This window comes from Asparagus officinalis, chromosome 7 (assembly GCF_001876935.1).
Source record: "Asparagus officinalis chromosome 7, Aspof.V1, whole genome shotgun sequence".
Classification (NCBI taxonomy): Eukaryota; Viridiplantae; Streptophyta; class Magnoliopsida; order Asparagales; family Asparagaceae; genus Asparagus; species Asparagus officinalis.
Window position 1 is genome coordinate 12,709,361 of NC_033800.1, and position 57,785 is coordinate 12,767,145.

Here is a 57,785-nt window from a genome sequence, read left to right on the forward strand (position 1 = left end):
TGGGGATTCAGTGAGCTTTTGGACAAACTCGCGGAAGTCGCTCTTGTCGATGTTGTAGACGGGTGCTAGACTGCTAGGGGTTATTGTTAGGATTTGAGGGAGGAAGAGGAGGAAGGGGATTGGAGGGGTTAGGGTTTCGAGCAAAGGGAGTGAGTGGGTTTGGAGATTTTGTGGGAGGATTCGTTGAGGGATTTGAGGGGGTTTTGATATTGATGATGATGATGATGATGAGTAGCATTTGCTTGCGGTTTTTGCTATTATTGGTAGGATTTGTGATGGAGGAGTCGGCGCCGGCAGTGGATGAAGTGGAATTATTCATTTAATGATCTTTAGTTTGTTGTTTGTTCTTGTTGTTAAATCCTTGCCTTTGGGATTTTTTATGCCTTTTGCAGATAATTTTACAGAAAAATCTGATTCGATCCTTTGTGAAAAATCTTATTCGATCCATTGTGAATTTGTAATTTCAGTCAATTTCATTTAATTATTAAAAATTAACACTAAACTCTAATGATGAGTTGCTTAATTTTCGTCTTTTTAACTTGATTTTCATAGTAAATATATTAATTATACTAATCCCAATCCATATGAATAGACTTTTGGTCATATTTCTATATGAATGAACTATATAACTCTTTTTAATTTTGAATAATTAATGAATATTATCGAATATTAAACGAATAATGCTGGGGATAATCACGTTGTGTTGTTAAACGAATATTCGCGAATAATTATTGAACGCGAATAAATTTGTTGGATCGAATTCGAATGATCTTTAGTATTCGGCTCGAATATGATCTCGAATTCGAACAAGCTAAAATGGATCGAATTAAAATTCAAATAGTAAAGTGTTCGCTTCGATTCGGTCATTTACCAGCCCTAAATTTTAGATTCATAATCAACCATGTATAAATACTAAATAGCTAAAATAGTAATAAAATACTAAGAAACATCACCATGTCCAACATTATCAGTTAATCACAGTGAAAAAAATAAAACAGTGAAAAAAAGATGAAATTTTTACCTTAAAAAGAGGAGGGCTAGCGATGAAGCGGAAGAGGCGACGAAGAGAACCCGAGGTGGCTCGAGGAGGAAGTGCACTGATCAGCTCGAGGAGAAGGCGGTGGTGGGAGAGGAGCAGCGATAGAAGAGGAGGCTTAGGGAGATTGAGAAGAGGAGGCAACTGAAATACGAGAGAGAGAGAGAGAGGGAGTCAGAGAGATAGGGTTAGGTTAAGAGTTAGTAATGGGTTTGCTGGTTTGGACTGGGTTTTAGTTTAAAATTAGGTTTTTTTTCAAAAAGCTAGGCGGACTTAGGCGGCGCCTAGACGGACCTAGTGCCGCCTAGGAGGAGGAGCCGCCTAGACTGGCCGCTCAGGCCAAATCTAGGAGGCCAAGGCTCCGCCTAGACCGCTTTTTACAACACTGGGTTTACACGTGTAGACTTTCATTATAGTTCACCTGTATTTTGTTGCCAGAAGAAATATGAACATTTTCTTCATTTTGAATATTTCAATTATATCCTCTTATCATAAACATAAGCATCTTGCTTATATGACTGGATTTTGTAGCGTGATGTGATAGGAGGAGGTTCCTTCTTTTTTAATTTTTCTTGAAGCCACTTGGATTTTAACCGAAGTTCCTTACATGTAGTAGTATGAGAACTTCTATACCAGCATAGTTTGCCTTGGGACTTGATTCTGTTGGAACTTTATTTATTCCAAATTTAATCATACATTGTACTCAATTAGGTAGGATTTGTTGGGTTTGGAATAGGTGTATTTGTTGGAAAATTACGTAAATTTCCCTATTATCAGATTTATAAGAAAGCGAAATAAATATATAATAAAATGTTACATAAATTTAACGTGGTTCGGCATAAAATTACCTACGTCCACGGACTGTTGCAGATCTTTCACTAAAGGGAGAAAATTTGTAAGTGCTTTTCACACAACTCCTAACCCAACTCACTCTGAAAATTATTTATAATTTTCTCTCACTGAGTGCTCCCTTTCCTCTTTGTTTTCTCTCTTGCTTGGATTGTGTCATGAGCATCTGTTTGGGCTGCTCTATTTATAGGTGCAGAAGCCCCCTCACTTCCGAAATTTTTTACCCTAGCTCAATCATCCATTGCTTTCGGTGTTTTTTATCAAAAAAGAAGCAACGATGGTTGTCTTTGTTGACAAAAGCAGCCTCCCTTTTTTCTTTCGGTGGTTTATTTTGTTGACAAAAGAAAGCAGCCACTAACTCCTTTCGACTAACAATATGTAACAAAAGAGTTATACGATTGACGCTATCCCGCAACGTTGCTTTCAACATAGCAAAAGAAAAGATCACGGTGGGTCTTATGGCGACTCTCTGCAACATGTATGAGCAGCATGTATGAGAAGCCCTCTGCCGCAAACAAAGTTCACTTGATGAGACGGCTGTTCAATTTACGGATGACAGAAGGCGCATCGGTAGCTCAACATCTCAATGAACTTAATACAGTCACAACCTAGTTGAGTTCAGTTGGAATTGAGTTTGATGAAGAAGTACAAGCATTGATACTTTTATCTTCTCTACCAGAAAGTTAGAATGCTACTGTCATAGCTGTGAGTAGCTCTTCGGGAAGCAATAAGTTAAAATTTGATGATGTTCATGATCTGGTTCTTAATGAAGAAATTCGACGGAGAGAATCGGTATCTCTTCAGCTTTACACACGGAGTCTAGGGGGAGAACTTCAAAAAAAAGTTCAAATCGAGGTGGATCAAAATCTAGAAGGAGCAAATCTAGATCGGGAAAGAAAGATTTTAACTGCTATAATTATGGTAACAAGTGTCATTTCAAGAGGGAGTGTCGGGCACTGAAAAAAATACCGGCACACAGGAGTCTGCCAACGTGACCGAGGAAGGAGGTGATGCTATGATTTTAAGCGTCAACAGTCCAATTGAATTATGGATTCTTGATTCAGGGACATCCTTTCATGCCATCCACGTCGAGAAATCATAGAGAATTACGTTAGCGGTAATTTCGAAAAGATACATCTAGCAGATGATGAAACCTTGAAGATCGTTGATAAGGGAGACATCTGATTAAATTTGTCAAATTAGACCACATGGAAGCTGCAAAGAGTAAGACATATTCCTGCCCTTCAAAGGAATTTGATCTCTGTGAGATAGCTTGATGGAGAGGGTTATTGTACAACCTTCTCATGTCATGAATGAAAGATTACCAAAGAAGCACTCGTTATTGCTCGAGGTAAGAAAAATGGTACTCTCTATGTAACCTCTAACTTAGAGAATATTATTGCAGTAACAGATGCAGATAAAAAAAATCAAACATATGGCATCAAAGGCTTGGCCATATGAAAGAGAAAGGGATGAAGATACTTTTGTCGAAAGGGAAGCTGTCAGATTTGAAGAATGTAGATGTCGGCCTATACGAGGATTGTATCTTTGGCAAACAGAAAAAGTCAGTTTTGCAAATATTAGTAAGACATCTAAGGCAGAAAAGTTAGAGTTGGTTCATACTGATGTATGGGGACCATGTTGGTTCATACTGACGTATGAGGGTCATCTCCAGTTTCATCTCTTGCAGGCTCACTGTACTATGTCACATTCATTGATGATTCTATAAGGAATGTGTGGGTCTATTTTCTGAAGAAAAAATCAGAAGTCGTTGATACTTTCAGAAAATGGAAGGTCATGGTGGAAAATGAAACTAGTTTGAAGATAAAACGGTTAAAGTCAGACAATAGAGGAGAGTACAAAGACAGTAGATTCAAAGAATTTTGCGTAAACAACGGGATCAAGATGGAGAAAACAGTTCCCATGACAGTGCAACAAAATAGCGTAGCGGAGCGCATGAACAGAACTTTGAATGAACGTGTCAGAAGCATAAGGATGCATGCCAGCTTACCCAAGTTCCTATGGGCTGAAGCTATCAATACCGCAGCCTACCTAATCAATCGTGGGCCCTCAGTTTCCTTGGACGGTAAAATACCGAAAGAAATTTGGAGCAGAAAAGAGAAAAACCTTTCGTATTTAAGAGTTTTTGGTTGTATCTCTTATGTACACATAGATTCTACTAAAAGAAATAAACTTGATGCCAAATCTAACAAATGTGTTTTTGTTGGTTATTGTGGTGATGAGTTTGGTTACCGGTTTTGGGATTATGAAAATTAGAAGATCGTCAAAAGCAGAGATGTCATATTCAATAAGAATGTGATGTACAAAGACAAATCAACTGCAGAATCAAGTAGCTCTAGTACAAAAGTTGAAACAAAGGTATTTGCTGAATTTGAGGATATTTCTGAAAATAATGTTCAGACTAGTCCTGAAGTAGTTTAAGAAGAACCAAGCACACCAGAAGTGAGACGCTCATCCAGAATTCCTAAGTCAATCCAATGTTATTCGTCTTCTTTGCACTACTTGCTGACTGACAATGGTGAACCGGAGTGATGATGAAACAATGCAGGTGGAGGATTCAGTCAAGTGAGAGTCTGGTATGCAAGATAATATGGACTCGCTAATGTCAAATCAGACGTGAGACTTAGCTGAATTACCACCAGGTAAGAAAGGTCTTCATAACAAGTGGATTTACAGGATCAAAGAAGAGCATGATGGGAATAAGCGTTACAATGCAAGATTGGTTGCCAAAGGCTTTCAGCAAAAAGAAGGTATTGACTACAATAAAATTTTCTCTCCAGTCATGAAACTGACTACAATCAGACTGGTGTTAAAAATTATAGTTACTGAGAATTTACATCTTGAGCAGTTAGATGTAAAAAAAATTTCCTTTATGGTGATTTAGAGGAGAAGATCTATATGAAGCAACCAGAAGGCTTCATAAAGGCAGACAAGAAAAATCAAGTATGTCGTTTGAAGAAGAGCTTGTATGGATTAAATAAGCTCTCAGAGTGGTACAAGAAGTTTGACAACTTTATGGATAACAACGGTTTCACTAGATGCCAAGTAGATCATTGTTGCTATCTCAAGAGGTTTGATAATAGCTTTGTTATTGTATTGTTATACGTTGATGACATGCTCGTTGCAGGTTTAGATCTGCAAGATATTATAAATTTAAAGCAAAAATTATCAAAGCAGTTCGCAATGAAAGATCTTGGCACTGCAAAGCAGATTCTGGGAATGAGAATCAAGGGAGACGAAGTTTGGGACTTTGATGTTATAACAGGCTGAGTACATCAACAAAGTACTCTAGGTTTAATATGCAAGATGTTAAACCAGTGAGTACATCTTTAGGTGTTCATTTCAAACTTTTCAAAGAGCAGTCACCAAAGACAGAGGAAGAGCGTGCACACATGACGAAGGTCCAGTACGCCTCAGCAGTTGAAAGTCTGATGTATGTCATAGTTTGTACAAGATCAAATATTGCTCAAGCAGTGGGAGCTGTTAGCAGGTACATGAATAATCCGGACAAGGTACACTGGGAAGTAGTCAAATGGATCTTCAGATATCTACGGGGCACCACAGGTAAAGCACTTTGTTTCAAAGGTGGAGATACAATACTAACAGGTTATGTGAATGCTGATTTAGCAGGAAATGTTGATATCAGAAAGAGCACTACATGGTATGTCTATACTATAAAAGGCACTGCAGTGAGTTGGGTTTCTCAACTGCAGAAGATAGTTACTCTCTCCACAAGTGAAGCAGAATATGTCGTCGTTACAGAAGCCAGCAATGAAATGGTTTGGCTTCAAAGCATCTTGGATGAATTAGGCAAGAAACACGAAGACAATGCCTTATATTGTGATAGTCAAAGTGCTATTCATCTAGCGAAGAATCCATCTTTTTATTCCAGAACGAAACACATATAGGTGCAGTATTATTTTATCCGATCACTTCTGGAAGATGAAATTTTGAAACTTGAAAAGATTAGTGGAGCTCAAAATTCGGCAGATATGCTGACAAAGACGGTGACTACTGACAAACTGAAGCTGTGTTCAGCTTCAGTTGGCTTGTAACAGTATCAAGACCAGCAAGAGCTGTTGTATAAATCGAGATGTGAAGACAGATTAAGATCAGTCTTCAAGTGGGAGATTGTTAGTCAAAAAGAGTTGGTGGCTGTTTTCTTTTGTCAACAAAAGAAGCCACCGAAAGAAAAAGGGGAGGCTGCTTTTGTCAACAAAGGCAGCCACCGCTACTTCCTTTTTTGACAAAAAACACCGAAAGTAAGGGATGATTGAGCTAGAGTAAAAATTTTCGGAAGTGCGGGGGGACTTATAAATAGAGCACCCCACACAGATGCTCAGGACACAATCCAAGCAAGAGAGAAAACAGAGAGGAAAAGTGAGAGCACTCAGTGAGAGAAAATTGTGAGCAATTTTCAGAGTGACGGTTGGGTTGGGAGTTGTGTGAAAAACACTTGTAAATTTTCTCCCCTTAGTGAAATATCTGCAGCAGTCCGGGATGTAAGCAATTTTGTGTCGAACCACGTTAAATTTGTGTGTTCTTTTATTGCGCATTTATTTCGCTTTCTTATAAATCTGATAACAGGGGAATTTGCGTAATTTCCCAACATATTCTTGGCTGGTTGAAAAAGGATTTGCTATGATTGGAAGACAAGATTAGACTCATCTTGATAGAATGAAAAGTTATGTTCTGTTAAAGAATTAATTTTGAGGTGGAAGATTTCTCCTTGGAATCTGATCTTCCTCTATATTTGTCATAATTTTTCTTTAAATGTTATCACAGTCCTTCAGTAGGAAAATATAGCAGACTTGAAAGGTGACTACCAATTCTTTCTGCTATTTTAAGGTTATGTTGGTTCTGTGTGAGTCGCAGATATACTCTTGTCTATGTTGTTGACTTCATCTTTTAGAAGGTTAGGGAAGCTAAACGTATAAAATTGTATCGGTTTTATAATTCATTTTATGACTTAAAAAATGTCATCTGTCTTATAATTCATATTAGCAAAAGTACGATATGTTCTTCGATATTTTGCCTTTGTTCATACTGAAGGTATCAATGTACAATATAGTTTGGCAGTTTATGTTCTGTTTATGATTCATAATTTTAATTCTTAAACATTATGCTTATCATAACTGCTTTAACTGCTGAAGCTGCCTCTTCATTTTGCTAATATTCTTATTAATGAGTATGAGTATAGAACTTAGTAACCAGAAACCCCAGTACTTTCATTGTGTTGACTATTTATTGGTAGTGGTAATTGTCCTTGTATTCATAGTTAGGTTATTATGACTATTCTGGCATTGCAATTGTATCTAAACTACGTTGCAGCATCAGAAACATGGATATGGCTTGTCAAAAACATGGTGACATGATGAATATCAGAGACGTAGGAGCAGGTACATGAGAATATGCATACAATATTATTCAGGCGATGATGTCATTCCATGTTTAGATTTAGCTAAAAATGAAGTCTATTGATATTTAAATGTTAATCTTGTATTCTTATTCTTTATTCATAAAAATCAGAAAAGGTAATTTGTGATAACACTAAATAGATGAATCTCTAATGCCTTCAGGGTAAAAGTTATAGTAAGCTAGAAACAAAATCCAAAAGGTTCTTGGCTCATAACAATTCAGTTTTCTGCTCTGGCAAAGTGGGTAGTGTGATTGAGAGCAGTAAGTACCCGTTAATTTGACCATCTCATGTCTATATGGCATGCCATACATATTCTGGACTTCAACAAAGATATCTTTTACATGTTGAGGTGTGTTATGTTTTAACACGCTGTTGAGGATGGGTGCTCATCTGAAATACCAGTACAATTTAACTTATAACTTATAAGCACAGGCAGTTTCTTATTAGGCATGTGGGATAGATTTTTTTGCCTACATGAAATAGATTCATCGAGAAATTATCAGTAATATATTATGTAAACCTGCTAACAAATTATCATTGTGCATACAGTTCACATTGTGCAACATGGGGAAGGATATCATTGTTTTGCAGCATTCATCTTTTCAAATGCATCCATTCGAACCCTTAAATTTGTACACGGTGAAGAGAAGGTTGCTGTTGGATTTGAAACTGGTCAGGTAGTTATTGTCTCTTCATTTTGTGTATGCTGTTAATCCTTTTCGTTGCAAGTAATGCTGAAGCTGTCTAAATATGCTATTGACTGTATGTTCATCTTCGTACCCATTTTCAGGTGGCAATGCTTGATATGAGATCCTTATCAATTTTGTTCCGTACAGATTGCTTATCTGGTGCTCATTCACCCATCATCTCTATAGCGTTTCATGTCAATCCTCAGATCAGTGCTGTAATAACAAGTGCAACTGGAAATCCTGAAGACTCTGCAAGAGTGATGCTTATCTTGACCAAGGATGCAAATGTTTTCATCATTGATAGCATAAGTGGTAAAACAATCAGCTCACAGAGGATGCACCCAAAAAAAGAGTCTTCTGCAATTTCCATGTATGTTATAGGCAAGTAGTTTCTATGTAACAATCAACACAAGTACTGAAATATGTAGTTTTCCAAATGAATTTTTGTAATTCTGTGTATATCCCATTCAGATGGAGCTAGCTCTGTTCTAGAAAAGAACAGTGAGACGTCCTCTCAACATCCATCAGAGGAAAAATCTTCCCATAGTGATTCCATACAAGGAGATGACCTCAATGGAAGTGAACCACAAGAAATTGATCAACACTGCTCTAGTGATGTGTCACACTCAAATGAACTATCAGATCCTCATGTTTTGGTTTGTTGTGAGGACTCTCTGTGGTTTTGGCCATTGAAGGCTGTCAAACAGGTGCTCTTTTATTTCAAATTTAACTAAATTTTGATTTGGACCTTTCTTTTAAGCTAATTGTGTTTATCTTTTTTATTTTAGGGAAATAACAACTCCGTCCATAGATCAAATATTGTAAAACGTTGTTGCTGGTCAGCAATCTTCAGAAAAAGAGATGAAAAAGGATGTGGACTGATTTTACTATATGAAACGGGGGACCTAGAGATGAGGTGAAGACTTCTTGCATTAAATTACTCTCTTCTTTTACTTTGCAGGTTTAAGGTAGTACTTTATAATGAAAATCTATACTTTTTAGGTTTGATTTGTAAAGGATAGCAGTCTTTATTATACAAAGAAATCCTTCAACCAGCCTATCTTGTTCTTCTTACCTTATGATAACACCCCTCTTTGCTTTATATATCAAGGCTCTACATATTTCAGCTTTCTTGTTGCCTGGTACATATGCTAAACAGATGCTGTTTATTACCTTTATTTTCTTTGCATTCAGTCATTGACAATTTGGTGAAGCATTTCTTGGGTCATAAGGTTTTTTTCCTTGTCCATGAGCAGATCCCTTCCTGAGCTGGAGGTTTCAGCAGAAAGTTCCATAATGTCAATTTTAAGATGGAGCTTCAAGACAAACATGGAAAAAGCTATGAGTTCTTACGACAATGGGCAGATCACAATGGTATTTTTTTTTCTTCAAGAGGCGTACACTTTGATTTTTTTCCCCTCTCATTCCACAAGTCAGCATCGCAGAACCTCTTACTAAATAATCTGATATGACCAGTAGTGTAAATAGCAGCAACAACAACAATGACGACAACGACAACAACAAAGCCTTTATCTCAAACTTTTGGGATCGGTTAATGATCAATAGTGTAAATAAAGTATGAAATTATTCAAAGTAGCCACTTTGAAATGTTCACCAAAGTAGCCATAATTCTGAAATTATATTGTGGAGCATAAATTTGCTACCAAGTCAAATATTCTTTTCTCCAAACTCATAGGTCCTAATACAAAAAAATTTAAGAATGAACCAAAAGCTATATAATAGACTGTGCACCTCAAGCCAAATAAATTAATTAAAAAGCGTTAAGTAGCTTGCCGAAGAAGTTCTTCCTTAGCACCCATGAAATCTGAATTACTGTGAAACGCTAAAAGAATTGTGAACTGAGCAACATAACTCATCTTGTGGTTTCATAAAATTATATACAGATGTTAGAGAACGAAGCACACTCTCTCTAATGATCTTCAATTAGAAAGAATTAATGAGTAGATGTTCGATATAATAATAATAATAATACTTATTGAATATCAAAATCCAACTATGATTAACAACAATTCCCAAAGCTGAAATTTACGAAATGTCAGTATGGGAAATGTCAAAACTCTAATTAATGCGTAATATATTATATATACTATATAGCTATATGTTCATAATGGCAAATTTTGCAGAGGGTCAAAATCCAAAAGGTAAATGCTAGAAATATTAGCATCTGAGTGATTTGTTCACAGGTCAGAACCTTGATAGATGGTTTCCTTAAATGTCAGAAGCCCAGAGGATATGACCGAAGGCCAGAATCGCTACTGGCTAAAAAAGTAGTTCAATACTATAAATTATAATTGGACAAATTTTTAAAAACAACCCTTTTTAAACTTTATTGTGCAAAAACGACCATTTGAAAAATTAATGAGCAAAACCGACCCTTTTCGGTTTTACTCAGGACTAAAATGAAGTGTACGGGACTACCAGTCTCGTACACTTCATTTTAGTGCGCTGTGAGTAAAATGTCCCCGTAAGAGTTTGCTCGTTGCTGTTGCCGACCATCAGGCCAAGTGAAGACCCATTGCCCTTAGGCACCCCTTTCTCCCAGAACCCATCGTATCAATTTCTGTTGGCCCAGATCAAAGCCCCCTCCACAAATAACCCCACCCCCTCCACTCCCCAATGTACTGATTTCCATTCCTCCAGATGTAGCGACCGTGGCCGTCCGGCAAGTTCCTCTTCCATGTGCCCTGTGCGCGGCCGGAGCGGAACGGCCCTCCGAAGGTGGCCCGATGCCCATGCGAAACTTTCCCGCCCTGAGGATTTCCCCTTGGAAGCGAAGCGAATCCGAGGACACTTGGAAGCGAAGCGGATCGAGCGATAACGTGCATTCACAGAAGCCATTTATGCTTGTCGGAGATGGGACGGCGGTGTAGGCGGTGGAAGCTTGTTGAGATGGCGCGGGCGCGGTGTAGGCGGTGGTGAGCTTGTCGGAGATGGCGGCGTGGCGTGCGGTGTAGGCGGCATGAAACTTGTCGAGATTGGAGTGCGGTGTAGGCCGGCGGCTCGAAGTTCAGGGGGTGGTCGGCGATGGGTTTGAGGCGAAGCTTGGGAGGTGGGTGATTGAGAGATGAAGAGAGTGAGGGAGTTGGGCAGTCCCGACTATATGGCCACTAAAATGAAGTGTACGGGACTAGTAGTCCCGTACACTTTATTTTAGTGTCTCCCCAGCAAAACCAACCCTTTTCAACAGAAAAGGATCGGTTTTGCTCATTAATTTTTCAAAGGGTCGTTTTTGCACAATAAAGTTTAAAAAATGTTGTTTTTAAAAATTTATCCATTATAATTCTATTAGTAGCTAAATATTTATGCCCATAATGTAATATATGCCACAATCGTATCACCTCTTGCATACTTATTAGCCTTAATGAACATCCTAAACCATCTCCCAATTGTTTTACCTCCTGGTTAACTTTAAGAATTGTAATTGCTTACTTTTTACTGCTTTGTATATGGTTACTATAAACATGGCTACTGTTATGGACATGTATGGTCTTCAAGTCTCTCTAACCATTGCATAAAAACTCCGAAGTTGTGATGAGAGTTGGGAGTTATATTTCTATATTCTAGCATGCCCCCGCAGGTTGAACACCCTTTTTATAGGCTTAAACTTGAATTCACCTAGTTGTGTTAATTTTTTAGAAAATTCGTTTTTATGGTTGGTGGGATTTGAATCTTGGTTGCATCTTAAAGTCCCTCTAACTATTACACCAAAACTCTAAAGTTGTGATGAGAGTTGATGATTATTTTTTTAATATTCTAACATATGGCTTTGCCAAACGATCCATCACACTTTCTCTTGCTTAATGTATTGGTTGTTGGTTCTTGTTCATTGCATTATCATTCTTAAGCAAGCGCACATTGTTCTTTTCCTTGCACTGAGGCAGGTGGAAGGGGTGTGCTTATATCCTTCCTATTGGGTGGTTTCTTATTTTATGTGATTTCTCTCATTAATTTGCAGGTGAATGGTTCTGAACTTGCTTTCATCTCACTTTTGGCTTGCGAAAATGACTTCAGGTATTAATTGCTACATTTTGTGCAAGCATTTATTCGCTTGTGCCTGTTCAAATTGTAGAATATGGAGTAAGTTATGTATGATTGAACAGGATACCAGAATCTTTGCCCTGCCTTCATGACAAAGTTGTTGCAGCTGCTGCAGATGCTGCTATTAGTCTCTCTATGAATCAAAAGAAAAGACAGGTTAACATTTATTGTATTTTATAATAATCAGCTGTTACTTTCTTTCTTGGGTCAATTTACCATAAGGTTATCATTTATGCTCCAGAGTACAGCATCTGGGATTCTGGGTGGTATCTTCAAGGGACTTAAAGGAGGTAGAGCGGAGAATGACAGTGATGTTTCTCGCAGTTTTGATAAATCTAGCTCAGAGAAATTGGAGGACTCCTTTTCAAGAGATCCATTCGCAGAATCGCTAGCTACACCTACTAATGACAAAGAAGTTGAACTAAGCATAGGTCTCTCTCCCTCTCTCGCACACACAAACACCACTCACACATCTGCGCATATGCACACATGTACACTGAAGCTATGCCTTTCTCATATATGCACTGAAGCTAAACTCTTGTGCAGATGACATCATGATTGATGAGGAATTGCCCATATCATCATCATCCACTGTAAGTAAACAAAAGAAAACAGGTGTGGCTCATTTTCTTTGTCAATCATCAAGTACTTCATTTTCCTATTGGTCCAGTGGACTCAATTATCTAATGTAACACTACAGATGAGAATACAGAAAGAGAAAAATTATTCCAAGGAGCAACTCATGATACAAAGCCAAGAGTAAGAACAACACAAGAAATCATGACACAGTATAAATTTGGCGGGGTAATTCCTTTTATTGAGCCAACTCTTATGCACTTTTCAACCTGTCATATTTCTTTCATTTCTTGAAAGCTAATAGTTTTGTTTCCAGGATGCTGCAAAAGCAGCAGCTCATGCAAAGGACAAGCTGATGGAGCGACAGGAGAAACTTGAGGTATAAAGATACATTTGAATTTTCAGTTTTACTCTCAACCACCTCCTCCACCCCCCATCCCCACCCACAAAAAGGATAGGGGTTGATGTAGAATAAACTATCTTTTTACCCTTTTCTGCTAGCGCATCATATTTTCTAAGATGTTTGATACTGCCCCATAAATGAGCATACATTCCACCTTTTATATAAATTACTTTATACCTAAATTTGAAATTTTGAAAATTTATCTCCAAATGCTTGTTGATTTTCCTTCGTCTTTTCTAACACATTCTACATTTGGAAGAAATGTAGCTTAGCTAATATTAATTGAAGTAATGCAGCACTAATAGTATCTTAGATTCTTAGCTCTAGATAATAATTTTCTTTTGGCAAAGAATACCTTTTGGTAAAAGAAAAACAGGCGATTTACCCTAGCAACCAACTTCTAACATATGCTTGTTTTTCTGTCAGAGATTGAGTATGCGCACTGCAGAGCTGCAAGATGGGGCACAGAATTTTGCTGAAATGGCTAATGAACTCGTAAGGACAATGGAGAAAAAGAAATGGTGGAATATATAAGTGCTCCACCATATGGACGTGATGTTTGAATTATACCTGGGAATTCAGAAGGCCTTCTGTTTGAGGTTTCTTTGGTCAGCTCTCAGATCACCAACAGAATTCTGCTAATTGGAGATTATTTCACATATCTTTTTTTTGAAGTAATTGTTTCACTTATCTGAACTGCTGATGTATTTAATTCCACACCAATAAATTACGTATGTATTATTTGTGTATTAAGGTACCGTTTGGCAAAGGGTTAAGAGAGAGGTTAAAGAGACTTAACCCCTTCTTAACCTGCCAAACACAACAAATCTATTTAAGGGTTAAAGTGAGTTAACTCTCCATAATTTGCCAAACATAAAAAATATAGAATGGTTAAGTTAACCCCTCTAGAGGGGTTAAAATGAGTTAACCCCTCAAAATGAGGGGTTTACTAATACTCCTATTTAGATGGAATAAGAGTTAACCCTTCTAATTATAAAGAAAATAGTCAAAATCATTGTTATTCCCAAACACTAAAACTGATCATAAGGGCTAAAATAAAACTTATTTAACGGGTTAATAATTTAATCCTTTGGATTATCAAATGGGCTAAGTACATTAATCCTTCTCTTTAACCCCTCTTCATTAACCCTTTGCCAAACGGGGCAGCAGCAGTTGCATGACCTGTGCAGTAAAAGATGAAAGATGAGATTGTATTAAAATGCTAAGTCAGGGACAGTGATAAATTCAGGTACCATTATCAGCTATATATGTTACATACTACTGTATTGCGGTTTCTAGGCTAATAGATTCCGACTTCGTTATAAATTTCCTGGTACGCAAACTGTAAATAGGGGGATGGAGTATTTATTTATGCACCACTCATTTTTATTGTTTTCTCATGTATCAACTGACCAAAATAGCCATATAAATCCTTTAAAGAAAAAGCTCTAATCTAATTGATATGTGATATCTCACTGACCTTTTCGTGAGAAGGGAAAGGGTTCTATCAGAATGTTTTATAGAAAGAAGTAATTTATATCATCTATGGGTAGTTAGAAGATTAGTTTGTGAACTATAACTTTTCTATTTATGAGTAGATCATCCTACTACTCTTGGAGATGGTTCTGATAGAATTCCTATTGTTTGTAATAAGCTTTTTAAATGAATAACAGCCTTGATGATGTATTGTTTGGATGGTCAGGTCGAAATCCTTAGGTATTGGACCTCATTTCTCAGTTGGTGACCCTCATTAGGATTTAGTACTTTAAAATTAATCAAATCTAAAATTTTGGAAATCTTACAATTTTTATTTCATCCTATTAATTTTTCCGTAATAAATTATTATGCAGAGAACCGAAAACATGAAAGACATGGATAAAAGCATAAGTGTGAGCGGTTGAAGTTCAGTGAACTTCAAAGTTTTAGCCCTGCAAAATGCTAACTCATGAGACTATGATTCACGTTATCAATAAGGGACCAACATTTTATGATAGGGTTAATTGAATCATTGGTCACTATATTTATTTTCTAATAATTAAATCTTCATATTTATATTTCAATTGCTTGGATGACCGATCACACGATTAAATGCTAATTGGATTACTCGTTATACCTAACATTTTTTTGTTAATTTAAATTGTATATTTTCATTCTTTTCTAAGCAATACGACTCACTCAATGCGTCGCAAGTTAATATGTTTAAAAATAAATATCAAATGCAATATAACTATCCAATACAAGTTGCTCGATGCGTCGCAAATTTTCATTTCTCTAAGTGATCAAAATATTAAACATAAGAGCAACCTTGTTACGTCAAATGATCAAGACTTTTTTTATATCACGTAGTTGAAATTCATTATATCAATTGACGCACAGCGTTAAAAGTGACTAATGATCTAATTGGTATTTAATTATATCATCGAAGTAATTAAAACGTAGATATGATCATCCAGTTATATGATAGATGCGATGGTTAATGGTCCAATTTTAGTCCTTTTATGAGATATTAGAAACGAATTTGCTGCTTCGGAGAGATTTCTATTAGACAGGTACTCGTACGACCTTATCGTCCATGAAGTCATGCAAGCGCGATCCTCGTACTTCTCTGATTGACTTACCGAAAGATTTTTAAAGTGCGTACAAATATAAGACTACTTGGACCAGCAGTAGCCCTTTCTCCTTACGTTTGTGTATTTCTTCTTTGACCGTCCAAACAATTTAATTAGCCTGGAAAGAGAGAACCGCCAAACTCTTGGCTGACATAGTTTCCACTGAAAAGTAATATAATGTTTTCGAAATTAACGATATTATATTTTCTCCTAAAGACTTACCATATAAAGCTTAAAAAGAAGGACTTTTTGTTTTTAGGTCCATTTGTTTACCTAACTTTATCTTTAAACCCAAGTAAACCCAACATTCTTTTTGTAGTTATCTTTAAACCCAATTTCCTTATATAGGGGGACCCACATATGAGAGTATTATATTTTAGAATTGGGTTTAAAGATAAATACAAAAAGACTTATATAGGGGGACCCACATATGAGAGTATTATATTTTAGAATTGGGTTTAAAGATAAATACAAAAAGAAAGTTGGGTTTTGAGAGTATTATATTTTAGAATTGGGTTTAAAGATAAATACAAAAAGAAAGTTGGGTTTAAAGATACACATAATAATTCTTGGGTTTAAATATAAAGCTAGGTAAACAAATGGACCTAAAAACAAAAAGCCCTAAAAAGAATATGTAGGTATCATAAAGGCCCCTATTAACTTTGGACGATTACCTGATACCCTCCATCTCCCACAGGTTTCAAAATATTACCAAAAAAAACCTTCAACTTCAGGATTTTATCTGAAACCCCTCCGAACATCGTTAACTGTAACTTTCGCAGATGTGGGTGAAATTACGCAGAGGAATATTTTTTTTCCAGTGAAAATTACAATTCACGTGTTTTTAGGGTTTTCTTTAAAAAAAATGTTGAAGTTAAGGGTTTTTTTTTTTTTTTTTGTAACCCTTAAACTTGAAGGTTTTAAGATATTTTAAAAGTGATGGGAGGCCATCTAATAATCGTCCAAAGTTGTGAGGGCTTTGTGATACTTACCCGCTGCATTACCTGCGTGTCTGTCTAGAACCATGAATCGCTTTCATAGAGTTCTGAATTAATTGATCACTTTTGACGTCATTCAAAAGAAAATGAAGATGAAGAAGGGAAGTAATTAACTTTCCATGTTCCAAATAGAACAGTTTATGACGGAACCGGTCATCCGTAGCTTTAGCTGATAGCGGATTTTTTTTTATAACATTCACAAGTTGCATAGACAACAAAATATCTGCAAAAAAAACGTCCTAGTTTTATGGAGTACTACAAATGGAGGGCGGCGTATATTAATTAGAGAGCTAGATACTTTCCAATTAGGTAATAACTGGGTAATGATTTAAATCCCTTAACTAGAATGTTATCTTTAAAAAAACATATCCATGAATGGTATAGATCAACTCATTCTATCAAGAAGTTCTGATAGAATATGCACTTTTTATTTTCAATTTCAAGGAGTGAGAAAGTATCACCAAGGGTTTCCATTATCGTCATATGTGTGGATTATTATTAACTTATAGGATCAACCTATGACATGAGTCATTTATGGATAGGATCTAGATGGGGAGTCCCATTGGCTCCTAACCAATGCTCTTAAAACAAAAACTATGGGATTTGGGTCCATAGACGTGATTGAGAGCCGACCTTTGAAAGTTAAGTCTCCCATCTCAGACTCCAATATAGTACTCGATGTTTAACGTGAAGAGGAAAAAACACATGGAAGAATATTTTATTATTCAAGCTTGACTTTAGAAAATCTACATGCATCCATATTTTGAATCCACCTTAAACCACTTTATCATCACGGCTCTTACTAGGAAGCGAAGCATTTGGTTTCAAACCTTAAATTGACCAGACAGATTATATTATTCGAAACGGAAAAAAAAGTTACATCTCAAAATTCAATTTTGGTGCAATTAACCATTTATATTTTGACAGTCCACTACACTTGACTCATGATCATCATTTTTTCTTTTCAATTTGACTTTTTAAACCCCAATAGGTCGTTCAGGTGGAGTAAATGATGACAGTCCAGGAGATGTTGATATAGGAGATTTCGGAGTGGGATTATCTGATTGTGACGAGTCGAAGTTCATACTTTGGGGTTGTCTTCGACCAACTTGTCTTGTTGTGGGGACATCATCTTTAAATTTTTTGAAAATTTTAACTATATTCCAGACATGATCAAATTTGAAACCTTTTTTGTACTTTGGTTCTTGTATAAATAACATCTTTGCTCGAGCTAACTGCAAATTATAGTGAACATCAAGTTATGTATTTTAACAATAATAATAAATTTTAAAAGATAATTAATAGAATACTTACAATATCTTCATCTGAAGCACCACTTGGATTCAGATTCTCTAATTGTCTCAAGCACGCATTCAATTTCCTTACTTCATTACTTATGATTTCCATTCGAGAACGAATTGATCGGCTCGTACGCACCTCAATATGCTGATCTCGAAGTTCATTGTATTTGTCCTCCACACGAGACCAAAATGCATCTCAAGACTGGTTTCTACTGATAATAGGGTCTTAAGAAATATCCAAGAATACTTGACAAAGGAGCACATCTTCAGTAACCATGTATCCAGATGATCGAACATACATTTTTTTTTTAAAAAGCGGTTGCTTTGGAGATTAGAAATACTTTGAAGAAATACTTCGAATTGGGTGGTTTGACTCGTGAATGTTATTTATAACCAATCCAAATTTGTTTGAATTTGAATTTGAATTTATCGGTGGTCAACATTTGAAATTGAATCGTTGTGTACAAACTGATCAGCTTTACACATTGTCTAACGTTGTCAGTGGGAATCATTTTTTGAAAACTGGTCATCTTTACACATTGTCCAACGTTGTCGGTGGGAATCATTTTTTAAAAACTGATCAGCTTTACACATTGTCCAATGTTATAGGTGAGAATCATTTTTTAAAAACCAATCAGCTTTACACATTGTCCAACGTTGTCGGTGGGAATCATTTTTTAAAAACTGATCAGCTTTGCACATTGTCTAACGTTGTCAGTGGGAATTATTTTTTAAAAACTGGTCAGCTTTACACATTGTCCAACGTTATCGGTGAGAATCATTTTTTAAAAACTGATCATCTTTACACATTATCCAACGTTGTCGGTGGGAATCATTTTTTGAAAACTGATCAGCTTTACACATTGTCCAACGTATACACAGCTAAGCAAATTTGAATTTTATGACAAATGGATAACATCTAAGCAAAGTTTATACATTGTTCAACGTATACAGTTAAGCAAAGTTTTATAAATAGCATACTAGATTAGGTACATCCACACAATTATTCGTTGTTGTGTTAAAATTATTATCTTTCATTTCTGCATACTTCAGTCATTCTTTTCTTACTTTAAAAATGAATTTCGATGCTGGAGGTCCATCATATTTATCATCATCTTCATATTCGGATGATGATAATTTTCTGTCCAATATCATTACAGAGATTGATGAAACCGAAGAAGTAATTTGTGAGTACATCAACAACAACATGATCCCCGCTAACAATTTACATCAACAAAACTACCAACCAATCCATGGTGGCTCGATTCCCGATCATACAGTGATCAACCGCGATCGAGAAACTGCGCATCAGAATTTGGTCATAGATTACTTAGCCGATAATCCACGTTTTGAAGAAGATATGTTTCGTCGTCGATATCGGATGTCAAGAAGTTTATTCCTTCGTATTGTTGATGCAGTGAAAGATCATGACTATTACTTCCAACAACGAAGTGATGGACTTGGTAGAATAGAATTATCACTGTTACAGAAAGTAACAGCTGTTTTCTGCATGTTGGCATACAGTCTACCAGCTGATACTATGGACGAATACGTTAAAATAGGTGAGTCAACAGCAATTGAAAGTATGACAAAATTTTATCGTGCTATGGTGGAGATATTCGCAGAGCGGTATCTACGAACACCTAATGCTAAATATATTTCTAGGCTACTCTATATTGGTAAAAAACATGGATTTTCAGGAATGTTAGGAAGTCTTGATTGTATGCATTGTAAATGAAAAAATTGTCCAACAACATGATCTGGACAATACGTACGCAGGACGTAGTGGGTCACCAACTATTATCCTTGAAGCTGTGGCAGATTATGATCTTTGGATATGGCACGCATATTTTGGTATGCCAGGCACCAATAATGATATCAATGTGCTGGAGTCATCTAATATTTTCTCTAATCTAGCTCAAGGTATTGCTCCCCCGCTCACTATGTTATTCAAGGAAAAGAGTATAATATGGGTTATTATTTAGCTGATGGTATATATCCAAAATGGGCTACTATTGTACAAACAATCCAACAGCCACAATGTAGGAAGACAAAATATTTTGCCATGAAACAGAAAGCATGTAGAAAAGATGTAGAACGTGCGTTCGGAGTTCTTCAATCACAATTTGCAATTGTGGCAGGATCAGCACGTTTTTGGAAAAAACATGTATTACATGACATAATGATTGCATGCATTATTATGCATAATATGATAATCGAGGATGAACATGACCTTTATGCACCAATTCAAGAAGTGAGGGAAATACCAACACCAGAAGTTGATATTGTAGCAGATGAAACTACAAGTTTTACTCAATTTATTACACGTTACAGACAAATCAAGGATAAAGATGCCCATATTGTGCTTTGTAATGCATTGATAGATCATTTATGGGAGGAATACACTATTTCAGATAGTTAAGTGCATATTAAATTTGTAATTTTTACATTGTTGTAAATGTTTAATTATTTTCTTGTATTTTATTTTCTGTTGTGTTCTTAAATGTAATATTTTGGCAATATCAATAATAAAAATATAATATTTTAGCAATCAAATTATTTTAATTAATAAAATAATATTTAATTATTTTATTAGTTTAATTTTTTAAATATAAATCATTTTGTTTGAAAAATATGTGAAAAACTAAAATTTGATATGTGAGGTTAATTGTTGAAATAGTTAAAAATATAGGGAATAAAAAATAATAATATAATAATAGATAAAAAGAATATACTAAGAATATTCTTTTTTGGTGTAAAAATGGTGCAATGGGTTGGAGATGAATTACTGTTAGATGTGACATTTGCACCATTTTGGTGCAAAATTTGTATCATTTTTGTGCGATGGGTTGGAGATGCCCTTAGGGAACAAAGAACAGGAGGAGGAGGAGGAGAGAACGGGTTGGGGTGAGATTTTTAGGTGGGAATTTGGGCGAGATTTGATGGGGTGAGATGCGACCAGCGACATGAGGAGGGTTTTGATATATAATAATGGGGAAATTTTTGAACCCGCAAGATTTTCAAATCTGAAGCCGCGAAAACGAAATTTAATTTTTTTCCCCATCTAGGTACCCTAGACGAAAATTTCCGTCTAGAATAGTAGAGACCACAAATATTGAAAAAATAGTTAATAAAATCCGTCTAGGATACTATCCTAGACGGAAATTCTGTCTAAGATGCATAGATTTCTACTAGTGAATTAGTGTATATATAAGAATATTAATTTACTCTTATGCATCGCAAGAGTAACAACTAGTTAAAATAAATAAAGTTCAAAGAAAAGAATACTCAAATGATGCATGTTTTGCTTTCTAAGTAAAAAATTGCAAGTCAAGGTCCACTAATTTTTATTAGATTACCATTGTTGTCTGCGAAAATATAGAGAAGCGAAAAAGAAAGAGGGTGTTGTGGTTTGGCCTCACTTAGGCATCAATTAGTTTTTTTCTGAAATGATTAACACATGCATGTTCATATTATGGTTTTTCATTTTAAATGCGGTTTCAGCGTTCAAAGACAAAGAAAGTCTGCAACTGAAAAAAAAAAAAAAGCTTCTTGATGCAAACTTCTCACTTGAAGAATAGCACACCACTTTAATTCACAAAACTTGTTTGCAACTCTATTTTATAGACGTAAAATGTAGTCTTTTCCGGTGGCCGAGCTACATAGTGTCCAATAGTATCATTAGACACCACCAAATATTATATTTTGTAGATACTTTTATTTTTTTTTTCCCTTGTATTACTACTTAGGACATCACTAAAATTGGGTTAAAAGGTCGCTAATGCACATAAAGTTACATAGTTATAAATATTCAAAGGGAAAAATGCTTCCAGCCCCCAAAAGCTAAGTAAACGTGCTTCCCACCCCTAAGACTTTGTCAACGGTGTTTTACCCCCCAAAAATAAAGATTCTGTTCTCTGAGCCCCCAAAACACAAAATCCAAGACATTAAAACATGTGAAGACCATAATACCCTTCTCTCTCTCTCTCTCTCTCTCTCTCTCTTTTTTATTAAAATATGATGAAGATTGTTTTATTATTTTCATTTTCTCTCTCTCTCTTTATCATGATGTACTAAGATGATAGTTGAAATGATTGATGAGGATTATTTTATTATTTTCATTTTTTATTATTTTGGTTGTTTGTATTGGGAGATTGTTAAAGTTACGGGTTAATTGTTAAGGTTACGAGTTAATTGTTAATGTTACGGGTTAATTGTTAATGTTACGGGTTAATTGTTAAGGTTATGAACCCCCTCTCTCTCTCTCTCTTTCTTTTTTATTATTATATGATGATGATTATTTTATTATTTTCATTTTCTCTCTCTCTCTCTCTTTATCATGATGTACTAAGATGATAGTTGAAATGATTGATGAGGATTATTTTATTATTTTCATTTTTTATTATTTTGGTTGTTTATATTGGAGATTGTTAAAGTTACGGGTTAATTGTTAAGGTTACGAATTAATTGTTAATGTTATGGGTCAATTGTTCTCTCTCTCTCTCTCTCTCTCTCTCTCTCTCTCTCTCTATCTATCTATCTATCATGATGTTTCTTTGATGATATTGAAATGATTAAAGAGGATTATTATTTTATTATTTTCGTTTTTTATTCTTTTTGTATTATTAGAATATTCGTTGTTAAGGATAATGGTTGGTTGTAAATATTATGCATTAATTGTTAAGGTTACGGGTTAGTTGTTAAGCTTAAGGGTTTGTTGTTAAGGTTATGGGTTTGTTGTGTAGGTTACGGATTTGTTGTTAAGGTTACGGGTTTAATTGTTAAGGTTACGGGTTTAATTGTTAAGGTTACGGGTTTAATTGTTAAGGTTACGTATTTAATTGTTAAGGTTACGTGTTTAATTGTTACGGTTACGGTTTATTAATTTTTAATGTTACGGGTTTAATTATTAGGGTTATGGGTTTAATTATTAATGTTACGTATTTAATAATTAAGGTTACGGGTTTAATTGTTACGGTTACGGTTTATTAATTGTTAAGGTTACGATTTAATTGTTAAGGTTACGGGTTTAATTGTTAAGGTTACGGGTTTAATTGTTAAGGTTACGGTTTTAATTGTTAAGGTTACGTGTTTAATTATTACGGTTACAGTTTTAATTGTTAAGGTTACGGGTTTAATTGTTAATGTTACGGTTTAATTGTTTAGGTTACGGTTTAATTGTTAAGGTTACGGTTTAATTGTTAAGGTTATGGGTTTAATTGTTAAGGTTACCGGTTTAATTATTAATGTTACGGTTTAATTGTTAAGATTATGGGTTTAATTATTAAGGTTACGAGGGAGAGAGAAGGGATCCATAACCTTAACAATTGACCCGTAACCTTAACAATTAAACCCGTAATCTTAACAATTAAACCCATAACCTTAACAATTAAACCGTAACTTTAACAATTAATAAACCGTAACCGTAATAATTAAACCCGTAACCGTAACAATTAAACCCGTAACCTTAACAATTAAACACGTAACCTTAACAATTAAACACGTAACCTTAACAATTAAACCAGTAATGTTAATAACAAATTCGTAACCTACACAACAAACTCATAACCTTAACAACAAACCCTTAACCTTAACAACTAACCCGTAACCTTAACAATCAATGCATAACCTTTACAACCAACCGTTATCCTTAACAACGAATATTCTAAAAATACAAAAAGAATAAAAAACGAAAATAATAAAATAATAATCCTCTTTAATCATCTCAATATCATCAAAGAAACATCATGATATATATATATATATATATATATTAGTGAGAGAGAAGAACGAGCTTGAAGGAGATGAGATTGAGAGAGGATTGAGATGTAAGAGTTTTCAGCATGATGATTTTACGAGAGAGAGAATTCATAACCTTAACAATTGACCCGTAACATTAACAATTAATTCGTAACCTTAACAATTAACCCGTAACTTTAACAATCTCCCAATACAAACAACCAAAATAATAAAAATAAAAATAATAAAATAATCCTTATCAATCATTTCAACTATCATCTCAGTACATCTTGATAAAGAAAGAGAGAAAACGAAAATAATAAAATAATCCTCATCATATTTTAATAAAAAAAGAAAGAGAGAGAGAGAGAGAGAGAGAGGATTCATAACCTTAACAACTGACCCGTAACATTAATAATTAACTCGTAACCTTAACAATTAACCCGTAACTTTAACAATCTCCCAATACAAACAACCAAAATAATAAAAAACAAAAATAATAAAATAATCCTCATCAATTATTTTAACTATCATCTTAGTACATCATGATAAAGAGAGAGAGAAAACAAAAATAATAAAATAATCATCATCATATTTTAATAAAAAAAAGAAAGAGAGAGAGAAGGGTATTATGGTCTTCACATGTTTTAATGTCTTGGGGGCTCAGAGAACAGAATATTTATTTTTAGGGGTAAAACACTCGTTGACAAAGTCTTAGGAGTGGAAAGCACGTTTCATTAGCTTTTAGGGGCTGGAGCATTTTTCCCATATTCAAAATATAACTATGGCAAGTTATATAGGAACATCACCGGAACAAATTAAATGCTGGCTTAGCAACTAATCCTTTTGATCATGTTACCTGTATCATCTATTGCATTACATCTATAACATCTTACTCACGTTGGTTTCGGATCGATTGTCCTATTTATCCTAATTCAAATACATGCATTGTAAAATGGAATCCATTAAGAGAGCATAGACTTATATTTGACATACTAAGCTAGATCTTGATTTAGATTCTAACTTTTGCGCCAAGGGAAAAAAAATACATGTGCAATGGCATTTTTTTTATCTTTACACACTAAAATAAATTTTGTGTTAGGGGCTGAATTGCAAATTTTACATTTTGATACATCTCATATTTTTTGTACATTTTTACCGGGAAGAGTTGTGTGAAAAAAGCAAATGGTTATACGTACAACATGATGTTGACTATTGCCTTGACTAGAAGTGGTTGTCAGCATCATGAATGAAGTCACATTACATTCTAGGAAAGGAAGGGCCGAACCAAGAATAAAAAGAAGACGGGGGAGCTGTGATAATAACTTTGGTAGGGGTGGGCAAAAACCGAAACAAACCGGTTCAACCGAAAAAACCGCCCGAAAAAACGGATCGGTTAACCGAACCGAATTAAATGGATGAGAAGAAGTCTCTAAACCGCCCGAACCGAATTAAACCGGTCTGGATCCGGTTTGAACCCCTGAACCGCCCAAAAAAAACCGAACCGAATTCTTAAACAAAAAGTAGCTGTGAGCCTTTGGTGTGAAGAAAATTTATGGCTGAATGTTTAGCATTTAAGAATTGTGGAGTGGAGTTTATACTAACATATATTTGAGTACGCTGATATAGTTAAGTGAGATTTCCGTAAATCAATACAAGATGTTGAGGTTGAAGGATAAATTTAGTGTTTTGATCAAATTTTAGTGATAACATGAATATAGCTTGCTGGTGCTGGATATCAAATTAACCTATAGTATAAGCTATCAAGGATATAAGATAATTCTTGATGAGAAAAAAACAGCTAAAAATTAACGAAAATCATCAAAAGGTGTGTGTGCCTGCCAAACATTGTTCTTTCTCTAAAAAAAAGCTACATAATTACATGGTCCTCCTAGTGTATTAAGCTAGTTATATTCAGATCATACAATTTGATTAAGTGGCTTAGTACAGTTTTGATTGTTTCTTTTCAGTTTTGATTGCTTCTTTTCAGTTTTGAATATAACTAAAACTTACCCATATTTTTGTGAAATGGAGTTAATTCGGTTCAAAACCGAAACCGAACCGAACCGAACCGAATTTCGGTTGGGCCGAATATTTGGATGAAGGGGAAAAAATCTGGATCTGGATGAGAGTTTTGAGAATCCGAAAAATTCGGATTGGATGCGGATTGGGCTTAAAACCGAACCGAACCGAATACGCCCAGCCCTAAACTTTGGTACGGCATTTTACACTGCATTAAAGTTGTCCTTTTCTTGAAGGGTAAATTTTTTTATAACCCGATATTCCTCCGTCTGTTCGGAGATAACCTCATGAATGAACTTCAAAATGTCACTTTGCCCCCTTGACTTTTGGTCATTGTCACAAAACCACTCGAACTTTTTTTCCTTCAATTTTTCAGCATACCTCCTGAGGACGTAACGTGGGTTCCTGAACTCTTATTAGAAGTTCATGGTATTATTCATAGTTTATAAAAATCATCCTGCTAATAACTTATCTTTTTCAGAAAATGTGCTTTTTCAGCAAAACATTTACAGTTTATGCTTTGGAACGTGACAATTACATTCAATTATTTTTTATGCGTAAATTTTAATAGAAAAGCAAAATAATGATCATCTAATTTAATGGTGAATAAAATTCCTAGAATCTAGGTGGTCCGTAGGAAAACACACAGAATATGCACAACTAAACGTAGCTACAAACAAGAAAGGAATAAATTAAGAGTTTTTCTATAGAGTGCCCATGAGCAGTCTATAGAAAAACCGATAAATTAAAGCATAAGTTATCAAGCTATTGGACAATCTATGTAAATCTCAGTGCTTAACGTGGCAAGAGATCTGTTGTAGGTTTGGTAAACCTCACCAATGAGGAATATTCCAAGAAAGCATGTGCTTAATTAATGTACTAATGACGAAGGCAAACGTTGTTTTTTTAAAGGCCAGTGGTGGGTTTAAAGGAAATTACATTAGCTGTTAGGGGCTACAATTAATATGTATAGATCCCATCATTTAGCACGTGTTTATTTTACTACTCTCAGAGTTTCAATGGATAGCTTTTGATTAATTGAATCTTCTTAGAAATGGGGAAGCAAAGGAAACATAAATTGTTTATATTTTCAATTTATAAATCTTCTTTGGATAATAAAAACTTCAGATATGAAAAATGAAGCGGCATCTCGTATGATTTCTGCTCTTTTTCATATGTTGGATGGAATGAAAATGGACAGCGAATAATAGATATTTAAAGTGAAATATTGGTAGCGATATAACAAAAGATTAATTTCGTTATCAAGAAAATACTTCTTATTTTTTATAAACTCCGTGACATCTATGAATTACGCCTTTTCTATTTCTTGTCAAGATTAATCATAAATATTGTTCATAGATAACAGATAGTTACGATTAGAAAAATGATTTTTAATATTTGATTATATTAGAGAGATCACCCTTACCAGAATTATGAACAATAAGATAACTAGTAGTATTATGAATAGTACCATGTACGGGAAGTGGGGCAACCTGATGATAGAGTTCAACTGGTACTAACACCCACATTATTCTCATTTAAAAAATTGCTGAATATGATATTTATCCATTACGTAGGCCATTTGGGTCTTCTAACAACTTCAGTCTTTAGTTCACGTCGTTTATTTGTTTCTTTCTTTCTTGGATAAATTGTGTCAATGTCCCAAAAATAAAAAATTAATGTGTTCCAGCCCTCTATATTATTTGTAATATATATTAGCCTCAAATACATATAGTCTATGTGATTCAACCTTTTTTACAATTCTCAAGAGAATAAATCCGTAAAAAACCCCAAACTACCCCTCTTCTTCTTCTCCTTCTCTGTCGCCTTCCATCTCCTCTTCCACCCTCTCTCCAACCTCGCCGGAAACCTCCAACACCGCCGCCACCTCCGCCTCCTCTCGACCTCGTCGACTCCATCCTCAGTAAGATAGTCGTAGCCCCCGCCACCACCATCGCGAGTCCATCCCAACTCCATCCGCAGTTCCCTTCAAGGTTCTAATGGAGGAGCTCGTCGGCGTCTCCAGCCCCTCAAGAACCCTACCCTCCTCTTCTCCTACTTTCCCTCTCGCTCCCCAGAACCCCAAACCTTAGGCTCCCCTCCTCATCACTCCTTGTTAGGGCGAAATCGAAGCTCAACGGAGTCCAAAACCCTAAGGAATCCAACAACGCTACTCGAATTGTTGAGGAGGAGAAAGAGGTGGAGTAGGATTTTCCATGGATTCAGGAGAAAGTCCACGATATCGTCGAGTTCATCAGAACGGTCACTCAGGCCATCCCCGGGCCCAGAGTGGGCTAGAGCCCTCTGCCGTGGGTTCTAGGGATCCCGCTCGCTTACATGGGCCTCTCTTTCGTCGTTGCTGTTGTCAAGATTGTCAAGAAGTTGACCTCACCGAGGGCGAAGAAGAAGAGATTGGTAATTTTGATGGGAAGTGTGCGGCTCTTTGTATGTGGGTTTTCCCCCATGAATTGTTTGTTCAATGTGAGGATTGTTTTCGTGTGCAAGTGAATGAGAATGCGTTTCTATTGAGGGAGATTGATGACTTGGTCTGCGCATATGGGAATCAGTAGTAATTTGAGGTACCAGACGCTGAATGGTTTGGAGTTTGTTGGGGAAAGTGTTGCCTCCGACAGGTTTTAAGGTTTCGGTTGTTGGGTTAAGGTGCTTGAACAATGTGCTTGGTTGATATGTGCTTTTACTTGAAGCTTTTGTTACGATTTGTAAATTAAAAAAAAGAAACTGGAGTTAATGTGTATCCTTGCTGAAAGGAAACTGCGTGAAGCTTGTTGGATGTTTTGTTCATGAAAAGGCAATTTTGCCTTTGTGAATAGTCCCACATTGGAAAATGAGATGAATAGTATAGGGTATATAATGGTTCTCTCCTTATTGTGTTTTGAATAGTGTTTTGAGTTTTGTGGGTTTTGTATATCTATCTCACACGTGGGCGCACGCACGCACGCCACGCCTCGCCTCGCTACGCCTCGCCCGTACACGCGCGCCACGCCGCACCGCACACGCACACATTTTTTGCTTCTCAAGCTTTTATTTTTGCACGTTTTACACGTTTTGTAACGGCTGCATGCGGGTAAAGGAAGCAAGATTTGTGCGTAACTGTCCCTTGGATTCAGCGGGGGTTACACTTCTCCTTACTTATATAAGCAGGCGTGGAGCTCATTCAAAGACACACCAACGAAGAGAAGAACAACTTCTAAGCTCTCTTCTTTCTCTACTCTCATTTCTCCAAGAAATTTCGGCTACATATTTACATTTATATTTTGGGCAACCGTTTTCGTCTGAGCATAAGCTCTGTGACTCACGCCCGAGTGCAGAGGTCGGCTGATTCCGGGGGTTTTATCGCTAGGGGAGAGGAGACATATTGCGCCAGGGTGATAGGCAGGTCCTTAATCTTTTAGGGCAGTGACATCACGACTGCTCCCGATCAGGCCTGAATTTTCTAACTCATTAATTTGGATTTTATATTATTATATTCCGTTTTGACAGCAATCTAGAAGATTGATGATAATTTTGTTGTTAATTTAAATTTGCAATTTTAACATATAGTTAACTGTTTTAATTGTTAACTAATTTTGCATCTAAATTAGTAGATAATAATAATAATAATAAATATTTTGCTGCTTCTGTATTCAATTTCTATATATTTCAAAAAACAAAAAATCTTTAAGTGAACCAGTTCAAGTTTTCTTGGATTAATTGATGTCTAAGGCAAGGTTTAAGGGTTGCGTAAAGCGTTCTGCAAGAAACGAGGTACTTAATAGATATTTGATCAACCTTTAGTACTATCCTTACCTGACCAAACTACCCGAGTAAAACTTTAATCTTTTTACTTTTAGAGTTTTTGGTTAAGAGCAGGTTTAATTAAGTTTCTGGTCTAGTAGTATTGACAAAATTCTTTATTCGATCAGATTACATCTACCTAGACTAGTAAACTAAAATTAGACTTATGGTAATTCCTAATCATTCAAAAAGTGTCAAACCTGAGAAGTTCACCGGTGTCAATTATAAACGGTGGGCTAATCAGATGAAATACTGGCTCACTACCTTAGGTCTTTTATCTGCTATTGATACTCCTGAGTCTTCTACTAGTGGTTCTCAACCTTTGACTCCTGATCCTGCACAGTTTGCTCCTTTCACTTCTGGTTCTGGTGCTAGCTCCTTTTCTAGCTTTATGAAACCAGAAGAAATCAACTATCATTGTTGTCATAGGATTTTTAGTGCACTTGCAGACAACCTTTATGATATATACTATGAGTTCAAAAGTGCAAAAGACCTATGGAATGCTCTTGAAGCAGAATATGACTATGATGATGCCGGAATTCTACGTTTTACCTCCTCCTCATTCAATAAGTTCATGATGGTTGATGACAAGCCCATTAATGAACAAATTCATGAATTCCTAGATTTCCTCCGTCATCTCCAATCAAAAGAAAACATTTTTACTGACGATTATAAAGTTTCCTGTTTGATTGATAAACTCCCCCCCTCCTGGTCTAGATTTGCTGGAGATCTCCGACATAAGAAAGGAGATCTAACCTTAACTGAAGCCCTCAAGGCTATTCGTATTGAAGACCAGTATAAGCAAAATTCCAAAACCAAGAATGAATCAAAAGCTAAAGTAAACTTGGTAGAGGATAAGCCTAAATCTAGGAATTTTAAACCCAAAGGGAAGAAATTCAAGAAAAACCAACAATCTTTCAATAAATCTTCCTTCAAATCAAATTCTTCCAATTCCAATTCTTCCAGCCATAAGTCTGATGGAAAGTTCTGCTTTGTCTGTGGTAGAACCAACCACATGGCTCACAACTGTTTCTTTCGGAAGAAGGAACCAGCCAAACTTGCCCCTAAAGGAAATGGATCCAACAAAGTTAATATGATTGAAATGAATCCAACCTCCTTCAGGTTAGCCTCTTCATCTCATCTTGTAAATTCTCTAACTTCTTCCACTGATTGGTATTTGGATTCCAGAGCAAATAACCATGTCTGTAATGATCGTTATTGGTTTTCAAATTATCAGGAATCAAGAGGAGGAAGCATAAGCTTAGCAGATGACTCCACTAAACCAATAATAGGAAGTGGACGTATAGAGCTCATCGTGACTTCTGGGAAAGCTATGCATCTGCAAGGCGTTTATCATGTTCCTTCTCTCCGTCGCAATCTGATTAGTGAATCTCTTCTTCTTAGAGCTGGTTATAGGATTGTAAAAGAATCCAATAAATTTGTGATTACAAAGAGTAATGTATAAGCAAAATTCCAAAACCAAGAATGAATCAAAAGCTAAAGTAAACTTGGTAGAGGATAAGCCTAAATCTAGGAATTTTAAACCCAAAGGGAAGAAATTCAAGAAAAACCAACAATCTTTTAACAAATCTTCCTTCAAATCAAATCCATATTCTTCCAGCCATAAGTCTGATGGAAAGTTCTGCTTTGTTTGTGGTAGAACCAACCACATGGCTCCCAACTATTTTTTCGGAAGAGGGAACCGATTAAACCTGCTCCTAAAGGAAATGGATCCAAAAAAGTTAATATGATTGAAATGAATCCAACCTCTTTCAGGTTAGCCTCTTCATCTCATCTTGTAAATTCTCTAACTTCTTCCACTGATTGGTATTTGGATTCCAGAGCAAATAACCATGTCTGTAATGATCGTTATTGGTTTTCAAATTATCAGGAATCAAGAGGAGGAAGCATAAGCTTAGCAGATGACTCCACTAAATCAATAATAGGAAGTGGACGTATAGAGCTCACCATGACTTCTGGGAAAGCTCTTCATCTGCAAGGCGTTTATCATGTTCCTTCTCTCCGTGAATACACTTGCTCTGATCTGAGTTCATAATCCCCATTCGACACAGTCTATCCATGGTGAGAAGTTTTTAATTGCATGCTAACCACATAGTAAATGAGTGCTTTGGATAAATGAAACTATCCCATATTGTATCAGACCATCCAACCTCAGAAGCTGGCTGTGTCAAGATTTTATACACAGCCGATAGTTTGATTTTATCATTTGTTGTGCAACTTTCCATGCCTATCTTCATGTTTTCGATGCTTCCAAACTTATTCAACAACACATCTCTTACTTTCAACAGCTGCCTCCACATCCATGAATCACTCACTCTTGATTGTGCCTCCCATATGTTATGATTTTTCAAGTAATGGCCGTGAACCCATTTGATCCATAATAGATCTTTTTTCAAATGTACCATCCACAGGAGCTTAACAGCAGCTGCATAATTCCATGCTTTTGCTGAAAAAACCCCCAGCCCCCCTTTTTTCTTCTTTTGACATACAACACTCCAGGATACTAGGTGCATCTTGTTGTCCCATAGGAAATCTAAGCATAGTCTATCAATTTTTTCTAAGACTTTTATTGGTAGGATGTAGTTGCTAATCCAATATGTATGCATACCCAGAATAACATATTTAATCATCTCTGATCTCCCAGCATAAGACAGTTTCCTTCTCTGCTGCTAGTTTTGGAATTGGGCCTGAATTTTCCCTATCAATGCGGAGCATTCAATGTAAGTAAGCCCTTTTGTACTTAGTGGGAGTCCCAGATATTCATAGGTAAAATACCCTCTGAGAAATGGAGGAAGCTACAAATTTGGCTTTTGAGATTATCATCTATCCCACTCAAGTAGATGGAGCATTTACTGGGGTTAGCTTCCAGACCTGAAGCTTGACTGAAATCTTGAAGACATGTAAAGATTTTTCCAACAGAGCTCATATCAGCTTTGCAAAATAGCAACAAATCATCTGCAAATACAAGGTGAGTAATCTTCAACTTAGAACACTTGGGATGAAATTTGAACATTCTATCTTTCTTCAGTGCATCCATTCTCCTTAACAGATATTCCATCCCAATCACAAAAAGATAAGGGGATAGAGGATCCCCTTGTCTTAATCCTCTAGCTCCTTAGAAATAGCCATGTAACCCTCCATTTATTGCTAATGAGAACTAACTTAGGGGTAGTGACACATTCCATTATCCATCCAACCGTAGTGCTAGGAAAATCCAATCCAATCAGCATGCTTTTGATGAAATCCCAGCTAACTGTGTCAAATGCCTTCCTTAAATCCACATTAAGAATAGCTCTTGGAGAGTTGTTTTTCCTCCCATAATGCTTTATAAGTTTACATATATTAGGTAAAACATAACGGTTAATCTATAAACTTAATATTTAAAAGAATAAAAATAACAATTACTCAATTATACTTATATAGAACAACTAAACATTAATAGTTAATCAGCTATAATTCACATGTAATAGGTGAAACTTAACAGCTAATTAACAAAACTTAATATTTAAAAGAAAAAAGTTAACACTTACTCTACTATACTTAACATGGAACAGGTAAACGTTAATAGTTAATTTGCTATAGTTCACTTGTATTAGGTAAAACTTAATAATTAATCTATTGAATATCACAAGCCATCATTTATATCTTTATCTGAAGCAGATAGTTTTCATATGTAAACATTGTAAGCGTGTACATGCAAGTTAAACAATATATCTTTATATATGTCTGATTCAAACAATAATAGCGCATATCAAGGAATTGCTTCTTCTCCACATATATCACAAGCCATCATTTATCACTCCAAATTACCAAATATCAGCCACATTACTAACATTGCAAAACATGATACACCACTATAAAAATTAAAGTAACATAAATTCACTTTATTCTTAGGGCCTGTTCGTTTGTTTTCTAAAAACCAAGAAATGGAAATGGAAAAGGTGAAAATCTCAAAAAGTTCTATTTCCTCCATTTCCATCCCTAAAACTCACCCACAACATCTAATAAAATATTATTTTCATCCAACAACTCATCCACATCATCTAATAAAATATTATTTTCATCTAACCACTCATCCATCATATTTAATAAAATATTATTTTCATCTAACAACTCATCCATCACATCTAATAAAATATTATTTTTATCCAAACATCACTCAACTCATCTCTTCTCATCATTTCAAATCACTCACATCATCCAATAAAATATTATAACAATTCACCTTATCTCATTAACATTTTATTTCTTCAATAAAATATTATAACAATTCACCTTATCTCATTAACATTTTATTTCTTTGTTTTCATCCCAAAAAGTTTTGAAAACACTTTTCTTAATCTTGGATCACATCACCCAATAATACAATGATAACTCATCTCATCTCATTTTATTTCTTATTTTTTAGAATGAACCGAACAAAAGAAAACAACAAACTACAGGAAATAGGTTTCTCATAATTCATTTCCTTATTTTTTCGCCACCGAACAACATCAAAACTAGTTTTCTTAAAAAATCACTCACATCATCCAATAATAATGTGACAACTAACATTATTTCATCTCCATTTCTTTGATTTCCTTCTTTTTTAGCCAACCAAACACTCCAAAAACAATTCTTCATTTTAATAATTTTCCATTTCTTTGATTTCCCTCTTTTTTTAGGCAAACGAACAGGCCCTTAAATGAATACTTTCGTTCAAATCATAAAGCAAGGGCACAAAACCAAACCTACATCCCCACAGTTCTCATTATAGATATATTATGTAAGTTATAATACACCCCTTCACAGGAAGCACGCACTTTACACTACACTCCCCTAACAGAGCCTAAGCGTTCCTCTTTGCGATGTCCAAATTTTCATTTCTAAACTAAAATCAAGTTTAGAAAACTGTAGGCTGTTTAAAAATCACTGCAGATTGCTGATCCCCATCAAACATCGATGATAGAAGTTACAATTTGATGACTTCCAGAAGACTATAATTTGAAGACTTTCACGTAGATCAATAAAGGTTATAATCTGATGACCTTTACAACAACTGATGAAAGCTCTAATTTAATAGTCTTCACAATCAACATCGAGAGTTACAATCTGACAACTCTTATACGTCAAGGAACCAAGGTGAAGATTACAAGATGACGATCTTTATAACGTTCTAGCAAAAGAGACTACAAATTAGAACACAGAGGTCCTCCCTGCGTTCCAAAATCAGAATGCAAGGGTCAGACCCGCATCTCAAGCTCCAAACGTAGAGCTCATGGTCGATTTCTCAACTCAAAACGCAAAGCTTGCGGTTGCATTCCAAAGTCAAAGCAACGCAACTTGTGCGTCTTCAGCTTCCAAACGCAGCACAAACCCAGCCGCAAACACAGCTCCTAGATGCTACAAATGCAGCTCTTAAACGCTGCCACCGTAGCGTCTAACTGCTGCCAACACAGTTTTCATACGCTGCCCAACGCAGCTTGCAAACACTGCGTTCAAACGCAAATTTCATTCTAGAACGCAGGACCTGCGTTTGACTCGTTCAAAATCGAGTTGAACGGTTCTAGAAACCGTTTCTACCCACGATTTGAGGGATTTCCACCCTACTTAGAAGCGGATTAAGGGGACGGATACACCCTATTTAGCCCCACTTAGGAGCGAATTAAGAGGGCGGTTACACCTCTTAATCCCTCATAAATAACTAAAAAATTAGTTTAGTTCGGATCTTTTTTTGGATCTTTAAACATTTTCGGATCTAGAGATCAGAAATGATCTTGAAGCTTTCTTCAATCAACAGAAAATCTGTGAGAGTTTTGATACTTGGTTATTAACCGATTTACGGTTAAAATAACTCTTTGCACAGAGTTTAAACTCATCTTGAGTTCTTAAACTCGTTAAGAGTTCTTTCAATCATCCCAGTGAGGAGGGATATTCAGATCGTTAACGGAAAGCAAACTCAATGCGAGCATTCGAGGGAGGCATTCTATCGCCACCGTGAAGAACCCAATACTAAACAAAATGGAGGATTTCCGTCGATCTTCTTCTCTTTTGTAACCAGAAAATTCAAATTGTAATCGAGATTAAGAAAGTTATAAACATTCTTTTTCTAAGTAGTTAGAAGGAATAAATCAAATTCAATTCTTTTATTTTTCTTATTACAAATTTTTCACCGAACAAAAACAAACCTCAATTGCTCGACCGGTCATCAACCCCGCTATCCATCATCGCATTCTCCACAATCAAGCTCTCCTCAACCTCAGCCTTCCTCTCCTCCATCTTCTGAGACCCTGTCATCCTCGCAAGCAACACAAACAACATCCCACCAAGCACATTGTTCAAGCACCCCAACCCAACAATCGAAACCTTAAAACCAGCCGGAGGCAACAATTTCCTCAACATAAACTCCAAACCATTCAGCGTCTGGTACCTCAAATTGCTACTAATTCCCATTTACGTAGTCCAAGTCATCAATCTCCCTCAATAAAAGCCCATTTTTATCCACCCCCACATGAAAACAATCCTCACATGGAATGAACAATTCAGGGGGGGAAACCCACATACAAAGAGCCGCAAACTTCCCATCATAATTACTAATCTCTTCTTCTTTGCCCTCGGCGAGGTCAACTTCTTGATAGTCTTGACAACAAGAATGATGAAAGAGAGGCCCACGTAAACGAGCGAGACCGCTAGAACCCACGGCAGAGGGCTCCGGCCCACTCTGGGCCCGTGGATGGCCTGAGTGACCATGCCGGTGAACTCGACAAGATCGGGGGCTTTCTCCTGAATCCATGGAAAGTCCTCCTCCACCACTCCCTACTCCACAATAATTCGAGCAACTTTGTTGGATTCCTTAGGGTTTTGGGCCCCGTTGAGCTTCGATTTCGGCCTAACGAGGAGAGATGAGGAGGGGAGGCTAGGGTTCGGAGTTTTGGGGAGCGAGGGGAAGCGAGAGGGAAAGCGGGAGAAGAGGAGGGTAGGGTTCTTGAGGGGCTGGAGACGCTGACGAGCTCCTCCATTAGAACCTTGAAGGGGAACTGCGGATGGAGTTGGGATGGAGTCGGGATGGAGTCGCGATGGTGGAGGCGGGGGCTACGACTATCTTACCGAGGATGGAGTCGACGAGGTCGAGGGGAGGCGGAGGTGACGACATTGTTGGAGGTTTCTGGCGAGGTTGGAGAGAGGGTGGAAGAGAAGTTGGGAGGCGGCAGAGAAGGAGAAGAAGAAGAGGGGTAGTTTAGGGTTTTTTCGGATTTATTCTCTTGAAAATTGTAAAAAGGGTTGAATCACATAGACTATATGCATTTGGAGCTAATACACATTACAAATAATACAGGGGGCTGAGACACATCAACTTTTCATTTTTGGGGCCTTGACATAATTTTTCATTCTTTCTTTGTTCCTTGCTGCACTAAGAATTACATATTTAGATTTGAATATATTGAATATATCTACTCCTCTATATTTAAAAGAGTATTCAAAGATTTACTAGTTATACTATAGTAAATAACTATATCATGAACAATAAATCTTTAAACCCTCCTTTAAGTATAGAAGAGCAAATTTACTATTCATTCTACGTTAATTTACTATATTATAAACAATATCCTTTTAAGTATAGAACAATATATATAATTTCTAATTTTAGGCATATAATAATCAAATTAAATGTATTAAATCTTAGAAGGATGCATGTTCAAAATGCAATGCTTAAAAAAATAGGGGACCGTGCTTTGTATGGGGTACACACTAGTTGCATCTATGACTAATAGCCACATATTGTAATTGTCAATTTTTTTCCTTCACAAAATAATAAACTATTAGTGATCACAAAATCCCATATATGAAAGAATGCAGACTCTGTAAAAATACTCTAGATATGAGCGAAATATTTAATGTTCATTCTACAGTAATTTACTATATTATAAACAATATTCTTTTAAGTATAGAACAGTATATATGATTTCTAATTTTAGGCATATAATAATCAAATCAAATGTATTAAACCTTAGAGGGAGACATGTTTAAAATGTAATGCTTAAAAAATAGAGGACTGTGCTTTATATGGGGTACACACTTATTGAATCTATGACTAATAGCCACATATTGTAATTGTCAATTTTTTTCCTTCACAAAATAATAAACTATATATTAGTGGTCACAAAATCCCATATACGAGAAAGAATGCAGACTCTGAAAATACTCTAGATATGAGCGAGATATTCTGAGTCATGCGTGAAAATAATAAATGACCATTATACTCACATGTTCTGAGCCATGCATGAAAATAATAAATGACCATCATACTCACATGTGAATTGTTTCGATAACTTATTTTCTTCTTAATAGTTTAAAACATTATACTCACACGTGACTTGTTTCGATAGAATTTATATTCATGACAAAGGGATAGTCTATTGTTTAGAACGGATCCATTAAGTTAACCTGGATCCGAGAAGGTAATTAAATTTAGATTAGAACAGCTTTTCCACTTTTCTCACGAGAGAGGAAGGGAATTAGTGATAGCATCCTCTTTAGCCTTTTGACTAAAAAAGAGTTAAGACGAATACTTTATTTGGAGAATCTTCAAAATTGACTTTCAATTTGAATTTATAAATTTCACAAATAATTTTCGTGCTGCTGATTTTGACAAAGCAGGCCAGAAATTTTAAATTTTAAGGTCCTATTGACTTGATTTATATGAATTTTTTATTCAGTCAAAGAAATGTATGAGATTTATCAAAGTAATTGATTCATATATATACTTTATAAACCAATGTACAGTTTTGCGAATAGTGAGCAAAAGAGAAATTAGAATTTTTGTTGCAATTTTGATGGATAATATTATATGATGGTAGTAAAAGAAAAATATCAATAAAATATATTTTTATATGAATATCATCTCATATCATATATCAGCATTACGTTCACCTTATATATGCCTTAAAATTTACCTTATTTATGATAGAGATACTCTGTATGTATTATTCTTTAAAAATATTTATCACCAACAAAATTTTCTAACTCCATCTTGTTTACTGACATAAATCATAAAATAAATAAGAAGATTAAGATATTTTTAACATCAGTGAAATTATCAACCTCTAAATCCATTGTACTCTCCTGTAAATCCTCGGCATGAGTTCATCAAATATATCAATTAACCCTTAGTAGTTCATGTGAGATTATAAAATCACTCATTGGAGAGCTCCACATTGATCCATTTGATCCGTCTCAAATATATATTAGCACTCCACTTGTGTTCTTCATTGTTCTGCAAATCATTTTCCCATGAGCCTAGCATTCAATAAGGGTTTATATGCCATCAATATTTAGGAGTCCTAGATGGGTTCATAATCTGTATTAGGTGTTAGCGTATGTGGCTAAATCTGTTATAAAATAGTGAGAATTGAAATGTTGTAATTTAAAACTTTTTTTAAGTTTAGCTGTTGTGCGTTTATGAAACGTTGTGCTTAAAGCAATATTTGATCTACTCCGGTGCAATGATCTCAATGCCAAACTACTTTCAGGAACAACTGTACAGTATTTTAGTGTACACCGACCCAATACTGTTAAGATCTCCTCGATCTATAAGACCTTTCGGTCAAGGCAAAGATCTCATCGATCTATTAAAATATTTCGGTTCAATAACCTTTCGATTCAGCAGAGATTTCCTCAATTTGTTAAAACCTTTCGATTCAATAACCTTTTGGTTCAGGCAAAGATCTTTCGATCTGTAAAAGCCTTTCGGTTCAGAGCTATGTTCCTTCGGGCACAGACTAAAGCTTTCACGCGTTCAGACTCTGCAGCAGCAGCACAACAGCACAAAACACTTGTGTGTTTTTCGTATCTCTTTTTTATCTCTTGTATCCAAGAGCTCCCCAAGAGGCCCTATATATTGGCCTTTAAGATCAGCTCAAAGGTCACACATATTTAATTTGACCGTTACAAACATAATAGCAACTATGAAAATTATATTTGTATCAGCAAATAACATAAATGTTATAAATGCTGCATGCAGTAACGTTTGAATGTGAGCGTCGCGATCTTGGGCAACACGAGGGTCGTGTCCAGCCTCGCGCGAACGCGAGGTTCGCGTTCCCTCTTGTGAACGTGAGGCTCGTCCGCATGCTACGAAGCAGACTACGAGGCAGTCCTGCGTAGCACCACCTAGCCCTGATGCCTTTGTGCAAAGTACAAAGTACGCCTAACAAAGCGTCCCTTAGCGCCTCAACCCGATTAGCCCCGATCCCCGGCTCATTGACCCACAGCTCACGAGCCCACGGCCCCACGACCCACTATAACTTATGAGGGATTAATTAAATAAAAATAATTCTCAGCAAGCGTCTCGACCACAGGACCTTTGAGATATTAAAATTTTAACTTTTGCTACGCTACTAAGGATTTCTAAAAAATACCAGTAGTTAATTGTTGGGCATAGAGTCACGCCCACACGTCGTGGAAGCGATATAACCCGAGAGAAAACCCTGCCTTTTGTTATCATAAAAGCTCAAGCCAACCTCTATATTCTCGTTTCACAAAGGAAACAAGAACAAAAAGTAAAATATCTCAACAAAGTGAAATATACACTCTTCCTCTCATTAGTTCTAGGACTGACTTGTCGATGGAACCTATAAGCAATAGCCAACACCTAGAAAATAGTAAAGACGAGAGATTTACATGGTTCGGTAAACTTGCCTACGTCCATAGGGAAGGGGGAGGGGAGATTCCACTATGAAGGAGATCACTAACGACTTGTACAACCTACAAGCTCATCCCAAAGAAGAGGATATGATTTTTACCCAAAAGAAATTAACATCTCTCTTGTAAAATCCCTCCAAGCTCTCTCTTTTCTCTCCTCAAGATCTCGGATCTAGATCTAAAAAAACTCTCCCTTTTGTAGCCGCCAAAACCTTCCTTTTTCTCTTCTCCTAAAAAACCCTAGAGAAGAAAGAACTCCTATTTATATCAATTCTCTCCAGCCGAACCTGGAAAACACCCGCTGGAAAACCCACGCGCGAGACAGATTACTGTCTCGCATGGTCACGGCACGGGACAGATTAATCTGTCTCACGGTGGATCTCTTCGTGGGCTGGCTCTTCATAGGTGATCCTTCTCTTCAATTCTCCATCTTGTACATCATTTGATAAACCTTAAATTTTGGACGAACACCAGAAGAAATACCACGAACATCACCAGAGAGATCTGAAACACCAAACCGGGCTAAACCAGGTCAAACTAACTACGCAACTTTACCGCGGCTGCCTATGTACCTATTTGGGTTAGAAATTATTTTCTTCATTGTGATTGAATCTATTACAACTTCAGGCGTTACAATAAACTCAATAAAAAGTTATAGTCTTTTTATAAGACTTTTACACAATAGAAATAACTGATTATAATCTCTTTTAAACAACACACAGATCCTATTTATTAGTCTCTGTTTGCGTGGGATCTTTGTCTGTACCGGGGACGTTGATATCCGTGGACCACTTACGGATCGGATCCGGTTGATAGAATGATTAATCAGAGCTTCTACTTCATAAAGAAAGTATTCACTAAAGTACTGATATCGACCAAATGAAATCAGCACTCTTCTCAAGATTAAGACTAAGCCTAATCTTAAGGAAAGGTAGAAACGGGCTTCAGATCCTTCGAAAGACTCCTTCTTTATGATGAAGTTCGCCGGGATCTCGCTAGCCCTTGCTGAAATTCGTGACTCTTAGCTCTAAAGTTCGGAAGCACCTCCCCGTCTTGATAATAATTCTCCCCTTGAGAATGGAGGCCCTAGGCTTGTATTTATAGGGCCTCAGATGCGATATTTGGATAAGAATGAGAGATTTGGCCATATCTTCAGTTGACAACGGCCTAACCATGTTTGTGGATATGATACAATCAGTTGAGAAGCTCTAGAACTGAACAAACTGATCAAAACACTCGAAAACACATTTTAGGCGTTATGGTAGTTCTGGACGTGAGACAGACCGTGGTGATCCGTGTGCACGCGGGTCACCGTGCGGTGACCCGCGTGGCCGCGGGTCACCAAGTGGTGACCCGCACGACTGTGGGTCACTAACTGGTGACCTGCTCGGTTGCGGGTCATCATTCGGTGACCAGTGTGGTCACGGGTCACCACGCGGTGACCCGAATGAGCACGGGTCACCGTTGGGTGACCCGTGCGCCACGCGAGTTCCGAGCTCTTTTGAGCTTTTTGGTGTTTCCCGACTTTCCCGCGCGGGTCACTATGTGGTGACCCGCACGACTGTGGGTCACTAACTGGTGACCTGCTCGGTTGCGGGTCATCATTCGGTGACCAGTGTGGTCACGGGTCACCACGCGGTGACCCGAATGAGCACGGGTCACCGTTGGGTGACCCGTGCGCCACGCGAGTTCCGAGCTCTTTTGAGCTTTTTGGTGTTTCCCGACTTTCCCGGACTTGTACTTTTCGCCGTTTTATGTATCTTGTCGTTTGGTTGACTTGTGCACTTCGTTAACTTACTTTATGCTCTCATTAGCTTCTTTACAGCACTTGGAGCTGACCGACAAGTGTGTGGGCCACTCGGATAATCCTTCTTGACTCGGATGATGACATTCATCGTCTTCTTTTTTCCTCGAGATGCGTGCGGACACCTATAGGTATTTTTGTAGGTTGTCTAAAAATCACAACAGATAGTCAATCCCCATCAAACACCAATGATGGAAGTTGCAATTCGACGGCTTCTAGAATGCTACAATTTAAAGACTTTCACATAGATCGCTGAAGGTTACAATCTGACGACCTTCACAACAACTGATGGAAGCTCTAATCAATAACCTTCACAATCAACATCGGGAGTTAGAATCTGACGACTCTCATATTTCAAAGGAGCCAAGATGAAGATTACAAGATGACGGTCTTTGTAATGTTCTAGTAAAAGAGACTATAAATTGACGGTCTTTTCAAATCCAAACATAGAGCTCACCTATGCGTCCCAGATTCAAAGCGCATAGCTCGTGGTTGTGTTCCCAGAATGAAATGCATAGGTCCTCCTTGCGTTACCACACTAAAACGTGGAGGTCCTCCCCGTGTGTCAGCAACAAAACGTAGGGGTCGAACCTACGTCGCAACATCAAAACGCAGGGGTCAAACCCGTATTGCAACATCAAAACGCGGGGGTCAGACCCACGTTTTTGACGTTCGACTAGTTCAAACAGAACCTGAACGGTCTTAAAATCGTATCCCTACTTAATGGAGTCGGTTACACCCCATTATGGAGAGATTTTAGGGAGGATTACACCCCTTAAACCCTTGAACAATTCCAAAGCTGTTTCCCATGATTTGAGGGCGGTTACACCCCACTTAGTAGCGATTTAAGGGGTAGTTACACCCCTTAATCCTATATAAATAACTGAAAATCAATTCAGTTCAGGGGTTCGGGCTGGGAGGATTTGGCTCTCTGATTGATCTCTTTTTGAGCTTTAGGATTGGTAGCAAAGAAGATCCTTCATCCTTCGGCTGGAGCTTTGGATATCGGCAATAGGAGCTTCTTCATCCTTGGCTTATAACCGACTTACGGTTAAATTAACTCTTTCATAGAGTTTTAAACTCGTTCAGAGTTATCAACTCATCAAGAGTTTCAAACTTGTCACGTTCTCCACATCATCAAATAATGAGGAGGAGATATCGTTCTAGTAAATCAAGACGTGCGGATCGTCAACGGAGAGCAAACTCGACGCGAGCATTTGAGGGAGGCACTCCATTATCACCATGAAGAACCCAAAATTAAACAAAGGGGAGAATCCAAATCATTCTCCTCTCTTTTGTAATCGGAATCCAAATTATAATTGAGATCGAAAGAATACAAATCAAATTTCTTTTATTTTACTTACTTCAAATTTTCCACCAAACAATTTTTAGACGCCTACAATATCCTCCACCGGGATCAAGCTAACCGTACTTTAGGCTTTGTTCTCCATATAATAGTCTCTACCTCACCCTATCACTATCCCGAAGGGCCATGCCCTCTTGGGCAGATCAACACAAGCTGATATGAAGCAAGTCCAAGCAATACCGGAACTTGCTGCTTGTCACCGTCTTGGTTAACATGTCTGTGAGATTCTCATTCGTGTGCACCTTTATGAGAGAAATATCACCTTCCTCTATGACATCCTGCACAAAATTAAACCTGATATCGATATACTTGGTATGAGCATGATGAACTTGATTCTTCGCCAAATGTATCACACTCTGACTATCACACTATAAGTTTACCGTATCCTGCTCAATCCCCAAATCGTCTAGAAAACCCCACAACCATAATGCTTTCTTCACTCCCTCCATCATAGCCATGTACTCGGTCTTTGTAGTAGAAAGTATCAATGTAGCCTATAACATCGATCGCTAACTAACTAGAACCCCATGTATCCTGAATACATAACCAGTAGTAGATCACCGTATATCTAGATCACCCACATAATCAGAGTTAACAAACCCATCAATCTGACATGTATCTCCACCAAAGCACAAACCCATATCAGCGGTACCCTTTAAGTACCTCGGATCCACTTCACCGCTTCCCTAATACGTCTTTCCTGGATTCACCATGAATCTACTGACGACACTGATCACCTGTGAAATATCTGGGCGTGTACACACCATTGCATATATCAAGCTGCTAACTGTACTAGCATAAGGCACACACTCCATGTGTGCTTTCTCTTCCGTTATAGTGAAAGATTGTTTACCTGAAAGCCTAAAGTGTAGAGCCAATGAAGTCATCATCGACTTAGCACTTTGCATCCCAAACCTTGCGATCACCCGATCTATGTAGTCTTTCTAACTCAAGAACAATCGCAGATTCGCCCGCTCTCTCCTAATCTCCATACTCAGTATTTTCCTTGCAGCGCCCATGTCCTTCATCTCAAACTCTTTACCAAGTTGAGATTTTAGCATATCTATCTTCATCCTACTCTTAGAAGCAATAAGCATGTCATCCACATACAAAAAAGATAGGTATAATTACATCCACAAATCTCCCGAATGTAAACACAACAATCATAATTGCTTCGAAAAAACCCATGCTTCAGCATGAAAGAGTCAAATCACTTGTGTAGGCATCGAAAATTACCTATAGGTCTCCGTGAACAGCTCAAAGCTGAGAGGAGGTGAGGAATGTCACTATCCAAGTCACAGAAGCTCGATGAATGCTTGAAGTGAATCGACGAACTACGTGAAGCAACGGAGTTTCAGAATAACGAGGATACGAATTGATCGGGAGCCCCGCGTCCCTTACAAAAGGTGAAATACCCTTCGTGTCTCATTTATTCCACAGATGATCTAATCATTATTGCTTATAGAACTCCTCGTCGGCTTTCCAACGCACTTTGAATCGCTCAAATCCGAGTTCAGATGAAGAAGTTACGGCGGAAACGGACGAATATACAAAACATAACGTCTCAGCCTGAGTTGAGACACCCCGAGAATTACGGTGGAAACGAACAAGTACACATAACAAAGCGTCTCAGCATGAGTTGAGACACCCCGAGGTGTCTTGGCCCAACGAGACACCCCAAGGTGTCTCGGCCCAAGTTGAGACACCCAAGGGTGTCTCCAGCCCTAAAAAAGTCAGATTTGGTTGTTTTGCAGTTTTAACCGCCCGGATCTCCTTGAAGCCTATAAATACAGCCCCTGGAGCCTCATTTTTTTAAATCTGGAATTCTCGTGCCTCGGCGAAGCCCTGCTGAATTTAAAAATTAAAGTGCACAGATTTCAGAGAGGAGGAGGAGTTAGATCTGCAGCCCGGTTCGTTCCTTAGGATTATCCTGTTGCGGTAATATTAAGAAGAGTGATTATCTAACTTCGCCGAGATAAGAGCTACGGTTTCTCGATCCCTTCGTGGATAGACGAAACTCTGTCCAAATATTAATCGTTCGATGGTCCACGGACTAACGCGTCCCCGTCACAGGCCAAGATCCCACGCAAGCAGCGGGCGATAAACACTCGTTGCGTTTGTTTAAAGAGAATTATAATTTTCTTTTTTTTTCATTGTGTAAAAGTCTTATAAAAAGACTGATTTTTGTATTCGTTATAAACGTCTGAAGTTTGTAATGAATCCCGTAATGAAACAATCAATTTTCACCGCAAACAAACTGGCGACCACAGTGGGAGCCAACAGCCTCGATGCCGAGGCTGTCATGCCGTAGCCGATGATCAAGATCTCCGTGGCTGAAGAGGTCGAGTACGAATTCGACCAGCATAAATTTAAAGAATACATCTCCTCCTCCTCCTCCAGATCTGCTCCTCTTCATATGCGCAGGAAGATCTCCTCCTCCCAGAAGATCCGTCGGTCTCCAGATCTGAAGACCCAAGAAGTCAATCTCCACGTCATCGCTACTACAGTTGCACCTTGCAATGATCCTCTAGTATCCAATAAGACCAGATCCGTAGATCTGAACCCCTTCGTGATCAAGGAGCCGGCTGCTGAAGGCGCGCCAGCTTTATCAAAGAGAGCACGTCAAAGGAAACGCCAACGCCTCGCGCGCCAATTCGCTAAGGCTTTGGATCAGGTGGACGGACTCCGTTACCAAGCGGATTGGGAGTTCAAAAAGCACCAAGTGACTAAGCTATCGCCACAACAAGCATCGGGACCCTCCTCCCAACCTCTAATTAACAAATGGGTTCAGGTCAAACGAACCCGTTCTACCCTCGAGGAGCGCGTCCAGAAGCACCGTGCACTTATTGCGCACACCCAGATCCTTGTGCGAGAGGCACGAGGATTGCAGCGGGAAGAAGTGATCAAGAAATCACCAAGATCTAAGCAGGTTTGGGTGCCAAAGGCTAAATCAGCGCCCCTACCCGATAAAAGACATCAGTCGTGTCTCTCGGTCGATTCCAGATCCAAAGCTGGTTCCCAGCTTTCGTCAAGTTCAGATCTCGCTCCTTTTAATCCCGCACCTCCGGTGAAGCTCCGCGACAATATGGATAGTTCCAGAGGCAGGAAAGTGATAGCGGAATGCCTGAGTCTTTTGCACGAGGATCAAGGCAAAGCTCCAGTCAAAGAACGCTTGGGCATGAACCTCGAGCAACTCATCGAGTTGGGGGTCGCACTCGCCCTTCCAACAAATCAGAGCCTTCCTATAATGGGAAAGCTTCTATAACTGACCGCCTCGGACTGCGAGTCATTGTCCAAGAGCCCGTTGAGGTCTCACGCTCACGAAAGCATGACTCAAAACGTGCGACTCTTGAGAGCACCGACAAGACGACGAATCCTCAGAAGGAAACATGTTCGTCAGACGACGACGTTATACCTGAGGAGTCGTGCCAGCACACGATACGTTGCTCCGGCAATCATGCCGATGAGTTGTACTATCGGGCTGGGGGTACGAACAAATCTCGAAAGAAAGGTACCCGAGAAACGGACTCTCATTGTCCGTGTACTAAAATTATCAGGGCAGTATTATCAACATGTAGCTGCCCTAAGACCGCTTCGCAGAGGGTCTCGGTATTCGAGAGGATCTCTGATGGAAAAACGAAGCCCAAATCAAGGCGTTTCCACCAAAGAGGATCGGTTACTCGAGATGATGAATTCCCAGAAGTTACCATCAACATGGTCAATAAAGGAAAATCTTCGATTGTTTCAAGTGGTTCTAACCCTAATTTCTCTCCAGGAAAAAGAGTCAATTTGGGAATAACCCAACGAATATCTCAGCTTCAGCTAGAAGCCGTCGGATATAACGATTACCTGGGGATCCATGAAGGAATCCATTCCGATGACGAACTCTCTGATTCTTATTCCGCACTCGCCTCCGACGATACAACGTCTAGCATAGGACAAGCTTGGGAAGTGTTCATGATCAACATCGAGCAAATAGCCAAAATCATTGAGGATGCTCTAGCCAAGCAGAAAGAAACATTCAAAATTGAAATGGAAATGGCTATGCAGGAGATAAGACAAATGCACGACCAACAAATCCGAGCTTTGTCGAATCTTGAAATGGAAATGGCTATGCAGGAGATAAGACAAATGCACGACCAACAAATCCGAGCTTTGTCGAATCGGCTAGTTGAATCCAGCCGTCGCACCCAGAACATCACAGTTGACAGCGATCCAGAAGTGGACGAAATCATCATGGCCGACGCACCACCCAAAAATATTGGGTGTGGTTCAAATGCACCCCCTACAGATAACAACGCTAGGGGTGGTTCCGTCAAAGATAATAACACTGGGGGTGGTCGCATTATTCCTCTCGAAAAGTGTCCAAAACAGGATATAGATGAGGACGAAAAGATGAAAGATCTCGAGAGCAAAATCGACACTCTGATGTCTGCTCGAGAGGTGAAGAAGACCGGGATTCCGTGTCCTTACCCGAAGGAGTAGGATTTGATCCCGTATCCGGCGAAGTTTAACCTGATCAACTTCACGCCGTTCGACGTGAAGGGCTCGCCCACTCAGCATCTAATCTACTTCAAGTCCCACTTAGGCACGATTTCTGGAAACGAGCCCTTGATGGTGCGGTCATTCGTTGGCACCCTTCGCGGGCCTGCCTTCGATTGGTACCGCCGTCTCAAGCCTGGAAGCATCAACAGCTAGGAGGACCTAGAGAGCATGTTCCTCGCTCGTTTCTTCGAAGATAACGCTGAAGTGTCGATCAGGACACTCTTCGATGAGAAACAAAAAGACGGAGAATCGGTGGATACCTTCATCAAACGCTTCCGCAATCAGGCAATGAACTGCAAGGATCCCGTCACGGAGGAATTCGTCTTGCAAACCTCTCATAACAACTTGTCCATTAACATCTTGGACGTTATGGGAGTAGAGCCGCTCAATACCTGGAAAGAGTTAAAGGTGCGCGGAGAGCAGGCCGAACGCTTTCTCAGAAGGAGGAAGGTCGAAAGAAGTCAACCGATGGCTAACCCTCTGAACCCGAGTCTCATTTCCCATGATGAAGGGAAGGCACCTACACCAGTTGTTGATGTTAATCAGACGTCGCAACAGCAACCCCGAAGGCAGCAGAAGACTTCGGATTCAAGGCTCCAAAAAGAGTACTCATTCAAGGACGAAGATGTTCCAGCCATCTTCGAGACCCTTCTTGAAAACAACAAGGTCAAGCTACCACCCATCACAAATCAGGAGGAAGCTGACGGTACTGCGGATCCGAAGTACTGCGCGTACCACAGGAGGATCCTTCATCCCACCAAGACATGTTTTACTTTAAAGAATATCATTCAGACTTTGGTTGAAGCCGGCGTCATAACGCTGGGATAAGGCAAATAAGAACGGCGCCACTCCGATAAGTATAAGAGTATAAACTGCTCATTCCTACACTCCGAAGAGTATACGAGTATAAACTGCTTCTCAATCCTCCAATCGGTATATGAGGTTAAACTGCTCCCTGATACTCCAATAGGTATATGAGTCTAAACTATTCCCACTCTTGACGGGAAGTTCCTGGAGAATTTTTACATATAGTATTCTTAAGGATAACCCGATCATGCAACTGAATACAATGGTAAACCCAGCTTCACAAAGCAAGCTGGGGGTGGATAATTTATGTAACAAGAAGTTTCCAGAAGAATGTTAAATGTAATATTCTTAGGGATAACCTGATCATTATGAATAAAGTGATAAACACTAAACTCTTACTGTGATTTCCGAACACTCTTTTGCTGAGACGAGATTCGATCACTTCATTAGATCAATCTTCCCTCACAAAACTCCCATTGGTGTTCGACGACTCATAGTCTTCCACTATAAAATCCCTCACTGATCAAATTTATTGACAGTGGGTCCACTAAAATTCTTTCTGGTTTAATCCATTCAAACTTCCATTATGTTCGTGCACTCAACACTTTCATGGTTAGAGTCTGGATATAATGCTTGGAATTTTAATCTGTCCGTCATTGACAAATTGTCAAACCCCTTCGTGTTAAATCCCTATCACTTAACACCAGGAACCCCATTTGAGTGATTTGTACAAGTCAACACCCCACTATAATTTGTACTCCCACTTCCATTTGGTCAAACCTTCTTACAGTTAGGACCACAACCAAAATCCCCTCTTGATTCCTCCAATGAGCAAGAGATCCACAAATCGAGTGATCAAACCTTCCTATAGTTAGGATTGTCTCAAACATCCCACTCGATCAAACCTTCCTACAGTTAGGACCAAAACCAAAATCCCCTCTTGATTCCTTCAATGAACGAGAGGTCCACTTTCAAATCGAATGATCAAACCTTCCTACAGTTAGGATCATCTCCAATTCCTGCTTGGTCAAACCTTCCTACAGTTAGGACCAAAACCGCAATTCACTTTTGATAAACGAGAAATTCACCTTTAGTTCGGTAATCAAACCTTTCAACAGTTAGGGTTATTCGAATCTTTTCGATTCTCGGAGTGGAGATCCCACTCTTAGTTTCACCTTTTCGGATTCTGGGGGTGGAGATCCCACCTCGAGTCTCCTTTCCAACTGGAGATAGAATATAAAATTCTTCCTCTTCAGTGTTGGAAGATAGAATATAAAATTCTTCCTCTCCCATTTCGGGTTCGTCTTTGCCCCAAGAAAAGACACCACTTTATATAAAATTCTTCCTCTCCCATTTCGGGTTCGTCTTTGCCCCAAGAAAAGACACCACTTTTTCAACTCTTAAAATCCGTACCTCACAGGCACGGGGAGTTTTATCCCGAATCCAAAGCAGGGATAAGCCAACGCTTAACACGCGTTGCTAGTTTAGTCTTTCACCGATTGAAGAAGACACCAGAATTCAAGTCTGGGGAATTTTATCCCGAACCCTAAGTAGGGATAAGTCAGCGCCTAACACGCGTTGCTGGTTAGTCTTTGACCGTAAAAAGGACAAAAGACCACATATTCAACATTGTGGCAGGTGGTTATTAATAACACCATAATTCGTGCTTCACACGCATGGGGAATTTTATACCGAAGCCTAATCAGGGATAAGCCAACGCCTAACACGCGTTACCGGTTTAGTCTTTTACCGATTGAAGAAGACACCAGAATCCGAGTCTGAGGACTTTTATCCTGAATCCTAAGTAAGGATAAGTTAGCGCCTAACACGCATTGCCGGGTAGCCTATTCCTGTAACAATGGCGAAGTCTACGTATTCGAAGTCGTAGCATCAAGTCTAAGGGAGTTCATTCCTTTAGCACAACGTCACATGCGGAACGGATTTAAACAACCCGCTTGCTAGCCCGACTCAAACAGTAGTCGGTAAAGGCACATCAAATCCGTTTATGGCTGAGGATTTGCCAAAAATCCTAAGTCTACACGTTGCGATAAAAAGTCAACGCACGGCGATCTGAAACCCTAAGTCAGCACGATACGACGGAGATAGTCAGTTCTAAGTCAACTCAACGACACGAGCCAAACTCAACTCATCAGTTTTAGACTCGAGACTCCGACGACAGCCAGACGATAAACGCAGCGCCGAAAGGACTTCAGCTATTCGTCAAAGCATCGAATAGACTGAAAATCGAAGGGGCCAAGAGTCGAAGCTAACTACAGGTCCTTTACACCGATCAAATAATGGACCAATCACATCCAAAGTATTCTAGTTTCTTCTATGAAAGAAAAGAGTCTGGAACGCTTTGGAGGGGGTATCTGTAGGCATCAAAAATTACCTATAGGTCTCCGTGAGCAGCTCAAAGCTGAGAGGAGGTGAGGAACATCACTATCCAAGTTACAGAAGCTCGATGAACGCTTGAAGTGAATCGATGAACTACGTGAAGCAATGGAGTTTCAGAATAACGAGGATACGAATTGATCGGGAGCCCCGTGTTACTTACAAAAGGTGAAATACCCTTCATGTCTCAATTATTCCACAGATGATCTAATCATTGGAGCTTATAGAACTCCTCGTCGGATTTCCAATGCACTTTGAATCGCTCAAATCCGAGTTCGGATGAAGAAGTTACGGCGGAAACAGACGAATATGCAAAACGGAACGTCTCAGCCTGAGTTGAGACACCCTGAGGTGTCTCGGCACAAACGAGACACCCCAAGGTGTCTCGGCCAAGGCCGAGACACCCTAGGGTTGTCTTTGGCTCAAGATGTATACACCCAAAGGGTGTCTCGGCTTGGGCCGAGACACCCAAAGGTATCTCGGCCCAAGTTGCAGACACCCAAGCGTGTTCGTCCAGCCCTAAAAAGTCAGTTTGGCGTTGTTTTTGCGATTTTTAACCGCGCCGGATCTCCTTGAAGGCTATAAATACAAGCCTCAGACCCTCATTTTTTCAGATCTGGAATTCTCGTGCCTCGGCGAAGCCCTGCTGAACTGAAGACTTAAAGTGCACAGATTTCAGAGAGGAGGAGGAGTTAGATTTGCAGCCCGGTTCGTTCCTTAGGATTATCCTGTTGCGGTAATCTTAAGAAGAGTGATTATCTCACTTCGTCGAGATAAGAGCTACGGTTTCTTGATCCCTTCGTGGATAGACGAAACTCTGTCCAAATATTAATCGTTCGGTGGTCCACGGACTAACGCGTCCCCGTCACAGGCCAAGATCCCACGCAAGCAGCGGGCGATAAACACTCGTTGCGTTTGTTTGAAGAGAATTATAATTTTCTTTGTTTTCATTGTGTAAAAGTCGTATAAAAAGACTAATTTTTGTATTCGTTGTAAACGTCTGAAGTTTGTAATGAATCCCGCAATGAAACAATCAATTTTCACCGCAAACAACTTGTACCACTGCCGAGGAGATTGCTTCAGTCTATAGAGTGACTTCCTTAAGTGACATACATAATGTTGTTGGGTCATTTTGTTTTGATAATGTTTAACAAATAATTTACCACTAATATTGTTTGTCTAGTGTTTGTGTTTTATATTTATTCTAGGCAAACAATATGTTGGAGGATGGATAGAATTGCGCTTTAACGAACATATCCAATGGATGTTGGTGGAATTGTGGTTGAAGCTTTGCAATTTAAGTTAAAGATTCAAGTTCAAAGTTCATCCAAGTTTACCAAGTTGAGCTAAGATGAAGATCAAGATCAAGCTTGGGTAACTTAGTTTAGATTTATATTATGTGTGTTAGTACTTTAAGCTCAATCATATATACACATACACATTTTAGTTTTGTATATATATACATATATGTTTTGGTTTGATTTTTTAGATATGAAACAAATATATATTCATATATATGTTCATATGTTTCATATTCTATAATATTTGGAAACATATTGTGTTCTTGGTTTATGGACTTGATAATATATTTTTATATCTTTTCCTAAGTCTATAAAGCCATACAAAAGTTTCCAAAAGTTTGTTTAAATTAAATGTCATAAACATGTATGTTTCGTTTTTATGTTTTTGGACATATTTAAAAAATGATGAGTTTTCACTATTGGGGAATGTAATTCCAAAAATTCTTTTTGTAACATGTTTATTATCATGTTTATAAACATTTCCCAAAGTTTCATAATTTTTGGATTTTATTTGATATTTTTAAATGCACTTTTAAAATCAGATTTTTAGCATGAACAGTGCCTGTGCACGTTTATAAGTCGACTTATCAGAGTTGACAAGTCGACTTATGAAATGCTCTGGAATGTTCAATTTTTTCTCTGCTCAGTTGACTTATCAGACATCGCAAGTCGACTTATAGCAAGTCGACTTATGCTATTTTTCAAGTCGACTTATGAGCTGTTTTCTGTGTGTTATTTTCATCTGGCAAGTCGACTTACGTTTTACATCAAGTCGACTTACGCCAAGTCGACTGTTATTTTCATCTGGCAAGTCGACTTACGTTTTACATCAAGTCGACTTACGCCAAGTCGACTATAAGTTGACTCATAAGTCGACTTATGAAAGAACCAGTTTTACATCAAGTCGACTTACGCCAAGTCGACTATAAGTTGACTCATAAGTCGACTTATGAAAGAACCATTGTATAGTAACGGCTAGTTTCTAGCAGTGTTTTCTGGGGGCTTTTTTGTCTTTTCAGTTGGATTTTTGCTGATGTTTTGGGTTCCTATAAATACCCCCTTGCTCTCATCTTTTATAACTAACAAAGAGAGTTTTAAACAATGTTTTAACAAAGTTTTAATAATGGTTTAAGTTTTGTTTAAGTATGTTTAAAAGCTTTTAAGCATTTTCGAGTTTGAGTTTGTGATTTTAATTCCACAAGAGCTTGAGAAGATCATCTATTAGAGTTTGAGTAATCAACTATTCTCCCTCCATCTCTTATCATCTATTGAGAAGTTTTCTAAACTCTTATATAGCTATTTATTTGTTTGTTTTATATTTCCTTAAAGCTAGATTTATTTGAGTTTAGTTTGTTTTATTAAATCTCATTGCTACACACACCCACTTGAGCTTCTAGTATTTTCATACATAGTATAATTAGGGTTGTGAGAAATTATAACTTTGAGTTATGTTTAATTGAGTTCTCACCTTGTTTAGAGAACAATCATTTGTGTTGTGAGCTATTATTGTGAGGAATCACTTTCTAATATACTAGTACACCAAGAGGAGTGTGTGGTGAGAGATGGGATCATCCCAAGAGGAGTGGGGTAGGTGGTAATGCCTAGAGAGGTTATAATTCCTAACACTTGAGGGAGACACGGGCTAGAGACTAACACTTGAGGTGGTAGTTAGTGTAGTTATATTGTGAGATTGTGAACGTTGATCGGTGAGCGTTGAAAACCGATATTGTGAGGTATAAGCGTTTTTCGGGTAAGCGTAGAAAACCCGGTGTGATAGTGGAGATCTCCTCGAGGTAAGGAGCGGGGACGTAGGTCAGGCGGACCAAACCTCGTGAACATATTGTTTTGTTTGTGATTGCATTAACGCACTTTTATATTCATGCTTATTATTCATATTGCCTTTGTCAATTGCTTATTGTTTATTTTACCCACTATCTAGTTTTGTTTGTTCACGCTTATGTTAACTTGTATATCCTTGCTCATATATTGTTCATAAGTTATTTGCTAGGATATATTTATTAATAAGTTTTAAATTGGCACAAATCGGATTAGATTAGCATAAACCCTATTCACCCCCCTCTAGGGTTCCTTCCTAGCGATCTTAGGGTCTTTCAATTGGTATCAGAGCTTGGTACTCTTTTATTTGCTAGGACATATTGTTTTATGAAGGTATGCGTCATAATCCTGCTTCTGGAATGCGGGGGTGGACCCCTGCATTTTGAATTTGAGACGCGAGGTTGACTTCGGCGTTTCGGATTTGAAACCCGGGTGTGACCTCGGCGTCGTGATTTTTGTAACGCGGGTCTGACCTCGGCATTTTTAATTTGGAACCCGGGTGTGACCTCGGCGTCATGATTTTTGTAACGCGGGGCTGACCTCGGCGTTTTGACTTGAGACATGGAAGTGGCTTCTGTGCATTTTTGACTAAGTCTTTGAGACTTGTCTTCAGCTTATTCGTTTCAAGTCTCGGCTCACGTCCATTAAGCTGATGGGCCTTCGAACATAGGATTTTTGGCAAACCCTCAGCCATCAACGGATTTGATAAGCCTTTACCGACTACCGTTTGAGTCGGGCTAGCATGTGGATTGTTTAAGTCCGTTCCACATATAACGTTGTGCTAAGAGAATGAACCCTCTTAGACTTGATGCTATGATTTTGAATACATAGACTTTGTCATTTTTTCGGAAAAAGACTAACCGGCGACGCGTGTTAGGCGTAGACTTATCTCTAATTAGGGATCGAGATAACATCCCCCATGCATGTAAGACATGGATTTTGGCGTTATTAATAACGACCTGCTACGATATTGAATACGTAGGCTTTGCTATTATTATGGGAATAGGCTACCCGGCAACATGTGTTAGATGCAGACTTATTCTTACTTAGGATTCAGGATAAAATTCCCCATGTGTGTAAGGCATGGATTTTGGCGTTATTAATAACGACCTGCTACGATATTGAATACGTAGGCTTTGCTATTATTACGGGAATATACTACCCGGCAGCATGTGTTAGATACAGACTTATCTCTAATTAGGGATCGAGATAGACTCCCCCAGGCATGAATCCTGGTGTCTTTTTCACGGAGAAAGATTAACCGGCAACGCGTGTTAGGCGTAGACTTATCTCTAATTAGGGATCGAGATAAAGTCCCCCATGCGTGAATGCATGGATTTTTGGTGTCGTTTCTTCCTGTGTGGCTTGAAACACCGAAAGAAAGTTGGAAGTGCCAGAAGTATAGTATTAACTTTGGCATGAATTTATTAACTTGGCATGAATTTTTACTTAGAGTGAAATTCAGAAATTTTCTTTATTATCACTGGGATAACTTCAGAAAATCTTTAATCCGTTGGGGATTTTATAATGACAACTTGCTATTCTTGTTGAAAAATGATTAACAAGTTCATTGGGGGGTTTGACTGTTAGAGGTGTGATGTTAACCTAACAGTATTTTATGGACCTATCGCTCTATTGAAGAGAGTCGATAAGTGGAAAGTGTTGCGATCGGAGCAACTTTGAGGACCTATCGCTCTATTGACGAGAGTCGATAAGTTGATTTTGTCAGAGGTGTTTGATATTAACATGACAGGAATTTGTGTTGCGATGAGAGCAACTTTGTGGACTTATCATCCTATTGACGAGGATTGATAAGTGGGTTGTCAGAGGTTTAGTGTTAACGTGACAGGATTTATGTTGCGATTGGAGCAACTTTGTGGACTTATCATCCCATTGATGAGGATTGATAAGTGGGTTGTCAGAGGTTTTGTGGACTTATCATCCTATTGACGAGGATTGATAAGTGAATTTGTCAGAGGTTTAGTGTTAACGTGGCAGGATGTGTGTTGCGATTGGAGCAACTTTGGGGACTTATCATCCTATTGACGAGGATTGATAAGTGGGTTGTCAGAGGTTTGATGTAAGTTGGTTGTCAGAGGTTTGATGTTAACATGACAGGGATGTGTTGCGATCGGAGCAACTTTGTGGACTTATCATCCTATTGACGAGGATTGATAAGTGGGTTGTCAGAGGTTTGATGTTAACTTGACAGGAATATATTCTTGTTACTTGCACAAGATTTTGGGAATTAGCGTCTCGCTGGGGAAACTTGCTAAATGAGTTTATCATCAGGAACAATGAGTTTTGATACCTGTGATTTGAATTTGATTATGAAGACTTAGTGTCTTGCTGGTGAAGATTGCGATTTGAGATATCATCCTATGTTCAAGGATTGATAAGTTGGTTGTTGTCAGAGGTATATTGTTAACGTGACAAATTGGAAGTGATGCAAGTTGAATGCATACTCTGTGGGGATGATGATCGTCAGAAGTGTAATGTTAACTCGACGATGTGAAAGATTCGTTACTCTTAATCCAATGGATTCCAAGTAACCAACCCCCAGTCTTGATTAAGACTTGGGGGAGAAAAAGAGGTAGACAAGGCACATCGCCTAGTGAGGCACTATCCATGAAGTCGAAATAGAGGCACATCACCTGGTAGGCCATTATCTGATGAGTTTGACTATCAGAGGTAACTATTAACGTGATAGTTGTTGGACCCGTCATCCTACTGAAGAGGATTGATTTCAGTGGCCGTAGTATCTTCCCCTTTTGACTGAGGAGATTAGGCTTGATCCGATTGCTCAGGAGAACCTATTTGAAGAGGATTGGTGGGGGAATTTGGAGAAAGCAGACTATCAGAGGTGATAATTAACGTGATAGTTTTAGTGGACTTGCCATCCTATTGAAGCGGATTGACAAGTTGATGGACTATCAGAGGTAAATATTAACATGATAGTTTTTTGTGGACCTGCCATCCTATTGAAGCGGATTAGCAGATTGATGGACTATCAGAGGTAAATGTTAACGTGATAGTTTTGGTAGATTTTATGGTTGACAGAGGTATTCTATTAAACATAACAACTCAGAAAATTTATTACTCAGAATCCAATGAACTACAAATAAATCGACCCCCAGTCTTGAATAAGTGCATGGGGAAAAAGGGTAGACATGGCACGTCGCCTAGTGGGCCACTATCTAACGAGTTTGACTATCAGAGGTAGTTGTTAACGTAATAGTTATTGGAGACCCGGCATCCTACTGAAGAGGATTAGCTTCAGTGACCGTAGTATCTTCCCCTTCTGACTGAGAAGATTGGGCTTGGTCCGATTGCTCAGGATGATCCTGCCTATTTTGTTCTTCAGCTCTGATCCTGACAATAATCTTTTGAGCCTGTTCGCCTTGAGAGATTAGTTGTCTCCAAGAACGACATTCTGCAACTCCGATTCGGGCTAGGAGGTCGGTCTGCAAGTTGTGTCAACAGGTATCCACTAAGGTAGACTGTGTCATACCTGA

At 38.0% G+C, this 57,785-nt stretch overlaps 2 protein-coding genes across 2 annotated transcripts; both read left to right on the forward strand.

Moving 5' to 3' along the window:
• On the forward strand, positions 7,177 to 13,797 carry LOC109848905. The gene is made up of 13 exons (XM_020418627.1): positions 7,177 to 7,305; positions 7,875 to 8,002; positions 8,116 to 8,395; positions 8,486 to 8,721; positions 8,803 to 8,930; positions 9,271 to 9,388; positions 11,991 to 12,046; positions 12,136 to 12,229; positions 12,315 to 12,504; positions 12,620 to 12,688; positions 12,774 to 12,877; positions 12,966 to 13,028; positions 13,479 to 13,797. Exons 1-13 carry the CDS (start codon positions 7,248 to 7,250, stop codon positions 13,584 to 13,586), a joined length of 1,632 nt encoding a protein of 543 aa, XP_020274216.1. The 5' UTR covers positions 7,177 to 7,247; the 3' UTR covers positions 13,587 to 13,797.
• LOC109846695 lies at positions 19,036 to 20,382 on the forward strand. Its single transcript, XM_020415941.1, has 3 exons — positions 19,036 to 19,639; positions 19,740 to 19,883; positions 19,946 to 20,382. Exons 1-3 carry the CDS (start codon positions 19,036 to 19,038, stop codon positions 20,380 to 20,382), a joined length of 1,185 nt encoding a protein of 394 aa, XP_020271530.1.

Coding starts and splice junctions, on each gene's coding strand:
- LOC109846695 (XM_020415941.1), top strand. CDS start 19,036: ATGAATTTCGATGCTGGAGGTCCATCATATTTATCATCATCTTCATAT. Junction 19,640..19,739: donor TTCTAGGCTACTCTATATTG/GTAAAAAACATG, acceptor ATACGTACGCAG/GACGTAGTGGGTCACCAACT. Junction 19,884..19,945: donor TTTCTCTAATCTAGCTCAAG/GTATTGCTCCCC, acceptor GTTATTATTTAG/CTGATGGTATATATCCAAAA.
- LOC109848905 (XM_020418627.1), top strand. CDS start 7,248: ATGGATATGGCTTGTCAAAAACATGGTGACATGATGAATATCAGAGAC. Junction 8,931..9,270: donor ACGGGGGACCTAGAGATGAG/GTGAAGACTTCT, acceptor GTCCATGAGCAG/ATCCCTTCCTGAGCTGGAGG. Junction 9,389..11,990: donor ACAATGGGCAGATCACAATG/GTATTTTTTTTT, acceptor ATTAATTTGCAG/GTGAATGGTTCTGAACTTGC.